A 72,089-nucleotide genomic window follows, 5' to 3' on the forward strand; every position below is an offset into this window, starting at 1 on the left:
ACTCCAACGCCTGAAGAACGTTGTTACAGGTAGTCTGGGTCAATAGCATGGTTGTAAAACTCACATGGAGTATTAAAAACACATTGATTTATTGGGATATCAAAAGTCTTAACGATTTTATACACACACAAATCTACTATTCTAGGCATGAAAAACACTATTGCATTATAGTTTTTGGAACTTTTAAACTGCCACCTACTTATGGAAAAACATCGGATTTCTAGAAGTAAACATTCAAAACGGTCGGGTTTTAGTAGAACACTACATTTATACTAGTAGAAAATATGGGATTTTCTAGGAGTTTTCAAACATCTATAAACAAATTTATTCAAATTCATACAAACATTGACATCAAATACTTATGAACTCACCAGCTTAAATGCTGACCTACTCTTTCAAATCTACTTGTATTTATCAGGGATTTAGTAATACAGGTAAACCCCAGCTTTTGGAGAAGTGATGATAAGGCGTCAGTTTTAAACTCATTTCGTCATCATATTGTAATTTGTTTTTGAAAAAAGTATCTTATAACAATGTAACTTTTAAATTATATATATGATGGTTATGTTTACTTTCTTTATTATGTATTCAATTGTTTCGATACTACATGAAGTCATCCGCCCCCGAACGATTCTGCTGTTCTTGTTTGGGGGTGTGACAGAATTCCAAAGTCGGTTCAACGGAGGTGGTTGCACGATTATGAAGAAACTGACCCCAACCAATGTTGTCAAAAAGTGCTTGAACACCCTCTAGCACACCGTGAGCTTCAAAAGACTCTCTGTGGAGGAACTTTGTTGATTTGACCTTGCGCTTGTTTGAGACAAGAAATTCATATGTTTTGCGATGTTTATGATTCAACAAATGAAATTAGGGGGGGGGGGGTTGGGGTCATTGGATTTGCCTTTTGACCCACCCTTAGATGAACTAGGTCCGGTTTTGGCACGCTTAGACATTGTGGCACGGGACAAAATTTTGACAACAATAATTTGCAAATCACACTAAAAACCACAAGGATGGCAACACAATTCCAACAACAAATGGGTATTCAAGATGTAAATAATTAAGTCAAAGGAACGAATGTACCCAATTTGCTTATACCCGGGACGGATTGTGGAAGCAGAATTAGAACCACCAAAGAGAATCTCCAAGGCACACCCCAAGCTTATGATTTTGCTTCGTGTTTGACGCTTGAATTGCTAGAACAACCCCACAAACGAGCTTCAAGGCGATTTTACGGCGACTAGAGTGGCGGCACTCCGAATTCGGCGAAAATTTTTGGTGAGTATTTAGGGGAAAATTGGTATGGTTATAAAGCCCTTGATGAGAGAAACAAAACCCCATGCTCGGAATCCCTAATGGTAGCCGGAGTTTGTCGGAAAATGCGAAAGAACGCGGCGGTAGGTGGTGGTGGCGCCCAGAATTCCGATCACAGATCGGACCGGATTTTGGGTGGGGTTTGTAGAGCTCAAAAAATAGGAGAGAATGGTGGTGGCTTCATGAGATTCTGACTGGTAACGGCGCCAAAAATTTGGTGGTTGTAGAGGCCAACACAAATAATAACCCTAAATATTACACACTAAAATAGTGTATAGTGGTAAAGGGATCGAATCCACGGAGATTGGTTCAATTTATAACTCTATGAAAAATCTCTTTGTAAAAATACTTGTAAAATGACAATAAAAATAAAATGGGGGGTTTTGGTGTTTTGAAATACTTGAAACAAACTAGAATTAACTATGATTTAAATAGACAAATGCAACAAAAATAAGAGTTTGATGTAAAATCAATAAGGGAGAGATGGTTGACTTAAAGTTTCCTCACTTTGACTTTTGATGAACATATCATTAGAATCCAATGGTGCAATACTTTGATTTAAATCCTTAATTTGGCTATAGTAATCCAAGGAGCTTGAGATTACCTAGACTTTTCTTAATTGTTGAAATGGCTAGAGAAGCTCATAACAATTTCCTTAGTCTAAGTCACTAATTCCAAATAGCATGTAATTAGTGAAAGTCAACTAGCATTAAGAACCAAAAAGTCACCGAATCCAAGAGGGGTCAAATGCTTTCACCACCATGTTGGAGGAAATGTTTTTATGATTGTGTGAAGCAAAAACAACACATAAATCATTTATTGCTTGCTAATTTGAGGATCCTTTACTTAATCAAGAAATTAGCCAACTAATCACCACAAACACATTTAAACTCATGAACTAAAACATACAAGTAGTGATAAGATGTTAAAACACAAAACATTCCCATAAAGATTTAAGAACATGTTCATGGATTCTTCAACATTCAACAAAAGTTCAAAGGATTAACCAAAAGTCAACCAAGATTAGTTTAGCCAAGCATGGCTAAACCCAAAGAAACAAAGTTAGAGAAAATTGTACCAAACATTAAGCAAGAATCAAGAGGTAAAAATAAGATGTTCTTCAAGTGTTCTTGGCCTTCAAAAGTCTTCAAAACTCCAGAGAGAATCTCCAAAAATCGGATGTCCAAGAGTCTCCAAAAGATGGGCACCAACCTTCCTCAAATAGCCTTCCAAATGGATTTCCGAAACTACCCCTGCAGAGCCTTGCGCGACCCGCGTGCTGCTGCGCGGGTGGGTTGCGTGGGTGGTGCCTGACATGGGCTTCTTTGAGATTTTGGGCCTCCATAGCTTAGCCCACTTAGCCCAGATCGAATCCAATCACCTCCTAGCCCATTTTCTTCAAGTTTTTCTTCATTTTAAGCCCAATTTGACCTCTCCAAATCCTCCAAAGCTCGTGCACTCTCCCGATTAACAATCTACGCACGCTTGAATAAACTCCCGCATCTTGCAAATTTAAAGTTTATTTCTCTCCAAGCCTTCAAATAACCATCAAGCTCGCTCCATGCATCATCTCCACAATCACCAAGCCTAACATCATTTTTGCCTACCAAATCTCATCGCTTCCCATACGTCCCGAACACTCCCGCTCCGCTAGACCCGAAAACCTGCAATTATGCTCACAAGATTCGAAAGTACCCGAAATACTCATAAAATAACAAAAAGGGGAAATATGCATGGAAATTATCTAAATTATGAATGAAATATGCTAAAATAAACTATAAAAAGAAGTAAACAAAACTAACTATCAGTGGCTTCATGAGATTCTGACTGGTAGAACTCTGAGCAATTGGATATTTTTGAGAAGTGGGTTATGGTGTTCTTGAGAGTTTGAGAGAGAATGGTGGAGTGTGGTAGGGTTGGAATGAAGAAGAAGAGTGGCTAAAGTGTTTAATCGATGGTCAAGAGAGGTCAACAGCTGGTCAATGTATGGTAAAATCATTAAAACTCCTGGTCAAAGAAAGTCAAACGAGTCAACAACTTAAAATCCAAGGGTTGACTTCACTAGCCGGACTGTTGACTTTGACAGTTGACTTGGACCTTGACCAAGGGTTGACTTTAGGACTTGTAGGACATTTTGGAAAAATTGGAATTTTACAAGCATGGTTCTATGGTGCATTTAGGTGGTGGAATTGTACCGACAATCTAAGAGCTTAAGTTTATCTTCGAGTCGACAGTACGAGGTGAGTTGTCCTCACTATACCAACAGGGTCTAAAGCACCAATGTCAGCCCTTATCGGATTTGCATCCAGGTTTATTGCATGATATGTTTATTATTTACATCCTGGTAGTTAGATTGGTTGTTATGTTAGAGATTAGTTAGATCGTTATCTTGGATAGAGGATGGTTACCATGATTAGTGATCTATTAGATCTGACTGCTTAATTGTTTATATGTATGTGCATGTGTTTGTTGGTTTGGGGGAAAGGGTTGAGGCAGGTCCTGCTGTGTATAGTAGGCCAAGACACCCTGGGCGGACCGGGTAGACTGTAGGCCCGGGCCGGGTAAATCTAGTCAGGCCGAAGACCCACCGAGTGGTCTAGATAGGCTGAAGGCCCCGAGGAGGGCGGTCTAGATGTGCCGAGGGCTCGGAGAGCGGTCTAGATAGACTGAGGGCTGGGATGCAGTCCAGTCAGACTGATGGCTCGTTATGCATGATGTTTTCTGTATTTGTGTTGGATATATGATATGATTATGGTTATGTATGGCTGGTATTTTGGGGGAACTCACTAAGCTTTCAGGTTTATAGTTTTAGTTTATTATTTCAGGTACATCGGGGGATCGCGGCTAGGCTAAGGGGTGATCGTACAACTCCTCATCTTTCGTTATGGGTTCTGGGGAAAAACTCTGATATAGACTATTTTGGAAACAAAGTTGTAATAACTGTTGATTTAAATTGTTTTTAAAAAGTTTAAATTTGGCTTAAAATTTTTGGGTGTTACATGTTGGTATCAGAGCCTTGGTTTGAGTGAATTGGAGGAACACTCATGGGAATTCAGTCTCAAACTAAGGAAAAGATTTTCAAAATGATTTTTCAAATGGTTTTCAAAATACAAAAGGAGGATGCAGGGTGTACGATCAGCCGGAGCCAGCAAGTAGACCCGAAAATACCATATAGTTATTTGATTATGTGATATGTTAGAACAATATGCTAGTCCTAAGCTAGGGATCTTCAGGGATTGCATGATTACATGATGCCTGCTAGACTAAGGGATTTCCTTATATGAGATTGACATCATTACTGTAGTTACTTGTGTATGCATCACGGCTGTACATAATTAAGATCTTATAGCCTGAGAATGTTTGATTTGGCCTTATGTTTTGTTCTTGTTTGATTGGAAACTTAGGGTAGGATTGGATATTCGAAAGTCTATGGGGTCCAGCGTTATGTATGGCTAGCATAGACTAATGCTGTAGGGTTGGTGGAAGTTTCATGGATGCATGGGTTGTGTGAGGCTGGAAGGCCAGTTATGTGATATCTAGCATTCCTCTAGGAGCGAGGGCTGAGCGCTCGTTATAATTATGCGTATTTTTAGGGCATGATGATGATACTTGAGATGAATATGGGTAGGTGTGGAAGGTAGTATGGGCCCGTACTACTGAAAACACAGGACCCATACGCGTAGCAAGGAAGTCATAACCCCTAGGGCTGGGTTGGGAATTGGTTACCTGTTTTTTTATGTGGATACCTGATATCATACTGTTATATTTTCAGTATGGTGGTTACGAGACGCTTTATGACTGGGTCGGGATTAGGATCGGTAGACGGAGGCCAGGAGGGGCCAACAACACCAGAGCCTGTGGTGCAGATGGATGCAGATGAGTTGGATGCCAGGATCCGAGAGACCGTGCAAGATGAGGTTGCTGCTATGTTCCGAGCACAACTGTCGGAGATGTTTGGGTCTATTAAGACCTCCATGGTTGAGTACTTTGACTACCACTATGTAGCCCTTGCAGAGACGGCTGCCGCAACAGCTACATCAGCTGTATCCGTGACAAGGGGAGGAGCCAGTGGGCGCTTCCAGTACCGGGACTTTGATAACATGAAGCCCCCTACTTTTGATGGGATCCAGGACCCCATCAAGGCTATGAGGTAATTGTCTGATGTGGAAGGGTGTTTCTTCACTTGTTCATGTCCTGCTGACTAGAAGGTCAGATGTGCCCTGAACTTGTTGCAGACTGGGGCAAAGGGTTGGTGGAGGCTGGTGACAGAGTCATATATGGATGACAAGAGAGCTGTTGTGAGTTGGGAGCAGTTTAGGGATATGTTCCACACACACTACATTCCCCGCGTTGAGCGCGAGCGATTGGCATAGGAGTTGTTGGACCTGAGGCAGGAGGGTGAGTTGGTGACAGGGATCACATGTTTGTTCGCTGAGAGGGAAATGTTTTGCCCGGAGTTTGCCTCTGAGCAGGCTCAGATGACGTGATATCTGAGTATGCTCAAGACTGACATTCTTCAGTTTGTTACTACCCAGTGATGTGATACCCTGTTAGAGGTATAGGAGGACGCCAGGCGGCGGAAGTTGGAGATTGAGATGAAGTTGAGGGAGCAGCGGTGGGCCCCGACACAGTCTCAGCCGACGCCAAAACGGTCTAAGACCGCTGAATCTAGATCAGGGGGACAGCAGGGCTGCACTTGTGGCAAGTGCGGGAAGGGTCATTTAGGGGTTTATAGGTCAGGTAGTGCATGCTGCAAATGCAGCCAGGAGGGACACTTCGTGAGGGATTGCCACCATATGGCCCCGATTCTGGATATGAGGATCTGCTACCACTGTCATCAGGTTGGTCACGTGAAGACCAATTGTCCACAGCTTGCTGCTAGGCCGGTGTAGGCTCGAGCATCGGCTATACTACAGATTACTGATAGGAGGACGTGTAGAGCAGAGCCCCAGAGAGCTCAGGGACGTGCCTTTCAGCTCATGGCCAAGGAGGCCAAGGCAACACCGGATGTGGTCGCTGGTATGTTTCTATCCTTTATCTCTTTTATTATATCTGTTTGGTGTTTATCTATTGTACCTATGATTAGGTACGTTTTTAGTGAACTCCTTGCCTGTTTTGGTTTTATTTGACTCGGGTACGAGTCGGTCTTTTGTATCTCAGACATTTAGTAGGGAGTTCAGTGTGCCAGTAGGTGAACTAGAGTGTCCATTGCGAGCCTCTATCACCAATGAACACGGAGTTTCTGCTTCTTCGGTTTACCGAGGATGCGAGTTGGAAATCTTCGGAGTGTCCTTTCCGATTGATTTGATTCCGATTCCCGTGGGGGAATTATGCGTAAGTGTGGGGATGAACTGGCTAAGTGGATTTGGTGGCATGATAGATTGGGAGGTCCAGCGAGTGGTAGGTCGAACCCCAAGTGGGGGAGAACTGATTGTTTATGGTGAGGGCACCAGAAGGGATCAGAATTTTGTTCAGTCGCCAGGGCTCGACAGTATATTCACCACGGGTGTGGGGGTTATCTAGCGTATGTGGTGGATACGCGAGTTGGGGATCATCTTTCAGTTTTAGATGTTCTAGTGTTTAGGGAATTTTTCGACGTGTTCCCGAAGGAGTTACCAGCGATACCTTCGGAAAGGTAGGTCGAGTTCCGGATTGACCTAGTGCTGGGTGCAGCCCCTATCGCCAAGGTGTCGTACCGGTTGGAACCACCAGAGATGTAGGAGCTGTAGTCACAGCTGCAGAAACTACTGGACAAGCAGTTCATTCGACCCAACAGTTCTCCATGGGGAGCACCAATCCTCTTCGTCGGGAAGAAGGATGGATCGCACCGGATGTGCATTGACTATAGGGAGTTGAACAAGTTGACGGTGAAGAACCGTTATCCACTCCTGAGGATAGATGATCTCTTTGATCAGTTATAGGGTGCATCTTGGTTCTCCAAGATTGATTTGAGGTCAGGGTATCATCACGTCCGAGTTAGAGAGGAGGACGTGGAAAAGACCGCATTTCAGACTTGTTATGGTCACTACGAGTCTGTGGTGATGCCGTTGGGGCTCACCAACATGCCGGAAGTGTTCATGGACCTGATGAATCGGGTCTGCAGACCGATGCTTGATCGCTCGGTCATTATGTTCATAGATGATATCTTGGTGTATCCAAGACCCGAGAGCAGCACGAGGATCACCTCAAGGAGTTGTTAGGTGTTCTGAGACAAGAGCGGTTGTATGTCAAGTTCTTGAAGTGCGAGTTTTGTTTACGAGAGGTCCAGTTCCTCGGACATCTCATTAACGAGGAGGGGATTTTGGTCGACCTGGTCAAGATCGAGGCAGTCATGCAGTGTGAGGTGCCGAGATCTCCCTCAGACATCAGGAGTTTTCTGAGATTGGCAGGGTACTATCGGAGATTCATTCGATATTTCTCCAAAATTGCAGTACCCCTCACTCATCTGACGAGGAAGGGGGTGGATTTTTGGTGGGGCCCTAAGCAGCAGAGGGCGTTTGAGACCCTCCGTCAGCGGTTGTTTGAGGCCCCAATTTTGACACTCTCAGAGGGTGTGGAGGATTTTGTAGTATTCTGTGATGCATCCATCACTGGTTTGGGGGTAGTCCTCATGCAGAGAGGACAGGTAATAGCCTACACATCGCGGTAGTTGAAGCCGCATGAGACGAGGTACCCTACATATGATTTAGAGTTGGGAGCGGTAGTGTTCACTATCAAGATATGGAGATAGTACCTTTATGGGGTTCGTTGTACCATATACATGGATCACAAGAGTTTGAGGCACATCATGGACCAGCCGAACCTGAACATGAGGCAGCACAGGTGGCTGGATGTAGTCAAGGACTACGACTGCGAGATCCTTTACCATCCCGGTAAAGAGAACGTGGTGGCGGATGCTTTGAGCTGCAAGGCAGCTGGGTCTTCCACCCCAGCAGTGTGTATAAGGATATCGGTGGATACTCCACTTATGAGCTTGATTAGGGATGCTCAGGTTGAGGGCATGCGGCCGGAGAAATGGAAGTTAGAGAGGATCAAGGGTGAGAACACCCGGTTTATGCAGGATAGTCGAGGATTACTAACCCGATGCGGTCGAGTATGGGTTCCAATGTTTGGTGGGGTCAGACAAACAATCATGGATGAGGCTCATAAGTCTCACTTCTCTATTCACTCGGGGGCCACCAAAATGTACTGAGACCTGAGTTTGAGTTATTGGTGGCCATGTATAAAGTGAGAAATCGCTTGGTATGTCGAGAGGTGCTTGACTTGCAGGATGGTCAAAGCCGAGCATCAGAGGTCGCATGGTATGTTGCATCCTTTAGAGATTCCCATTTGGAAATGGGAGCAGATCACAATGGATTTCATTACCAAACTACCGAGGACGACAAAGGGGTTTGATGCTATATGGGTCATCGTAGATCGATTGACCAAGAGTGCCCATTTCTTGGCTATAAGGGAGAGTTCCTCGGCCGAGAAGTTGGCCGACATGTATTTTCGCGAGATTGTTGCTCGCCATGGAGTTCTGGTCTCCATTGTTTCCGACTGGGATGTTAGATTTACTTCTCTCTTCTGGCAGAAGTTCCACAAGGAACTGGGCACACGATTGCATTTTAGTACAACGTTTCATCCTCAGACCGATGGTCAGAGCGAACCATTCAGACCCTCGAGGATATGTTGAGAGCGTGTGTCATTGATTTTGGTAGGAGTTGGGATTCCCATCTACCACTTGCAGAGTTCACCTACAACAACAACTATCATTCCAGCATTGGCGCCACGCCTTTCGAGCTGTTATGTGGGCGAAGATGTCACACCCCGGTTTGTTGGGGAGAGGTTGGACACAGGGTGAGGGGACGGACGGAGGTAGTTCTACAGACTACCGAGAAAATTTAGCAGATTAGGCAGCGATTGCAGACCGCTCAGAGTCAGTAGAAGAGTTATGCCGACAGGCACCGATCGGAGTTAGAGTTTCAGGTGGATGACATGGTACTCCTGAAGGTCACACCCTGGAAAGGTGTGATCCGCTTTAGGAAGAAGGGAAAATTGGGTCCCTGTTTCATTGGTCCATTTAGGATCCTTGATAGGGTTTGCAAGGTAGCATATAGGCTAGAGCTACCAGAGGAGCTTAGCCGAATTCACAGCACTTTCCACATTTCGCAGTTATGAAAGTGCATTATGGATCAGGAGGAAGTAGTCTCGTTGGATGATATTCAAGTCGATGAGTGCCTGAATTATGTGGAGATGCCTATAGCCATTCTGGAGAGAAAGATGAAAGTTCTGCGGAACAAGGAAATACCTTTGGTGAAGGTGCAGTGGGAGCATCGGAGGGGATCCGAGTGGACATGGGAGCCAGAGGCAGAAATGCAGGAGCACTATCTCGAACTATTCGCCGTAGTAGACTTCGAGGACGAAGTCTAGTTCAAGCAGGGGAGAATTGTAACGCCTCGATTTTTCAGGTATTGGTTTTGTGAGAATTGTACTGATTTCAAGGCCTACTCGATGAGTTGGCTGCTCTACTCGTCAAGTAGCAGCGAGTTGGTCCGCGTGTTTTAGTAACCTACTCGCCGAGTCCAAGAAGGGACTCGACGGGTAGGAGCTGGAGGATGAAACCCTAATTTCCAGGGTTATAAACCCTATTTAAGGACCACTTATTCCCCTTAGCCTCTCTTATTGCTCCCCTCGAATTCAGAAACCCTAATTGTGTTTGTTCTCTATATTCGTGTGCTTCTTAGCTTGAAAGAGGAATTTTGGTAAGGAAGTTTGAAGATCAAAACGTTTTGAGCAAGGAACAGCTAAGGATCTGAAGTCTACCTCAATTTATCACCATTTGGAGGTATCAAGTCGTCACCTTGAGCTTCTTCTAGTTAGACCCTTTCTATATTTGAGTATTGGGTCCATTTAGGGCATTTGGTGTTGCATTCAGAGTGATGAACCAAGATCTGAAGTTGCAACTTCAGATCTAGGCTCATCTTGGCTCCTATCATCATAAAGTCTCAGTCCTTAGCATGTTGGTGAAGCTCTTTTTCCTAGAACCTCTTCTTTAGCTTGTTTTGAGTCATTATCATCTTGCATGCACGTAAAGTTTCCAACTTTACATGACAAACATGCCCTAGTTTCTTAGATCTGCAATATGGAACCTCAACATGGCTTAAAAAAGCCTATGTATGGATGAAGTACTAATTAGACTTGGCGAGTAGGATGAAAGACTCGGTGAGTCCGATGAAGATATTCGTAGACATGACGAGTCCGATGAACGACTCGGCGAGTCAAATGAACGACTCGGCGAGTTAAATGAAGATTGCCTTGGGCTTGGCGAGTCAGTAGAATGACTCGGTGAGTCGGCAAGGGTTTTCCCAACCTTTGGACACGTATGAACGCGGCGAGTTGTAAGGGGAAGACTCGCCGAGTTGGCCCAAATAAACCTTTCAATCTTTTTCTGTTATGAAGTGATCATTCCGGGACATTCCCATAGGCTCAGTCAGTCCCCAGATAAACCTTTCAATCTTTATCTCTTTTGAGGTGATCATTCTGGGACACAGGAGAGATAGCTCACTAAACCTGGATATGTATGTGTCGATGTTGGAGTTTTGGACCATGAGGTTCCACAACTCTTGCTCCATCTTCTGAATCTCACCTCTAGGGCAATATTCTGCTAACATCATCTCCTTTAGCTCTTCCCAGGGCATCGCATTCGCCACCGGGAGTGTCATGGCCTCAACGTAGCCATTCCACCCGGAGAGAGCTTGGTCCTTGAACGTGCAGGCTGCAAACTTGAGCTTACACTCATCCGGACATCCGTAGATTTCGAATACCGACTCTACTTTCTCAATGCATTTTTTCAAGGCTATGACACATCTTGTCCCATTAAAGGTTCGAGGTTTGGCATTGGTGAAGTCCTTGTAGGTGCATGGTCATGCGGCTCCGTGGTTTGTCACTTGATTTGTGCTTCCATCTCCCTGCCCGTTGCCTTCTCCGTTGTTTCCATTGCGAATCTGTGCAAGTGCTGCAGTGACCGCAGCGGACATTGCTGCCTGGAACGCAACCGAGTTTATTTCCGTCGGGGTTGGCGTTGCGTTGTTTCCACGATTGGGTCTTTGAGGCATCTTTCTGTCATGGAACGGAAAGATGTTGAGTGCCTATGGTTTTTCTGAGTTGTGATCCTATAGTATATGGTATGGAGTGTACTTAAGTAATTTCACATTTTGACATAAAACAAGGAAGTAAAACACATAGCAAATAACAATGTCGTGATAAAACATAAAGCATTTTCATTAATACTAACAGGTTTGATACATGAAAAGTTGCCAAAAAGGCATACATTACATATAAAATCCGGCAGCATGACGACCCTATGAGTAGTGTAATCACTTAAACATAGAGTCAATAGTACGTAGGGTGGTACGCATTAGAAGGAACACAATATTAGTAGGAGATATTGCTGGTTTCACATATTGTGGCACCTATATAGCAAGTTGTAGAGCAAGTCCCATCGGTAGTGCTGGCGATGGCACTCAATCATCGAGTTGATGTATCAGAAGTTCAACCAGTTCATTTGCCTCTTGGGTGATTACTTCTACCCTTTACTCAGCTCGTACAACCCTTGCTTCGGTCGCAAAGAGTTGACGCTTGAGATTTGTTATTTCTTCCTTAAGAGAGCGTAAATGGTATGCATCACCCCTCTGAACCGCACGTGGATCTGATGTGGCTTTCGATAGGTGGGGTTCATTGCGCACCTCCTCAACATCCTTTCCTTCATGTGACTCCCGGTCAGACTCGTCGTATTCATAATCAGTTACCACATACTCTTCCGGTTCCACTTCGGGTCCCACCTGTTGACCCATGATAGGGCCTCCTTCGGGGTTTTCTTGATGATCCTCATCAAGCACTCCTTGAGCCACTAGCGCTTGGTAGAAGTGTACCCCTTGCTGATATTCGTCCATGGTGACTGCATGGGGCCTGGGAGCGAGTCATGTTTTGATTATTCTCATAGTATTTTTTATTATTAGTGTTTAGATTCCCTAGAGTTATTGGAGAGTGGGGTAGGCTTTTGGATTCATTTCCCGCTATAGTTACTCCTGAACACATGTTGGTTATATTCTGAATAAATATAGTTGATCAGGCTATATTTATCCCTAGTATGACTACATAACTGCCTAGGTTTAACCATAGTGTTCAATTTCCTCCAGAAGCTTTTATTAAGTACTGTTAGGTTATTATCCTAATATGCGCACACAAGTGTTAAATTTTTGTTTTGTTCAGAGTTGTTTAGTCCCATTGTGTTTATATTTGCATATCATGTATGGTTAGATATACTAGTTAACTATAAACATTGCTCTGATACCAACCTGTCACACCCCCGAACGAGACGGCGGAATCGTTCGGGGGCTCGTGTGAATAAAAATTGAATAATCATCATAATGAATATACATGAAATATAACACATTCATCACCAACATTACATAATACAACTATCATTGTTTACATCATGTACATTGTTAAATTACATAGGTTCAAATTGTTAGAAATACGACAATTGATATTACATAAACAAACCAACCACACTTGCAATTCTTCCAGCTTAACGATTACCTGAGAATACAAGTTATTTTGAAACCGCCAAAATATATAATGTTGGTGAGTTCGTAAGTATGCTTGATTAAAAATCTTGTATCTTTCGTAAAAACCCAGAAAATATGATATTTTCTGTAAATTGTCTGAAAATAATGTGTAGATCGAGTATAAATGCATGTGAAAAATTTATAGTTATAACGTATATGAGTGTATTGTATCATGAATAAGTGATAATTGTATATGACTATTTTTCCCAGAAAATCCGATATTTTCTGCCTTAATGTCTAGGTTCTTGACTCTATGATTAAATGTTTTTTGTTTTGACACAATTAAAGAATTAATCTTCTATGTGTTTAAGTGGTGTTGAATCCCTACATGAGCCGTTATAACTATACATGATAATGACTAAGTCGCCTATCTTGGCATTTTCCCAAACACCGGTATTGCTCAAGATTTTGTCACCCTAGACTGGCCGATTCTAACTATAGCGAACAACTCAGGTGTGGGGAGTCACCCTGTATAGATATATACACAAACTCTCGCTTTCCCCCCAGGAAACTCTGGCTATAACTACAGGCTACGATTGTACACTCTAAGGTGCCAACTGACAAGTGTCACAAGATTCTCAACCTTTCCCATTCGATGTGTTTATCATTCCCATGTTTAATGTTTTACGCGTAGGTTATAGATTTCCCATTCCAAAGGTAAGTATCCAAATTCATAAACTACGTAGAGGTATATTTACTATCTACAAAGTATGTGAATTTTCATTCCAAGCCCAATTAACATGTAAATGGGCCATAAGGGTCCAATGACATAATAAAAGGGTAATTTAAGCCCAATAGGCATGATAATAGCCCACAAAGGCCCGATAAATATGTAACCCATAAGTTAGGCCCAAATTAACATGTAGGTGGGTCGTAAGGCCCACTAAACATGTCATGGAAAACATTGGGCTCAATATACACTTAGTTGGGCCCTTAGGGCCCAACGACCAGGTATCATGAACATTAAGCCCAATAATTGATTATCGATATATTCTGTTCGTTCGTATTGTTTCATTGTTCGTTTAGCTCAAAGTTTTCCAAATTGACGTTAAGAAGCTTTCTGTTTGTAAAAATGACATTTTTATCCAATGATCCTCAAATTTTTAGCTAAGGCCCAAAGTTTTGTAAAGATGACACTTTAGTCCATAACTTATAAAAAGTTGCAGTTTTGTCCCAAATGTCTAAAACTTACGGTTTTAGCCCAAAAAGTTATATTTTCACATTTAGGAACCTGTTTTGTAGAAAAGTGCATTTTCAACTCTTTGTTTGTAAAAGCTTACATTTTCGGCCCAATTTTGGACAGTTTTACAATTTTGGTCCATTTTGAAAATAATGTTATTTCCAGCTCCAAATTTGGTCTACACATTTTACTTGTATTCCCCCCCCCCCCCCCCCCCAAAAAAAAAAAAAAAACAAGTAAAAACTGAAAACAAGGGGGTATGAACTCACCTTTGCTTTGATGTTTAAGTTTTGAAGAAGAAATGGAGAAGATTTTGGTCCTAGCAAGCTTTCTTGAGTGGATTTCAAACTTATGGAGTTCTAGGGAGCATAATCACCAAAAACTTGCTTAAAGGAGTGATCCAATCATGAGAATAAAGTTATGGACTTGGATGTATAAAGACTTACCAAGAAGTGATGATTGCCTTGTGAAAACCTCCTTGAATCACAAGCAAATTTCGAGATTTTGGAAGAAGGTGTAGGATGATCTTTGAGAGTGTTTGAGAGAGTTTAGTGTAGTGTGTGTGTGTGTGTGTTTGTTTGTCTTCAACTGAGAATAGAAAAGGAGAGGGGAGAGAGATGGTGAAAGGACTAGCATGGATACATGATGGTTTAAAGCCTAGATGTATGTTGGATTTTATGGAGGTGGCACTCCAAAGTCAACTCCATTTCTTTTCTTTTTTTTACTCATGGGCCGAAAGTGTTGGGCTAGGGGAATGGGTAGGGTAGTTTGGGTCCAATTCTTGACTTGGTTCGAAACTATAAGGCCCAATCGTTATTTTTTGGCTCAATGGGCTCCTTAGACGGCTTACGACCCAAATAGATTAAAAGAGAGGGGCTTATGGTTCACTAAGGTTAATTGGATTAGTTATGGCCCAATAAGGCCAATTAGGGTTAGAATGAATCATTCTAGACCCAAGTGGTCCAAAATGTTTTAGATATATCAATTGTGTCCAATTAGGATCCAATTAGGGCTTCTAAGTCTAATGAGGTTGAATTGGGTACTTATTGGTCCATTAGGCCCAATAAGGAACTCCTAGTCCACCATGGACTTAAACCATGGATCTTAGGGCTTCAGACTCTTTGATGAACATGAATGGTGAATCTAAAGGTGCATTAAGTGAGATTTACTTAGAATATAAGTTTTACAATAGTTGAATGGTTACACAGGAATAGAATTTCCTGGCTAAAATGCCAGTTGTGACACACGGAGTGCCAGTCTCCGTGATTTCTGATAGGGATGTGCGGTTTACTTCCAGATTTTGGAAAAAATTCCACGACAAGTTGGGTCCTCGTCTGCACTTTAGTACCACTTTTCACCCACAGACGGATGGTCAGAGCGAGAGGACCATCCAAACCCTGGAGGATATGCTATGGGCATGTGTTTTGGACTTCGGTGGTAGCTGGGATACCTATCTCCCATTAGCTGAGTTCTTCTACAACAACAACTATCATGCGAGTATTGATCGTCCTCCCTTCGAGATGTTGTATGGGAGGAAGTGCAGGACCTCGATATGTTAGGCTGAGGTTGGCCAGAGGGTCATGGGGACCACCGAAGTGGTGCTCAAGACGACATAGAGTATTCAACAGGTTAGGAGCAGGCTTCAGACTGCTCAGATTCGGCAGAAAAGTTATGCCGACAAGTGACAATCGGACCTAGAGTTCCACATCGGGGACATGGTGCTTCTGAAGGTGTCGCCTTGGAAAGGCGTCATCCGATTCAGGAAGCGGGGCGAGTTGGGCCCTAGATACATTGGACCTTTCAGGGTTGTAGCCCAGGTGGGCAAGGTGGCATATCGGCTGGATCTACTGACCGAGCTCAGCCAAATTCACAGTACGTTCCACGTCTCCCAGTTGTGGAAGTGCCTGAGTGGTGCCCTTGGAAGATATTCAAGTAGATGACAGCCTGAACTACATCGAGCGGCCTGTGGTGATCCTTGACCAGAAGTCAAAACATCTGAGGAACAAGAGGGTCGAGCTGGTGAAGGTGCAATGGCAGCACCAAAAGGGCTTGGAATAGATATGTCCAGGGGTGAAGGACAAAATGAGGGAGCATTACCCCGAGCTGCTTCCGGATCCAACAATAAACTTTGAGGACAAAGTCTAAAATAAATGGGGGAGATTTGTTGCACCTGGTTCCTGGTATGTATTTCAATTCAAGTAATTATCACATTTTGACCTGGGACTCAGCGAGTTGAAGACCCAACTCGTCGAGTAGAATCAACTTTGGACATGGGGGTTTAGTGACCGACTCGACGAATAGGAGCTGTCTGGACAAAACCCTAATATTTAGGGTTTGCACCCTATTTAAACAACTTACCTTCCCCCCAACTAGTCTCCATCATCCCTCTCACTCCCAAAAGGCCCTAAACCAAAACCCTAGAAGTTTTTGAGTATTATTAAGCCATTTTTGTGCATTTTTGGTGGTTGTGTAACTTGAGAAGAAGGAACTAGCTTAAGAGGTCGAGTTGAAGCTAGTTGATCTAGAGGTTGTGTTCCATCTCCAGTACATTTAAGGTAAAAAGCTCCAACCTTGGCTTTCCATTTGATAGATCCACTTGAGGGTTGAAACTTGACATCTTTGGGGACCTTTCTAAGCCATTTCGGGTTTCAGAGTGCAATGAAGAGTAAGGGATTGAAATCTTGAGCCTTGGAGGGTCCTCATGGCATAAAGGTGCCAACTTTATGGCCATGAGAGGCCCAAGCACCTTGTAGACCTCTTTTTTGGGTCTTTTGAGCTTAAAGACTCATGCACGGACGTAAAATTCGTGGCTTGACGTGTTATATTGACCGTAGGAGGTCAGATCTACCCTTTGGATGAGATGAGCTCAACAGAAATCAAGTTTATGGACATGGACTTTAGGGGAATTGGCGAGTCATTCTTGGGACTCGGCGAGTCGGGCATTGTTTCCCCAACCTTTTTTGATTCAGAGGAATTTGGTTGAGTCTAGAAGAGGACTCACCGAGATGGACGTGAATATGGACCTGGAAATCATGGTACTCAACGAGTGTAAGAACAGACTCGGTGAGTCCAAGGCAATCTCCCAACCCATGAAGACGGATTCGACAAGTTGTTCATACAACTCGGCGAGTCATGGACTAGAGAAGCTCATATGAGGAAGATGAACTCGACGAGTTCAAGGAAGAACTCGGCGAGTCAGTTGAAGATTGTCCCGATGTTATGAATGAAGTAGAACTCGTCGAGTTCTTACCAGACTCGATGAGAAGAGTCGGGTTGAGGGCAGATAATGGAATAGGGACTCAACGAGTTGGCGGGCCAACTCGGCGAGTCGAGCCAATTGGAGGTTGACTTTGACCTTGACCTTAACCTTGACTTTAAATTGGATTTGGGTTGACCCCTGTAAGGGTTATGAGTATGAAATAGTAATCTAGAAAGATCATTGTGTAGGGATTGAGAAGTTGAGACGAGTTGATACCCGTGCCGAGGACTGTGCGGAAACTACACGACATCGAGGTGAGTTACCTTCCAGTAGAAGTGGGTCTAAGGCACCATGGTCGGCCCACAAGTATGAGTTATAGTTGAGAGGATTGTCTTTGTGTAAATTGTCTGGTATGTGTTATCCTTTATGATTACGTGCTAGTATGCTATGATTCTAGGTGTTATATGATAGTAAGGGTAGGATAGACCCCGGTACCAGTCGAAAGGACCGAAGGGGTAGTTAGTGCCCAGTCATGTTAGTTATCTTATGCTATGTGCTATGATTTTATGTGATAGTAGTAGAGGGGTGAAATAGTCCCCGATGACCGGTCGAGAGGACCGAAGGGGTAGGCCAGCACCGAGATATGCTAGGAAAGGTTACCGGTCGAGAGGACTGAAGGGGTAGGCCAGCACCCGGGTATGCTAGGCAAGGTTACCGGTCGAGAGGTCTGAAGGGGTAGGTCAGGCACCCAGATATGCCTAGCAGTATATGTTATGTATGGTATGTGGTATGATGGGGGAACTCACTAAGATTTGTGCTTCCAGTTTTCAGTTTTGTTTCAGGTACCTCTTCAGCGAAGGGGAAAGAGTCGGCGCGGTAGCTACACATCACATACACATCAAATTTCTGCATTTGTGATTCATGGGATCGTACTATGATTTTTATTACTTTTCGATGTTTTGATTTTGAGACATGTTCTTGATGGTTTATGGATTGATATGATATCCACAATGTTTCCAGTAAACAATTTTATAAATTACCTAATTAAAAATGAATTTTTTTGGACTCGAAATTTGGGATGTTACAAAATGGCACTCACATTATGATTCATATTGTTTTAAGTGTGCCCGAGTAACCTTCCTTGAGATTCCAAATGAACCACAAAAGTAGCAAGTTGAGACAACTGTTGTTCGAGACTCTTGATATTGGCTCTGGTTTCTGTCTTGAATGCTTGGGTGCTCGTGACAAGACTCTTCATTATATCTTCTAAGGCCACACTGTAAATATTGGGTTGCTGATATGAAGATTGATTTTGATAATTCGGGTTCTGAAAATTTTGTTGTTTAAAGTTCTATTGAAAGCCGGGTTGCTGATAATTTCATTGTTGATGGAATCCGGGTGGCATCTGATATTGCTGTTTCTGCTGAAAATTATTCTAATAGCCTCCAACAGCTTTTACTGTTGCATCCTCTTGCAGTAACGAACACATATATGTCTTCAACATATACAACATGGTTTCTTTACAGCTATTTTTTCCTTTGTCGAGCAGAACAACCTTTGTCAGTTTAGATATTCGAGACTCCAGATGGGCATTGCTAACTTCCTTGACACCCCTTTGTTGATTTGGATACCATTCGTCTTTATTTCCGAGATGTTTTGACTATATTGCCAGTTTCTCGATCAGTTCTCAAATTTTAGTTGGTGTGATATCACCTAAGGAACCACCATTGGAAGCATTATCAGGCGCCTCACCAAGGGTGTCAAACCTTCACAAAAGCAATTGTAGACCTGATTATCGTTGATCCCATATTTTTGTTACCGAACCAGACACTTTTTAAATATTTCCCAGTAAGTGTGTAAAGCTTCTCTTTTTCATTGTTTGATCCCAATGAAACTCTCATTTTTGGAAAATATTTCTCTAAAAATAGCTTCGCGAGTTCTGTCAAAGTGGTGATCGATCCGGATGGGAGCTCATATAACCATTCCCTTTCCGAATCTTGAACTAAAAAGGGGATGCAATTAACTTTATCTGATATTCAGTGACAGCATGTGGCTTCATTCTTGAACAAACCACATGAAATTTCTTTAGGAATTTATGTGGGTCTTTGTTTTCCAGATCGCGGTAATGTGGAAAGAAGATGAATCAGCCCAGATTTGAGTTCAAAGTTCTAGGCTTCTGGAAAAGTAATACAAATGGACCATTAATTAACTTCTTTAGTGGCCTACTCTCTGAGAGTCTTTTCTGCTTCGTCTCCACTCATGGCTGATTCTTCAGCTATGGTTTTTGAAGAATATGTGGGTTCAGATTTGACTGAGGGTGGTGGGGAGTATGTTTTATAGGGGTTGTTTAAAGGAGAAGATTGGGGTACTTTCAGAAAAGACTAAAAATTCGGATCCGGTCGTTCCAAAAGGGACCGCCTTGTGGCATGGTGATTTCTGGCGGTAGGGAGGATGATGATGAACCAGAGAAACCAGCTGTTTGTTTCTATTTTTCTGCTTCTTTCTTTAGTTTCCTAGCAGTTCTTTCAATTTCTGGATCAAAAACTAAAGGTGTATCTGAACGAAAAATTCAGGGCATAAAAGTATTAAAAGTTACCATGTACCCGGAAACGACACCAATTTGTTAGACCGGTTGTCGCACCCGATTTAAACTTATAAAATAATCATTGCTGATTGCACTAAAAATATTGATGGGTTTTGAGCATTCTAACACTTCCTAAGTGTACATGCAACCCTAATAACCTTGAATCTATGTTTTCTCTATATACATGCAAATTACTATTTCAAGGTTATTTCCTAACTAGCATGGCATGGGGATTATATAAAACATAAAAACTAGTAGAAATATATACCTTGTTGCTGCTTGGATTCCTTCAAGACTTTGTGAGCCTAGCACCCCAAATGTTGTGCCTCAAATGCTTCACACAACACTACAACCTTGGAATAACTAGAGAGAATACTTCTACACTTCAAAATCGGCTATGCCCTCACAAGAATACTCTAGTGCCTGATTTTCCTAGCCATGAGGTCCCTTTTATATTGGTGTCACAATTAGGGTTTCATCATGAAGACTCATAATTGTCATGACTCTTCCATTCTCATGACCCATGGGTTTGTAACTCCCATGGACTATCCATGGAGCTCCAAATAGTTATATCCATAACCCATAAACCATGGATCATTTAATCCACTATAAAAGTTTAGATGATTGTAATAATCAACCCCATATATTTAATTAGTTCCAACTTGATCACCAAATTAATACTTAAATTAATATTTGATCAAGACTAATTAAATAATACTATTATTAATATATTAGAACTTATAATATATTAATAATCATAAGTGCCTTATTCTCTCATTTTGTTTATCCAAGTATTGCAATGCCATGCAACCCAAATGGACCATGCCGGGTCGGGTCAAGTACATACCAAATAAAGTTATGGACTTAGACACTATATCCAACAGTCTCCCACTTGGATAAGTCTAATAACTATATTTGAAAATATGACTTCAAAATCCGACTAGCAATCGTAGCTCTTTCAAAGTCTCTCGGAACAGAGATGATGATGATACGCCATTTAAGATAAGTGATCATATAATCCTCTGTTCTCATGATATCAGCCAGACAAACACATGTAACATGGTCTTACTTATTGTCCATCATTTGTTTCTCGATCTCTGATGTGTTTCGACATAGAACTAAATTGAACACATCAATTCGCTTCTGACCAGGCCCGGTACATAGGTCAAAACCAAATCATCGAGGGGCCCAGATATCGCTTCTATTTCTAGAAGGAACAGATAAACTTCGACTGATATGCTTGTACTAACTACTTGTTGAATTATTCACAAAGGCACGTTTTATAACATCGAGTTACCAATGCGTGTTTGTACAATCAATGAATAACCAACTCATAGTCAACAACTCATATCTCTAGGTTTGAAGATTTATATGATATTACCGTCTCACGATCACTCGAGATAAATTCCATGAAGTGATGCAAGTGAGTACTCATGAATGTTGTAGTAACCATTGCATTGTCTAAAGCACTTTAGACAAATCATACAAGCCAAATTCATGGCAGTCTTGGTTCATATCTACTTCCAGCATATGACTGACTGTGGATTGTTTGAATAATATGATATATACCATAACATAATTATTCAGGAAGTCAAAACATACAAAGTGAAACACAAGAATAATACTAATCTTATATGGCCCCAACACTTTGAGTGTAAATAAAACACCTTTTATTTAATCATCATATTGATTACTCATTATTTATGTTTTGATTAATCAAATTTATGCTTGAATTAAAACATTAGTTGTCCCATGCTCCAAGCATGTACACTATGGTTTTCCAAACAACAATTATGCCATACTCCAAGTATTTATACTATGTTTACATATGGTCCTTTCTTTGTGAAATAGATCAATTGACAATATTCCAATGATGATCATTTCACAATTCCAATCCTTGTTGAAAATGCAAGAATACCAAAGTCTTGCCATTTACTGTAATCTGTTAGATTCTAAACTTATATGCAATGATCCCCTTGTAATGAGTATGCACAGAAGTCACAAAGATTTGGCAACATACATTACAAAGCATTCCAATGGAAAACAATCTGTGACATCCCCATATTTCTCGGCCAGAAAAGACCGATTTAATTTATGCTTTTTAAAATAAAATCAGAGAAATCTTTTTAAAAGATGTTGTGGAATTGGTCCCCAAACATCATATGATAAAAGTTTATCAAAATCCTTCATTAAGAAGGTATATATTTTCCATATATATCAAAACCTCGGGATGTCATGTTCCGATACAGATCAAAAGCATAAACAAGACATTATAAGCTTTTCAACAGTTATTTACAACTACTGGCCTATAATCCAAAAATCTCTTGTCGTCCTCCGACTATGCTCGGGGTCCACTACCTGTAATCATAAAACTGAGTGGGTCAGGCTTGGGAGCCTGGTGAACATATAGGGTTTTCAACCCACAATAATAATATACTTATTAAGTTCACCAATCAACAATAACCCTGATTACCCATTCCCGTTGTCGTCACTTTACGTCCCTAAACACCTATCACAAGGGACCTAGCCTAAGGATTATCGTCGAGATGGACACTACTGCTAAGGGGTTTCCTAAGCCATACATGTCCTTAAGGCAACCATGAGGGGGATGGAGTACGCCAATGAACATTTAATTCATCAACACCTACAAGTTGCGAACCTGCTAGTGTTCCACTGGACTATCTAGAAAGTCAGTGGTCGTCATCTATAATCCGCTAGATGACAACAACAACAACAACAACAACAACAACAACAACATCGAGGCCTCTCACCATTTTAACACACATCAACTATTTCATCTACCCATGTTCTACCCAACATATTTTGTAGATAAAAAGCATATATAGTTTAAAACTTGTATAAAACATCAATTCAACAGTCACCTCGAATAAACAATTAGCATATTTACACATAACACGTATTTCAAGGTAAATACTTCATATCTATGTGTAAATTGAAAGTAACTACACACTCACGTATTTTGGTGAAAATCGGGCAGCAATTCTTTTCCTAAAACGATCGTTTCTAATAAAACCGGGAGTTTTATTGAGAAACCGGGCTCTGCAAAAGTCGGGGTTCGAAACCGAAAAGATAAATTTTCCGGGCTTCTCGGGCACTTCGTGGGGTATTCCAGGCTTTACAATCGATACCGGGGCTTTGCGGGATGTTAAGATGAAGAAAATATGGGTTTAGGGGTTAAAAGTGGCAATTTCTTAAAAATATCCGAGAAGGCTCGCAGCCTTCTATTTATAGGGTGAAGCTTCTGATCGGACGGCTGAGAAGCTTCTGATCCAACAGCTGAGAAGGTTCGCAGGCGAAGGCTCGCACATGGCTCGCACCTGCGAGGGCTTGCTGGCAGCTTCTAAGTGGACCGGAGTCTACTGGTGCACCTGCGAGGCTCGGAGCTAGGCTAAGCGAGGCTCGGAGTTAGGCTATGTGAGGCTCGGAGCTAGGTGCGAGGCTCGGACGGAGAGCTGGCTACTTCGGATTGGGCCTCCTCCTTGGTCGAATCAGAAGAGGACACATGGCTTCGCATGACTCAGCAGCTTTGGTGACTCAGCAGCCTGATGACTCAGCAGCCTGGTGACTCAGCAGGACACGTGTCACATTCTAAGCAAGGGTGATATGGCAAAGTGTGACTATGCGAAATTTCTTGATTTTCGCGCCAAAACTTCTAAAATCCATAACTTTCGCATACGAGCTCCGTTTTTGACGTTCTTTATATGCACGTGTAGCTAAAATTACGCTCTACAACTTCTGTTTAGACTTCGTCGGCTAATTTTGAATTTAAATTTTATATTATTGTTTTTTAACAGACCGGGACAGGGAATCCGTTAAAAATTCATAACTTCTTCATTCGACGTCCGTTTTCGTCAGACTTTTTATTGTTGTGCTCTTAATGACGAGACCTTCAATTCTCCTTTAGGTTGTGTCGGCTAAAAATCGCTCGATCTAAAATTCGAGTTTTTAGCTGTCTACTGCTACGCTGAAACTTCGAAAAATCATAACTTCCTCATACGAAGTCAGATTTGGGCGTTCTTTTTATCGAACTTCTCGGTTTAACGAATACTACGAATTTCGTTTAGATTACTAAGGCTAAAAAGTAGTTTATCGAAAACTCACTTTTTACGACATTCAGCACCGTGCTGGTTTTGTCGCGAAACTTCGACAGGTCATAACTTCTTCGTTATAACTCGGATTTTGGTATTCTTTATATCCCCGAAATCCTTGTTTCGACCACTACAACTTTATGTAAGGATATCGGGCTTATCTCACACTTTAATTTTGACGCTTATTTTTATTCTTAATTAATTAAGCCCTAATAATTAAGCATAAAACACATAATTCACATAATATTCACATAATTCATTTTCATTTCTTCAAAATGAGTTACAAAGGTTAACCTAGACTATCAAATCAATATAAATGCCTAGGCTAGAAACACGAGTGTTACAATTCTCTCCCCCTTAGGATGATTCCGTCCCCGTAATCACGTATCACCAAACAACTGCGGGTAGCGACTCATCATGTCACTCTCCTTTTCCCAAGTGAGATTTGGTCCATTCATATGTTTCCAGCGAACAAGCACTAAATCGACCATCTTGCGTCGTAACTTCATAGTCTTACGGTCAACGATTGCCTCAGGTTCTTCGATCAACCTCTTGTTTTCATCCAGCCTTAACTTAGAAATCGGAATTATGTTGGGCACATCTCCTGTGAACTTTCTCAAATAACACACATGAAAGGTGTTATGAATACCCTCTAGTTCTTCCGGTAACTATAGCTTGTAAGCTTGATTCCCGATTCTCTGAAGAACTTTAAATGGTCCAATAAACCTTGGACTCAACTTCCCTCTCTTACCAAATCTTATAAGTCCCTTCCACAGCGAGACTTTAAGTAAAACCGAATCTCCAACATCGAAGGATATCGGTTGTCTTTTCTTGTCAGCATAACTCTTTTGTCGATCTTGAGCAGCTAACATCCTTTCCCTTATCACTTTCAACTTTTCAGCAGTCGCATGGACTATTTTAGGTCCCATAAACTGCTTTTCCCCAGCTTCCAGCCAACATGATGGCGTTCGACACTTCTCCCCATACAAAGAGTGATAAGGTGCCATCTTAATGCTTGAGTGGAAACTATTATTATAGGAGAATTCTACTAAAGGTAAGTGTTCATCCCAGTTACCTTGGAATTCTAGGGTACATGCTCTCAGCATATCCTCCAATGTTTGAATCGTTCGCTCGCTCTGACCATCGGTTTGCGGATGGTAAGCTGTACTCAAACACAACTTGGTACCCAATTCCTCTTGTAGACTCCTCCAAAACCTTGAGGTAAAACGGCTATCACGATCGGACATAATCGTTAACGGAACACCGTGAAGCCTCACAATTTCCTTCACGTAAGAATTCGCAAGTTTATCCATAGACCATTTCTCTTTGGCCGCTATGAAATTTGCACTCTTAGTGAAGCAATCAACGACCACCCAAATCATGTCGTGACCGTTCCTTGTTCTGGGCAGTTTAGTCACAAAATCCATGGTTACGTCTTCCCATTTACCCATGGGTACGGGTAAAGGTTCTAAACTCCCATACGGTTTCTGATGTTGTGCCTTAACCCTAGCACAAGTTACACACTCGGCCACATACTTAGCAACATCGAGCTTCATCGTCAGCCACCAATAATAGGGTTTTAGATCCCTATACATTTTTGTACTGCCGGGATGAATCGAGTACATGGTCTTGTGAGCTTCTTCCATCAAAAGATCCCTTATTCCGCCTGTCTTAGGTACCCAAATTCTATCTTGAAATACCTTCAACCCTTGGTTGTTTGTACCGAACACTAACGTTTTGCCCAAACGTTCTTCCTTTCGGTCATTTTTCTCTAAAGCATCCTCTTGAGCTTTCTTTATACTTTCCACAATTGTCGAGACAACTTCAATTCTCAACGCTCTTGGCCTTTTCTTTTCAAGGTTTACCTTCCGACTGAGAGCATCGGCAACAACATTTGCTTTACCAGTGTGGTAAAGTATCTCACTGTCGTAGTCCTTAAGTAACTCTAGCCAGCGTCGTTGCCTCATCTTAATTCCTTCTGATTAAAGAGATATTGGAGACTCTTATGATCAGTGAAAAGTTTACACTTGGTGCCATAAAGATAATGCCTCCATATCTTTAAGGCAAATACTACCGCTGCCAACTCCAGATCATGAGTGGGGTAGTTCTTTCCATGTTCCTTCAATTGCCTTGATGCATACACGATCACTTTATCCCTTTGGGTCAGAACACAACCTAACCCAACTCCAGATGCATCGCTATAAACTGAGAAGTCATCAACTCCTTCAGGCAATGAATGAATCGGTGCTTCACACAATCTCTTCTTCAACTTCTCAAAGGCTTCCTTATGCTTCTTATTCCAAGCATAAGTAGCTCCTTTGTGGGTCAAAGCTGTTAATGGAGTAGCAATCGAAGAAAAGCCTTGGATAAACCTTCAGTAATATGCAGCTAATCCTAAAAAGCTTCGAATCTCCGTAGGACTCTTTGGTTGTTCCCACTTCATTACAGCTTCAATCTTTGCTGGGTCAACCATTATTCCTTCTTGGTTAACCACATGACCTAAAAATTGGACTTCTTGAATCCAAAATTCACACTTTGAGAACTTTACATACAGCTTCTCCTTTTTCAAGACTTCTAGCACTTCACGTAGATGCTTTTCATGCTCCTGCTTGCTTTTTGAATAAATCATGATATCGTCTATGAATACTATCACGGATTTATCTAAGAATGGTTTACAAACCCTATTCATCAAATCCATGAAAGCTGCTGGGGCATTGGTTAGTTCAAACGACATAACCAAAAATTCATAGTGTCCATATCTTGTTCTAAAAGCAGTCTTTTCGATATCCTGCTCTCTCACCTTTAGTTGATGGTATCCCGACCTAAGATCGATCTTTGAGAAATAGCTTGAACCCTGCAACTGGTCGAACAAGTCATCGATCCTTGGCAACAGGTACTTGTTCTTTATCGTCATTTTGTTCAACTCTCTGTAATCGATACACATTCTCATGCTTCCGTCTTTCTTCTTTACAAATAACACTGGGGCTCCCCAGGGTGATGAACTAGGTCGAATGAAACCTTTGTCCATTAACTCCTGAAGTTGTGTCATAAGTTCTTTCATTTCGGTTGGCGCTAATCGATAAGGTGCTTTTGCTATCGGCGTTGTTCCTGGTAACAAGTCGATACGAAATTCTACTTGTCGATCAAGGGGCAATCCGGGAAGATCTTCGGGAAAGACTTCCGGGTAATCACACACCACCAGAATATTCTGCACCTCCTTCTTTTCCATCTTGGCATCTATCATGAACGCTAGATATGATGTACATCCCTTGGCCAAACACTTTCTGGTTTTCATTAGGGAAATGATTCCAGAGTTTACTCTGCGTTTGTCTCCATACACCATAAACGACTCTTTCCCTGGCGGGTTTACTTTTACTATCTTCTTTCTACATAGTATTTCTGCATCATTGGTGCTAAGCCAATCCATTCCTAAAACTATGTCGAATCCATTTAACTCGATAGGCAATAATTCCTCTTGGAACTTATTCCCATCCAAGTCAATGAGGATGTTTTTCATACGATGGCTAACAGGTACATACTTGCCACTAGCAATCTCGACTAATAAGGCATTAACTAGCCTATCTACAGGAAAAGCTAGCTTTCTACCAAATTCATGCGATATAAAGGAGTAATTGGCTCCAGAATCAAACAAAATTTGGACAGGCAATTCGTTTACGAGAAAGGTACCTGAAGCGACACCGGTTTCTTCTTTCGCAGCTTCGAGCGTCATCTGGAAGGCTCTCGCCTTCGGCTTTGGTGGTAGATTGGGTTTTGCTGCGTCCTTCTTCTTCGGGCAGTCCCTCAAAATATGCCCTTCTTCATTGCACTCAAAACATATGTTCTTATTGAAGGTGCATTCATTGGCATAATGCCCTGGCTTTCCCCATTTGTAACAAGTAACTTCCACGCTGCACTTCCCATTATGTTTCTTCTTACACTTGTCACACCACTTGGCTTCGGCTCCTCCTCCAAACTTTCTCGAACCAGTCTTCGAGAACTTGTTCTTTTTATTGGAACCTGAAGTTCCTTCAAACTTTCTTTTTTCGCCAACTTCAACCTTGCTGGCGGCTCTCCCTTTTATCACATCTTCAACAGACTTGGCAGCCCAAATAGCTGCCTCCAAAGTAAGTGCCTGACATACTGGCACCTCGTACTCTCATGGAAGTCCCTTTGCGTACCTGTCTATTTTTTTCAACTCATCTGGGACAATAAGCAAAGCAAACTCCATTTTGTCTGTGAAGTTATTCGTATATTCGTCAACGGTCATACTCCCCTTCAGCAACGTTAGAAATTGGTTTTCTAACTCAAGTACGTTTTGGGCCGAGCAGTACTTGCGCTTGAAGTGCACTAAGAACTCTGCCCAAGTTAATTGCAGTGGCTAATTTGGGCTTAGGGTTTTCCCTAAAGTGCTCCACCAACGAGCAGCACTACCCCTGAACTGACGTACTGCAAACGTAGTTTGTAACTTGCATTGGCAATCACGAGTCATGAAAGCCAACTCCATTTCCGAGATCCAATCCATTACTCCGACAGGATCTTCTTTTCCATTGAAGGTTTATGGCTTGCAAGTCATAAAGTCCTTATACTTGCACCCATTTCTCTCCATTCTACCCTCGTGGTTATTCCTCCCAACCACAAGCGGTCCACTATGACCAACCGATCGACTGTTGTTCCCTTCTTCAGATCAATCGTCATTTAGTTCACATTGTTCAACAGGAATTGAAGGTTCATCCCTGTCGTTCAACAACATTTGCCTCAATTTCTCCCTCTATTCAGCCAACATGGTCTGAATCATAGTTCGTACTCCAACCATGGTGATGGGTTCGGGTGCATCTCCTACTATAGGCACCTGTTCCACCACTTGAGGTTGAGGTTGTTGGTTTCTGTTTGCATTTCCAGCTCCACTCCGAGTTCTTACCATTACAATCTATATACCGAATAAGGCGAATTTAGGTCTTTATCCTTGTTAGACATGTCAATTCCCTTATCACTCCGAAACGTTTACATGTTAGTTCTAATCTTGTATTCATACGCTTAGAATTCTACACACATAAGGTTTCCAGATCCGCTAGGCAACAGACCATAGATCCGAACAAATAATGGCACACATGGCAAACACATAGCATTTAGCACATAAGAGCATTTTAGGCATCTTCTCTAAAATAAACTCGTGCTCGTGTCTAAAATATGGTAGACACTCATCTCATATTCATCACTTAGCATTCTAAGTTCAAGTCTAGAAATTCTACAATTTCTTAGTTCGCTTAAACTAATGCTCTGATACCAACTGTGACATCCCCATATTTCTCGGCCAGAAAAGACCGATTTAATTTATGCTTTTTAAAATAAAATCAGAGAAATCTTTTTAAAAGATGTTGCAGAATTGGTCCCCAAACAACATATGATAAAAGTTTATCAAAATCCTTCATTAAGAAGGTATATATTTTCCATATATATCAAAACCTCGGGATGTTATGTTCCGATACAGATCAAAAGCATAAACAAGACATTATAAGCCTTTCAACAGTTATTTACAACTACTGGCCTATAATCCAAAAATCTCTTGTCGTCGTCCGACTATGCTCGGGGTCCACTACCTGTAATCATAAAACTGAGTGGGTCAGGCTTGGGAGCCTGGTGAGCATATAGGGTTTTCAACCCACAATAATAATATACTTATTAAGTTCATCAATCAACAATAACCCTGATTACCCATTCCCGTTGTCCTCACTTTATGTCCCTAAACACCTATCACAAGGGACCTAGCCTAAGGATTATCGTCGGGATGGACACTACTGCTAAGGGGTTTCGTCAGCCATACATGTCCTTAAGGCAACCATGAGGGGGATGGAGTACGCCAAAGAACATTTAATTCATCAACACCTACAAGTTGCGAACCTGCTAGTGTTCCACTGGACTATCTAGAAAGTCCGTGGTCGTCATCTATAATCCGCTAGATGACAACAACAACAACAACAACAACATCGAGGCCTCTCACCATTTTAACACACATCAAATATTTCATCTACCCATGTTCTACCCAACATATTTTGTAGATAAAAAGCATATACAGTTTAAAACTTGTATAAAACAATTAGCATATTTACACATAACACGTATTTCAAGGTAAATACTTCATATCTATGTGTAAATTGAAAGTAACTACACACTCACGTATTTTGGTGAAAATCGGGCAGCAATTTGTTTCCTAAAACAATCGTTTCTAATAAAACCGGGAGTTTTATTGAGAAACCGAGCTCTGCAAAAGTCGGGCTTCGAAACCGAAAAGATAAATTTTTCGGGCTTCTCGGGCACTTCGTGGGGTATTCCGGGCTTTACAATCGATACCGGGGCTTTGCGGGATGTTAAGATGAAGAAAATATGGGTTTAGGGGTTAAAAGTGGCAATTTCTTAAAAATGTCTGAGAAGGCTCGCAGCCTTCTATTTATAGGGTGAAGCTTCTGATCGGACGACTGAGAAGCTTCTGATCCAATGGCTGAGAAGGTTCGCAGGCGAAGGCTCACACATGGCTCGCACCTGCGAGGGCTCGCTGGCAGCTTCTAAGTGGACCGGAGTCTACTTGTGCACCTGCGAGGCTCGGAGCTAGGCTAAGCGAGGCTCGGAGCTAGGCTATGCGAGGCTCGGAGCTAGGTGCGAGGCTCGGACGGAGAGCTGGCTGCTTCGGATTGGGCCTCCTCCTCGGTCGAATCAGAAGAGGACACGTGGCTTCGCATGACTCAGCAGCTTCGGTGACTCAGCAGCCTAGTGACTAGCAGGACACGTGTCACATTCTAAGCGAGGGTGACGTGGCAAAGTGTGACTATGCGAAATTTCTCGATTTTCGCGCCAAAACTTCTAAAATCCATAACTTTCGCATACGAGCTCCGTTTTTGACGTTCTTTATATGCACGCGTAGCTAAGATTACGCTCTACAACTTCTGTTTAGACTTCGTCGGCTAATTTTGAATTTAAATTTTATATTATTGTTTTTTAACAGACCGGGACAGGGAATCCGTTAAAAATTCATAACTTCTTCATTCGACGTCCGTTTTCATCAGACTTTTTACCGTTGTGCTCTTAATGACGAGACCTTCAATTCTCCTTTAGGTTGTGTCGGCTAAAAATCGCTTGATATAAAATTCGAGTTTTTAGCTGTCTACTGCTACGCTGAAACTTCGAAAAATCATAACTTCCTCATACGAAGTCAGATTTGGGCGTTCTTTTTATCGAACTTCTCGGTTTAACGAATACTACGACTTTCGTTTAGATTACTAAGGCTAAAAAGTAGTTTATCGAAAACTCACTTTTTACGACATTCAGCACCGTGCCGGTTTTGTCGCGAAACTTCGACAGGTCATAACTTCTTCGTTATAACTCAGATTTTGGTATTCTTTATATCCCCGAAATCCTTGTTTCGACCATTACAACTTTATGTAAAGATATTGGGCTTATCTCACACTTTAATTTTGACGCTTATTTTTATTCTTAATTAATTAAGCCGTAATACTTAAGCATAAAACACACAATTCACATAATATTCACATAATTCCTTTTCATTTCTTCAAAATGAGTTACAAAGGTTAACCTATACTATCAACTCAATATAAATGCCTAGGCTAGAAACACGAGTGTTACACAATTCCATGGAAATGAAGTCTCAAATTCAAAGTACATTCCTTTGAACATCCTTCTTAGCATTAAGTTCTTTAATCTTACACAGATTCAAAGAATAACTTCCACCTACGGAGACAATTCCATATTACCATTTTGACCATCACTTCTGAATAAGAGTTGCCTCTTTTCAAAATATGTCAATATGGTCCTTACTCTATACTTCTAATTGTCCATGAGTGATAATAATTTGTAATAATTTGTAATTATTATCACTACATTTCATCATCAAAAGGAGAACTCTCTACACTTTTAGATACTTATCAAGAAAACTGTTTTCAACTAATTATCAAATGCGTTTTTAAGGTTAAATTGTTGTTAAACTATGTTTAAACTACTTTTCTTTTAAAATATATCTACAATAATATATTTATATAAGTAAGACTTGAAGGACTTAGGAACGATAGCTCGCCTTATTTCCTGTTCTTGTTTGATGCGGTCTTAGGGTATTGGTTGTCCGTCCGACTGTCGTTGATTTCTTAGTTATATATCATATATATTCGTGTTAGATATGAAAGTTTTCATCTTATTCAATACCTTTGTTGATCAAAGGCAGGAATTCACACACTCTAGTTAACTATAATAGGTATAGTTAAGGCTACTACTTGTTACCTCTACTACTACTATACACACTACAACTGTCAATATTACAAGTTAATACGAGTATAAGAGAATGCTCTACCTACTATACTAAAATTTTACCATACTAAAGCATAAGAGAACACACTAATACAAAGTAAAACACACTATCCCTCTATAAGGTACTCTACCGCGCTTACACCATGTGACCAGGGCTTCGGGGAAGGAAAGCAACACTACATGTATAGATCTATACGGAACTGACGCTATTACATCCCGACTGTTAACTACAATCCGAGCCGACTAGGCCCAGGGATGGCACTACATCACTTCACTACGCATGACTGGGGAGGTCATCGGACACTCTACTACCATACAGTTGGTCACATAAGGGGTTACATTTATATCCAAATAAATACACTAAGACTTAAAGTCTAAGCTAATATCCCGAAGTAATTAAAGATCTATTACTAACTAAAGTTACACCACTACTACTATTAGCAGGCATAACATTCTTCAACTGTGTTACTCACATGAGATCTATTACTATACTCTTACAACTGAGGTTTTCAAAGATAATACTTTTACACACTCAAAGGATTTGACTTACAAATGCTCATTTCTGGAAAATATAGGATTTTCTAGGGATTTCTACTACTCATAAACATAAGTTTCAGTTTCTACATCATGTTCGTAAAACTCTTTTGCATAAACAACGACACTAAAATCTTATGAACTCACCAGCTTTATGCTGATACTCGTTTTCAAAATAACTTGTATCCTCAGGTCAAAGATAGACAGGTGCTGGTGCAGCTCTTGGAGAAGATGGAGCACATACAAGACCCATCTTTTATTTTGTTACACTTTTGGTGTCTATTAAACTTTATAGAACACATTTGTAATTATTATCACTATATTAATGAAATGGTTGTTGTTTCTTGTTTCTTGAGTCTCCATCGCGCTGCTATTCTATGTTTCGACAAAGCAATCCGTTTAAATCTGTCAAATAACGAAACTCTGATGATCTACGGAGACAAACCCAGTACGAGCCTTCTTATCATCTCAAGTATTCAAGCCCAGAAGTACTTGCGTAAGGAATATCGCGCATTCCTTGCTCACATCGTCGACACAAGCTAGAAAACGAAAGATATAAAAGACATTCCAGTCGTATGCGACTTCCCCGACGTCTTTCCAGAAGAGCTCTCCGATTTACCTCCCAAACGTCAGGTTGAGTTCGGAATCAACCTAATCCCAGGAGCTACCCCTGTAGCTAAATCGCCCTATCGTCTAGCGCCTGCGGAAATGCAAGAACTGTCCAGTCAACTCAATGAGCTGCTCAACAAAGGTTTTATAAGACCAAGCTTCTCACCCTGGGGAGCACCGGTCTTGTTCGTAAAGAAGAAGGACGGATCATTCCGTATGTGCATCGACTACAGGGAGCTCAACAAACTCACGGTCAAAAACCGCTACCCTCGTCCCCGTATAGACGACCTATTCGACCAACTGCAAGGGGCAAGTTACTTTTCCAAGATTGATCTTAGGCCCGGGTATCATCAGTTATGAGTGGTCGAGGAGGATGTTCCGAAGACAGCCTTCCGAACTCGTTACGGACACTACGAGTTCGTAGTGATGCCCTTTGGACTGACTAATGCACCCGCAATATTTATGGACTCGATGAATAGGGTGTGTCATCCATACTTAGATCAGTTCATCATTGTCTTTATTAATGATATACTTGTCTACTCACGGAGCGAGGAAGAACACAGGAATCATCTACGACGAGTCCTAGAAACCCTGTGATTGGAGAAGTTATACGTGAAGTTCTCTAAGTGCGAATTTTGGATCCGAAGAGTTGAATTCTTAGGACACGTGGTTAGTGAGGAAGGAATCCACGTGGACCCATCCAAGATTAGAGCTATCAAGAACTGGTCAGCACCGAAGACGCCTACAAAAATTCATCAATTCCTAGGCCTCACTGGCTACTACCGCAGATTCATTCAGAACTTCTCTCGGATTGCGAAACCTCTCACTACATTGACACAGAAGGGCGTGACATTTGACTAGGAAGAGAAACAGGAGAAGGCATTTCCGACCCTGAAGCAAGCTCTATGCACCACACCGGTACTGTCCCTTCCCGAAGGGACATAAAATTTCGTGGTGTACTGCGATGCATCAAACCAAGGGCTCAGTTGTGTCCTGATGCAACGAGGTAAAGTCATCGCCTATGCTTCGAGACAACTGAAGACGCACGAGATTAACTACACCACGCACGACCTCGAGTTAGGAGCGGTTGTATTCGCTCTAAAGATTTGAAGACATTACCTGTATGGTACGAAGAGCATAATATACACTGACCACAAAAGCCTCCAACACCTACTGAACCAGAAGGAGCTCAATATGAGACAACGACGGTGGGTCGAACTACTCAATGATTATGACTGCGAGATTCGTTATCACCCAGGAAAAGCCAATGTAGTAGCAGACCAATCTTTGGTAAACCTCAGATTGTCCTCGACAATTTCCTTAATCATTTTAGTCATTTCCAGTTCTATTCTTTTTTCCATCTTAATGCCCTAGGCATTTGGAAAATTTAGAATGGATGAATATTATAGCCCATTCAATTCATGCTATATCCAAAGCATATGGGACACGATTCATGCTTTAAAATTTTTATTTGCCATGTTCTCACAATTCGAACTATGAAGAGGTATGCCGTAATCATAATCGAATTTTGAGAACGCAACATATATAGAAATTCCTTATGTTGAACAATTCCAGCATAACATTCATATATATCATTGACTAAAGTTGATAAAACTCAAGTAGAATTGGAAAGAAGTATAAAATCCTCTCCCTTAATTAGAGCAAAGAACTTTTCAAAGCAAATTGAAACTTTTGTTTTCTATATGTGACAACCCGACACTTTTACACTAAGCAATCGATCCATATATCTATAATTCTCTTGAATTTAGCATCTTTTAATAGTATATTGGGTCCACGCAAGTGTTTTAGGCTTAATATATCATAGATATGGACTTTAGGAAGGATTAGGAAGGGTGTTGCATTGCAAAATCCAGCCAAGCACACCAAGAGAGGTGTGTGCGGCCGCACACTAGTGTGTGCGGCCAGCCAGCCGTACACCCAGCAGCAAACCCCTCCAGCCTCACACTCAACCCTATATAAAATGGAGGAGCCCCCCTTCCATTTCACTTTTGGCTGCATCCTTTCTCTCTCTATACTTTCTCTCTCTAGAAAACCACCTAAGAACACCTAGAAGGCCTCCAAAACGTGAAGAGCACCATCATTTAGCTTGTCATAGAGGTAAAACACTTGAATCCAAGCCTCAAACTCATGATGTTCTTCATGTTCTTCATCCTATGAAGGAATGCGGCCGCACACCTTCATCAGGTGGCCGCACACACTCATAATACCCTCCAAAGTGAGAGTAAGGCCACATAATCGACACATGGGACTCGAACAAGGAATGTACGGCCGCACACCCCTATGCACGGCCGCACATACACCCTGTACAGCCGCACACTCTAGTGTGCAGCCTCACACACAATTTTGGCCGCATACTCCAGCCGCACACTCACCTTCATGGCCATATACACACCCTAACACCCATATTTGGTCTTAAACTTGTATAGATCATTGAGTATAGAACACAGGACACTTAGTCCTAGTAATTTCAATCCCTTAGGGTGATTCATCATCATGTTTAGTCATGAAACACCCTAGCTCTAAATTATATATGTGTCACCATATGATTAATAGGGGCTACTTGCGTTCAGAACATCCGTTGACACTTAGCACTTATACGAATCACAAACTTGAACCCTACAGTAAACGGTGAGTTCATACCCCTTAATGAACCTTTTTAAATGTTTTTACGTGTTTTAGGGGGGGAGATACAAGTGTAATACTACGTGTTTTTATTATCAAATCATATGTGAATTACATTTCATCATCAAAAGGAGAACTCTCTACACTTTTAGACACTTATCAAGAAAATTGTTTTCAACTAATTATCAAATGCGTTTTTAAGGTTAAATTGTTGTTAAACTATTTTCAAAACTATGTATAAACTACTTTTCTTTTAACATATATCTACATTAATATATTTATATAAGTAAGACTTGAAGGACTTAGGACCGATAGCTCGCCTTATTTTTTGTTCTTGTTTGATGTGGTCTTAGGGTATTGGTTGTTCGTCCGATTGTCGTTGATTTCTTAGTTATATATCATATATATTCGTGTTAGATATGAAAGTTTTCATCTTATTCAATACCTTTGCTGATCAAAAGCAGGAATTCACACACTCTAGTTAGCTATAATAGGTATATTTAAGGCTACTGCTTGTTACCTCTACTACTACTATACACACTACAACTGTCAATATTACAAGTTAATACGAGTATAAGAGAACGTTCTATCTACTATACTAAAAGTTTACCTTACTAAAGCATAAGAGAACACACTAATACAATGTAAAACACACTATCCCACTATAAGGTACTCTACCACGCTTACACCATGTGACCAGGGCTTCCCGGAAGGAAAGAAACACTACATGTATAGATCTATACGGAACTGACGCTATTACATCCCGACTGTTAACTACAGTCTGAGCCGACTAGGCCCAGGGATGGCACTACATCACTTCACTACGCATGACTGGGGAGGTCATCGGACACTCTACTACCATACAGTTGGTCACATGAGGGGTTACATTTATATCCAAATAAATACACTAAGACTTAAAGTCTAAGCTAATATCCTGGAGTAATTAAAGATCTATTACTAACTACAGTTACACCACTACTACTGTTAGCAAGCATAACATTCTTCAACTATGTTACTCACATGAGATCTATTACTATACTATTACAACTGAGGTTTTCAAAGATAATACTTTTACACACTCAAAGGATTTGACTTACAAATGCATATTTCTGGAAAATATAGGATTTTCCAGGGATTTCTACTACTCATAAACATAAGTTTTAGTTTCTACATCATGTTCATAGAACTCTTTTACATAAACAACGACACTAAAATCTTATGAACTCACCAGCTTTATGCTGATACTTATTTTCAAAATAACTTGTATCCTCGGGTCAAAGATAGACAGGTACTGGTGCAGCTCTTGGAGAAGATGGAGCACATACAAGACCCATCTTTTATTTTGTTATACTTTTGGTGTCTATTAAACTTTACAGAACACATTTGTAATTATTATCACTATATTAATGAAATGGTTGTTGTTTCTTGTTTTTACTATTATGCAATTGTAATGATACTGTACATGACGTCCTCCACCCCAGAACATATTCCGCCGTTCTCGGTTTTAGGGTGTGACACTATAATTAACATTTCTAACTTGCAATATTTAACATAATCATCATGCTCCCACTAGCATAATGATTACCAGCATAACACTTTATGCTCCCACTAGCTTTGACATGTATTCAGAAATCAACTGGACTTCTAGAAATCAATACTTTATTGACTTTCTTACCAAAGTTCATATTTTGATACTTGATTGCTTTGATAAGACTTTATCAAAAACATACACCTTTCCTTAGATAGCTCACATGTTTGTCTAGACCTTTCGCAATTCTCACTAGTTAGTGTGCTGGTTAACCACACATGCTCCACTAACTATATTAGAATGCAAATATCATAACCGCTATCTACTTAAAATCTTCTTAGGGGAAGCGTTTCCTCACCATCATTTTCATGAATCGAAGAGAAACCTTATGACACTTAGATTTTATGGTGTATGTGTTCTTTTCCATGTGAATTTTGTCAAAACCATAATCACAGGACTAGGTTAGTGACACTTCCAAATTTATATGGACTGAACTTGTGCAATCTTAATTTCTTGCCACCCGGCAGCACACGGGCCTACCATTGCTTCTAGGTTGTTATGCAAACAGTCGAGAACTCTCAGAACTCCAATGCAAAGCCAACCTTAACTGGGATGAGCATAGAATATGTCAACACGATAGGTTACAAACCTTAAGTCGTGGGCTAGTGATTAACACATCTCTTGATTAGTTCTTGAACCTATCTTAAGACCTTTTAAGACTCCCACTGACCTCTTGACATATATGATTCTCTTTGTCAAGAACAATTCCTTGACAAAACAAATATTCAATAGTTAGTGCGGATTCTTATCAAGTTAAACACTTCCCATGATTGGACTTAGTTGGTCTTTGTTTTATCCAAAACATCACAACTAACCAACCTCAAATGTACAAGAGTAGGACACATCTTACTCTACGTTTGATAAGCGTTATAAACTTTCTAAAGATTATGTCACTCAATGGCTCAATCTTGGAGTATGACTCTACGATTTGATTTTGATGTATGATTTATCTTTTGATTTAACCATTTCAACAACTCATGATTCTTATCCTTAGCCAAACAAATGGACTAAGGTGTCCTTAGAGGATCAATTGTGATATGGTTTCATAATCACTAAGATAATCATAAAACAAAATACTCAAGTACTCTCCCATCTCTTCAGATTGGAGAAGCTTTTATCTTTCTGCCTTATTTGATTTTTCTTACTCATTCTGTCTATCATTGAAACTCTTCAATGATCCAGAATTATACTTAAACTTGTAAGTATAACCATATTTACTAAACTTTAGTAAATCATAATGAATAATTATATCAACCCTTGTGGTGGACCTGACCAGCACACAACCAAGTGTACCCAATCTTTTAGTCCTTCACTTGACTCACATGTACATGTGAACAAGGAATTAGTCTTAATTTCCCAAAGATGAAAACTTCTCATTCATCATACAATACAAGTTACATGATTCCAAGTTTCTATCCAACTGAAACATGGGTGATGTCACACCCCAAAACCGAGAACGGCAGAAACGTTCTGGGGCGGAGGACGTCATGTATGCATCACAACAAATGTAAAGTAGTAAACAAGCAACAACATCATCCATTGCATTAATAGTAAAATTTTAGTTACAAGTGTTTTCTTTCATAGTACATGACAACATGATAACTGATCAAAATAAAAGACGAGTCTTGACTGCTCCGTCTTCTCTAAACCTTGCATCGGCACCTGTCTATTTGTAACCTGAGAATACAAGTTATTTTGAAAGTGTAGGTCAGCATTTAAGATGGTGAGTTCATAAGTATTTAATGTCATTGCTTTCATTAGTTGATATGAAAGACTGGTGAATGATTGATGAAACATTTAGTATAAGTATGAAAACTCTAGAAAATCCCATATTTCCTACTAGTATAAAAGTAGTCTTCTACCAAGACCCGAATGTTTTTAAAGTAGTCTTTTACTAAGACCTGACTGTTTTGAAAGTACGCATCACTTGAAAATGTGACAGTTTTTCCCCTGTTTAACTATTATTATAAAACTATAAAAGTAATAATATAATAACTTATGTTGTATCCTTTGGTACTAAGATACACACGGCGTGGAAACTCGCCGTAAACAGATCAACCGTAGACATCCGTAGATATGAATTTACCTCTGTTGCTAACAGCTGGGTTTAGGAATAGTTAGTCCCTTAAGTAAAGATACACACAGCGTGGAAACTCGCCGTAAACAGATCAACTGTAGACATCCGTAGATGTGCATTTACCCTCTGTTGCTAACAACTGGGTTTAGGAATAGTTAGTCCCTTAAGTAAAGATACACACGACATGGAAACTCGCCGTAAACAGATCAACCGTAGACATCCGTAGATGTGTATTTATCCTCTGTAGCTAACAATGGCTATAAGAATGGTTAGTCCCTCAAAGTATCCTTTGGTACTAGGATATAAAGTCCAATTCATCTTGTCGATTATGTGATTGTATCACAAGGTAAAGATAAGAAGGTGATCTATATAACAGTATCTACACATATAATATGTAGTAGTAACTCATCATATATTAGCTACAGAAATGTACTCATCTAAGCGTATCTATGTAACCGTATTCATGTAAGCGGAATCTATGTAAGAGTATCCCTTCATATAGCATGTAGTGTAGACTCATGAATGAACTGACTCTGGTGTAATTTCTTGTAATAGGGATAATGTTTTGTATACCCTAAACTATTACTATAATAGTTTACTAGAATGTAATTGATGAGTGTCCAAGTAGGTTTATACACCCTTGCTACCCAAGAGTATCGCAACTAAATTAACTGATGGAACATTTATGACAATATATGTACACATGATATATAACTAATATTTAAACGACCTTCAGAAGAGTACCCGATATCCCACCAGACCACATCCAAATCGAGGAAAAGGAAACAGGGTGGATAGCCTTCCTAAGTATTTTAAACATTTTTTATATAACTATACATATAGAGGCATGCAATTTATAATATAAAAGAATAAAAGAAGTTTTGTAAAACTTTTGAAAAGTTTAATAAATAAGAATTTATGACTTGATGTCAGTTTATAAATCGGTTAGAAAGACCGTTTGACAATACAGTGTAAGTGTGAGAAAACCTTTGTTTGAAGCACAACTATAACAGATTCAAAAAGGAAACATACAGTTTGTAAGACAGTTTCTAAAAGTGTTTTAACATGTAAAAACGTTTGTGAAAACTATTTGAAGTATCTATGAAAAAGTTCGTTTATTCTTGTATATGAATGTATCTCTTTGCAATAGTATTTCTAGTATATAAAAGTTCGTGATGTTCTCATAAAACTATGCCTATTATAGTTTTCTAAAAGTGTGTCTCGTTTGTATAGTAATCCCTAGTGAAATGTCCACTTGTTATGAAAGATATAATTTTTGTAGTGCCTAAGATGGACACATATACATAGAGTATAAGCAGTGTGTTTGATTTATACAATAATAACAACACTTTTTCATTTCAAAAGATATGATGTTATCGTGATACATTTTGCATATGAAAGTTTCCTTATAATAGTTATAAATCACATGTGATTCCGTTGATAAAAAGTGTATAATCAAACTTTATATAACATACGATAATAATCGTGTGTTTTACTTGTATTCCCCCCCTTAAAAGCATATAAAATCATTTACAAAACATTTAAAAGTGTGGATTATAGGGGTATGAACTCACTTGATTGATTGAAGAAAGCGAGACGAAAACCGAGCAGAACTTCTACTCGAGAAAGCGGATCTCTCGAGATTCTCGGGAATCTCAGGAGCGTAAAACTTCATTCCATACTTGGATATGAAAACCGGGACTTTGGGATGCTTCCGAGGGTTGAAACGCAGAGCTTCGGCGTGAGAATGGAAGGAAATAAGCAAAATTGGCTGGTACCCTCGCATCCGTTTTATAGGGTCTGGAAGCCTCGTGTACGCTGAGTGTACGAGACGTCATGGATGACCGCATCCTCGGTCGAAGCATCAGAGCGACGTGGACGAACCGGAGCCTAGCATCCGAGTACGCTGGGTGTACGAGGGTATGCTGGGCGTAACTTGGATTGGTCCGATGACTCCTTCTTCGGATAATACGGGATTTTAATTAAATTTATATTTTAATTAATTAGTAAACTTCAAAAATTCATATCTTCCTCATACGAACTCCGTTTTCGACGTTCTTTATATCCACGCGTAGGTGAGACTACGATCTACAACTTTCGTTTAGACTCCGTCGGCAAATCTTGATTTATTTTTAATATTATATTATAATAGGTCGGGACAGGAAAAGTCCGTTAAAGTTCCATAACTTCTTCATCCGACATACGTTTTCGTCAGACTTTTTATCGTTGCGCTAGTATTGTTGAGTCCTTCGATTCTCATTTAGATCGTGTCGGCTAAAAGTCTCTCGATCTCTATTTCGAGTTTTTAGCTATCTACTGTTATATCTGTAACTTAGAACAATCACAACTTCCTCATACGAAGTCAGATTTGAATGTTCTTTTTATGCACGTTGATGGTTTAATGATATCTAAAACTTTTATTTAGATACCTAAGGCTAAAAACTATTGTATTGATACTTCACATTTTACGTCTATCAGTATTGCCGGTTTTGCCGAGAATCTTCGGTTGGTCATAACTTCTTCGTTATAACTCGGATTTTAGGGTTCTTTATATGTATGAAAACCTTGATACGATTCCTACTACTTTATTTAACCCAAATAAGATTTTAGGAAAGTTAAATTTTGACCTAAATTTGACTTGCGTTCCATCATATTGCCTTGAAATATCGGGTTGTCACATCATCCCCCCGTTAGAGGGAATTTCGTCCCGAAATTAGAGTTTAAACCGAACTGGTAAACATGCTACGGATAGAAGTTTTATTTGCTTCTCGTGTTCTTAAGTGAACTCGGTCCTTCGCTTGGCATTCCAGCGAACCTTTCACTACCGGGACACGACTTTGCTTCTTTTGTTTGACTTCACTGGCATGACAACTCTTCTTGGTCGAACGTATGTTGAATGTTTTTGTGGACTGTGAGATTAGTACATCTTGTATCCTACAAGTAGTGTCTCCAGATCTTCCAAGCAATTACCGCTGCCCTTGACTCAAGATCATGTGTTGCATAGTTAACTTCCTGCGTCTTAAGCTGTCTTGAGGTATAGGCAGTGACCTTTCCTCTTGTATAAGAACAAAACCGATTCATACTGATTATGAAGTCAGAACCTTGTGGTTGATTAGATGTCTTGAAGATCTAAAATAAAGTATGATTACTCATGAATTAAGGAAAAAGGATAGGTACTTTTGTTCTATCTGTCTTTCTTGTCCCAATCGACAGACAGGACATGTGTTGGGCTTCTAAGTTTATTCGCATGGCAGCACGATCACTCGTAGTCTTGGGCAGTCTCTGTCCTGAAGTTCATAGTAGAACCCATACCAGGTTCATCAATCATAGTCTCGGGTATACGAGTCCTATATAAATAAGCTTTAAACTGTGGGTCTTTGGATTGAACTTGACGTACTGCACAAGTGGTACTTCGGGGCAGTTTGCTGAGTTTTTCTTCGGAAAGGATGAGAAACATGAGATGCTCTATGTACGAGTACTTTGTTGTTCTGGAATGATGATTTTTCTAGAAAGACGATTTCGGAGGAAGAGATGTACGTATGAGGCTGTTTTTATGCGAAAAAAAATTGAATCAAGTAGTATGATAATGTCGGAATCATAAGGAAACTTAAAGACATTAGATTTGAACATAAGATGTTTACAGACAAAACACAACTGTGCAACCATCAACAGAGTTATGATACTTTAGACTTCTACAAGACTATTGCTGCGAATAAGGTATGCCTCGAATGGCAAGTATACGCAGCACGAGCATCCCTATACCGACGGGATCCCACAAAAGATAAGACTCTGGTTACACTAGTTTTGGATGGTTTATAAGTCTGTTACAATGACACGCCTAAGTTACATTAACGAGGGTTCCGGAGTAGGCTCTCCTGAAGCTGTGATCCTGAGAATCTTCCCATCTGCGCCAGAGTTCTTTGCTATAGGGCAATCCTTCTTGAAGTGCCCTATTTCACCCCATTGGTGGCATGATTGGCTAGTACTTGCATTGGTGACGGGATTGCTGTGCTTAGCCAGTGTTATGTGGACAGGAGTGCCTTCCTCATTACTCCACCTTGGAAATTGCTTCCTAAAGCGTTCTGCCGGAGTTGCCACTGGTGGCTGTGGCATGGCAAGTCTTTGGGCTCTCTTGCGTTCCCTTAGGGATTTACGATATCATCTCTTCCTTTCGGTCTTTAGGCTTCGCAATTCCATGACTGTTGCCATTTGTTGGTTTCCCGGGTTGGTACTACCATCGGAACTCACGGTTCCTTTTTCAGCCTTGATTGTGTTGCCTGAGTTGATGTGTGTAAGGAAAGTTATCACAGCAGCTGCTACTGCAGCTAGTAATGTAGCGGCGTCGATATGGAGGATAGGGGTTTCGGTGCACGGCTGATCGTTTCTGGATGACGACATGATTCTGTTTCACGGAGAGAAAATAAATTTGTGAAGGATTCTGGTTGACCCTAGGTGTACTTTGATTGTTCAAGTAAAGAGTAAAATTATGTTCTCGAAAGTTTGACCTACATCCCTACGATGCAGTCCTAGTACAGATTAGAAGTATGTTTGCGGAAGTTTGACCTACATCCCTATGATGCAGTCCTAGTACTGAGTGGAAGTGTGTTTATGAAGGGTTGACCTACATCCCTAGGATGCAGTCCTAGAATGAGTGGAAGTAAGTTCATAGAATGGTCTCAAGACGCTTGTTGTTCAAGCCGATGTATCGTTGGTTGGTGAATAACATGATCCAACCACTAAAAGAGACTTGGAAATGTTTCCGGAGTTAAATTACTATGGTCGAATGACTTGACTAAAGCATGATTCAGATAGATTCCAATGAAAGTATGATAAGAGTACTTGAATAAAGAATGACACAGAAGTTAGCCGACTGTCAATACCTTTGATATTTATCACGTAAAAGTTTGGGAAAAATGACCTTATAAAAGGCCTTACATCATATCCATAGGAGATAGTTCTTGACATCATAAAGACCTAACCAAAAGTACTTACAGTACAAGGTAGTCACATAGAAAGTACTACACAGAACATAGACAGGAACACGGTTCTTTAAAACAAAGAAGGAAGTAAGGTATCTCTTATTGGCGACAGTCACCCCCATGGTGAACCCTTAGTTCGGTTAGTTGACGTTCCATATCAAGCAGGTATCTCTCGTACACTCTCTGGCATACTTGGAGCTCTATGACTTTGGCTTGGGTTTTCAGCTAGTGCTTGCAGCAGGGTCTCATGGTTTCTCTCTGATCTCTCGTGAGCATCTTCTAGATGAATGGTGCGGAGGGTATGCATTCTTGCATCGGGCCACTCTGCGGACCAAGATTGGCAAGATTCTACATGCTGAGCCCCCATTGATCAGGTCATAAAAGTTTCGGTCGCCAATAAATGGCATGGGTTGATCTTGTCCTTGGTTCCGTGTTTCCAAGCATTCCACCGACTCAGGCGTCGGGCCATGAAAAGCCGAACGAGGGTTAGGAATTGGAAAGGGAGTTGCTCGGGGTAGGTTCTCAACCTCTCGTTCGGAATTAGCATCGTCTGAAAGGTTTTCATTATGGTGATCATTCAAAGGGATAGGATGATCATTCTCTGGTTCTTCTCCAAACCAACCAGCTATGACTTCGTTCGGAATATACTGGTTGCCGTGGGGATGGAGTCCAGCTATGTTTTCTATGCGAGAATTTAAGGGTAAGAGAATAATTATTAGACGAACTATCTAGATAATTATTTAGAAAACCTTCATTAGTTACATCGCTATTTGTGAAGTGCATACCAGCTATGTGTAATTTAACAGGATAGACCTTCGAATAAGTGACCTTACGTCCGTATTCACACAGAATAGGGGTGAAGTAAAATTTTCACAGATTCTAAGTCGATAACATCCTAATTACATATAGCCTTAGTGTATCCACTTAGGAACTATCAACTTATTGATGAAGATCCCGTTTTAGTTCTCAAGTATAATGTACTTATAGTAACACCAAATACTCCTATAGTATTTTAATTTTAATGTTATGTTCTATTGCTCTCATTGTGGTAAGGTTGGTAAGATTTTAGCATTGTTGCAACCACCCAATTAAACCTAAGCACATGCTAGTCAACCCTCGGATAATATAGGTGATCAGGCTATATCTTCCCAGTTTTGACCATATGTCTCTAAGCCCACTTATGTTGCCCAAAAATCGTAATTCTTTTGTACAGTCCTAGTGACACTGATTTTAGTATGAATGCAGGCACGTATACTTACTTAAATATTTTTTTATTTAAAGTATAAACTCTAAATCAGAGTATTTTTAATCCCATTGTATTTATAGTTAGTATATCTTTTATGGGTTGATATACTCAATTCACTATAAACAATGCTCTGATACCAATCTGTCACACCCCAAAACCGAGAACGGCAGAAACGTTCTGGGGCGGAGGACGTCATGTATGCATCACAACAAATGTAAAGTAGTAAACAAGCAACAACATCATCCATTGCATTAATAGTAAAATTTTAGTTACAAGTGTTTTCTTTCATAGTACAAGACAACATGATAACTGATCAAAATAAAAGACGAGTCTTGACTGCTCCGTCTTCTCTAAACCTTGCATCGGCACCTGTCTATTTGTAACCTGAGAATACAAGTTATTTTGAAAGTGTAGGTCAGCATTTAAGCTGGTGAGTTCATAAGTATTTAATGTCATTGCTTTGATTAGTTGATATAAAGGACTGGTGAATGATTGATGAAACATTTAGTATAAGTATGAAAACTCTAGAAAATCCCATATTTCCTGCTAGTATAAAAGTAGTCTTCTACCAAGACCCGAATGTTTTGAAAGTAGTCTTTTACTAAGACCTGACTGTTTTGAAAGTATGCATCACTTGAAAATGTGACGGCTTTTCCCTGTTTAACTATTATTATAAAACTATAAAAGTAATAATATAATAACTTATGTTGTATCCTTTGGTACTAAGATACACACGGCGTGGAAACTCGCCGTAAACAGATCAATCGTAAACATCCGTAGATGTGCATTTACCTCTGTTGCTAACAGCTGGGTTTAGGAATAGTTAGTCCCTTATGTAAAGATACACACACTACTAGAAAAAAGGCCTTTTACAACGCTCATTGTGCGTCGTAAAACGCTCAGACGACGCGCAAATGCGTGTCAAGGAAGGCCCTGTCATAAAGAGAGACGACGCGCTTTTGCGCGTCGTCTATAGACGACACGCATTTACGATGCGCATTTACGATGCGCATTTACGACGCGCGGTTATGACACGCAATGCGTATCAAGGAAGGCCCTGTCATAAAGGAAGACGACACGCATTTGCGTGTCGTAACCTTACGACGCGCATGTTTATGACACGCAATGCGTATCAAGGAAGCCCCTGTCAAGAAAGGCCATGTCATAAATGAAGATGACACACAATTTTGCGTATCATAATTTTAAATGCTCTAAAAAAATATTTATATATTTATTAATTTTTAAATTAAATTTGCATTTAATGTCTCATAATAGAAATAAAATATCATATACAAAAAAATACAATCCATTGCATAAAATTTAATGTCATACAATTCTATTTTTTACAATATCTAAATTTGCATGTAATCTACTCTCTACATCAAATTCCAACTAAGTAAAGTTGCATCTTGCCTTTCATAATTCTTTAAGACTAATGCTCCAAACAGATGTTATATGGGTAAGAAGTTGTACATTGGCCCATCTACTCTGTGTTTCATACTAACAATTGAAATGAAGAATGCAACACTTGCATTTGCAGCATCTTATCTCTTTCGGCTTGAGCTTTCTTTTCCTCTTCTAACTCCAAAGCTATTCGCTTTCATCAAACCTATAAACACAACACAAAATCACTTGTCATTTTCATTCTACTTTTAAAATTAATTCTTATCAGGACATTCTGCTTTTAAACCTACCAATCTACAAATTTTTCAAAGAATATAATTTATAATTTTTATGGAAAGTACATTGCTATTTATTGAATACAAGATGTTACAAATCAAGAAACTTACATGGACTGCCGACCACCATGAACCTGCAAGACACGAGACATCAAATAAATCAAAATTAAAATTTGATTTTTTTTGCTTTCAGTAACGATTAACATTTAACAAAAAAACAAAAGGTCAACCCACTCCCTTTGCCTCATTCCAGCTGACCCACTCCCTGGAAACAAGAAAAAAAAACTATCAACCAACATTTTACTTATATTTGAGAGGTTTTCATATTGATTTATTTATTTGTTAATAAATAGTTTACATACTACACCTATGGTATGGATTAAGTATTCAGGGGAGGATTTACTATCAAGGAAAATGTCGAGGGTAAATTGTTCACATTGGTTTGAGTGATCTGCAATCTCTTTGAATTTGAAAGTATGACTTCGTCTTGAAGTTGCATAAAATAGATATCAATGAATACAAGCGCATAAGTCATAATCACATCTATTATTGTGTGCACATTAAACTAACACTGATTGCTAAAAGAATAAAGGTTTTGACATGTGCTAAGGACTTATGCACAAGTATTAATCAACTATGAAAAATGGTATTATTATTGGACCTATTTAACATATGCATGGACTTATTAAGTTTATTCATGAAAAAGAATAGAATAGAAAAGCACCTTTAGCAAATCTACCCAGTTTTAGCAAATGTATTACAAATACAAGAGTTATTGTACCTCAACTGCTCTTGCTTCAAAAAAGTGATCAGGTTTGGGCGCATGACCACCATTATGCTGAAGGATTCTAATTTTGCCTTGCTACAACCAAAAATAAATAATAAAAATAAAAATATAGACTAAAGTTTTTTTTATTTGATAAATTACAGACCTTGGTTCCATAAACAAGACCACCTCCAGCAAGAGGATGAAAGCAAGCTACATTGACCTCATCTTCTGCACTCGGAAGCGCACTGACAAGTTCCATACCTGAAACTCTATATACCTGAAACCCAAAACCATATGTTCAAATAATAAACAACCATCAATCGAAAAATGTGGATAGAAAATTAGAAAAAAAAATAGTAACCTCTAAAACTGTGTAAATGGATAATGAGGTCTCCCCATTAATAACAATGCTTTTAAGAGGGGAACTGTGATGTCGACCATAAGCAAGCAATATGTGTTCAGAGGTTGGCGAAAACTGCAAACATTTTTAAATTAATTAAATTACATTCAAACAGAACGTAAATTTCTTCATATTAGATATAATAAATAAACCTACTTACCTGAATAGATGTTAAACAATGAGCAGCTCTAATCGGCCTCGACTTAAGTATAGTACCAAAACTACACCAAACCAATATCAATACATTATTAATTTTCAATTAAAGAAATATATATATTAAAATATAAAATGATAAATAGAAAAAGAAATTGAAAATTTACGTTGCATCCTCGAGCAAATATATCCAAAACAATTATAAGTAGAATAACATAGTAGGTTGTTCGACTTCAGCAGCAGTAATAAAGACTTTACACCAAAATAAGAAACTGGGACAGGAAAGTAAAGTTCACAGGGCACAAAATATGGTAATGACAGGGAAGGGCAAAACTGGAATATATGCAGTTTTGGTAATCTGAACAGGGAACAGAGTATACCAAAGTTTTAGAGGCTTTTCTATAGAAATAGAAGATGATCTTACTCTGTCCACATCCACATTATTCTCTGCCTCCAGCTATGTTGTTGAAGTTGGAACCTTTAAAGAAATGTTCTTAGCTACATTAAGTTGTGAAGCTTTTTAAGCAAAAATGGAAAGGCATGAAATCTGATTGGTTAATTCATCAACCGAAATGTCTTCTGTAAGCAAAAAGTAAAACATGAACTTCAACTTAAAAAAAACTAATATAGAAAAAGGCATAAATTAAAGGAGAATATGTTATATATCAATGGAAACATACCAGATTGGATAAGTTTCTCAATGGCAATGATATCATATGTTTTATCATTACATGACTCCTTAAGTAGATCAAGCAAAGAAAGAATTGTTTGTTTCCAATACCGAATGTTGAACTCCATTGGTCATGCACTCATGCTATGAATACAAATGAAAAGTCTTAAGGAATTCAGAAAGATAGCTTAACCATACCTGGGAGATGTTGTAGTCAATGTCTCCCCTTGAGATGAAAACTTTAAATTACTACTACCCTCACTTCTTCTGTTATTAAATCAATGCAGAACCTGCTGCATCCATTAATGCTTTGATCATTTTGTTTCTTCAGAAAAAAAAGAAAAAACACATCAAATCACTCACTGATTCCATTAGATATCATAAACCAAATCGAACCTAGGCAACTCTTATCAAACACAACTAAGTTTTTCAGTTTTTGCATTTCTAAAACTCTAAAAAATCACTTCAAAAAATATAATAATAATAATAATAATAATAATAATAATAATAATAATAATAATAATAATAAATGATCGTGAAAAAAATATAAAAATGGCTACATAAACAAGAAGAAAAGGAGACAAGTCAGTAATAGACCATCCAAATGAAAACCAGCTATCCTTTTTTTCATACTCTACTTGGCTTCTTCCATTGATTTTACATATTCAACTTTTGCATGTGCAAAGAACCTGAAAGATGAACGCAAAATCTCTAAAAGGTCACAATCAGATATTACAAAAGATACAAGTAATTATTAAACCAAAAAAAAAAAACAGTAACACGTGGTTGTGTAACCAGAACACAAACCTCCATAGAAGAATAACTTTTGGATCAAGATCTCTCTCAATACTTCTAGCTTCTGGGTCATCAGAATCCATCGTTTGTTGGAGTATACCAGCATATAACTTAATATATCACCTACGAAGATGACAGAAGTGCTAAATTTGGCTCCAAGATAACCTATAGTGAAACTAAGTAGTGGCGATCTCGAGCCCATGCAGAAACTGCATGACCCTTGGCAGGTTCATTTATTCCATCTTCAAATATCTATCATTTGTGAAAATTGAAGCTTAGAAATCTTGCACATCAAAGGGTACTTACTACTTCCATTACAACTGTTTAAATATGCAAGGAACAAGGATCATACCTCAACCCAATCCTTAGGACTGAGATCTTCCCATTTCTTATCCACCATCCAAGGAGGTTGGCTGGAATCGTGATACATAGCAAGCCTTTCAAGTTGCAATGACTGGAAAAAAAACATGTGAGATATCAAAAAGACATAAAATTAATATTTTTTGGTAAATGATGAAAAAGTAGAAGACATATATCATGACTAGGACATAAAGAACTGAACTTTGTTAAGAATTCATTTCCTGTTTCTAAGACCTAAAGAGGTGTCAATGACTAAATATTTAAATGGAAAAGCAGGATACAAAAGATGGAAAATGGGACTGACCTTTCGTAATTTATCTAGTGCACCACTGGTGTCAAATGTTTCATTCCCCTTTTCATCCACTGTAAAAGCAGCAAGCTTTGCCAGAGTAAGACCAATAGCAAAAGGATGTCCTGGATTGCTGAACAAAAAAACATTGTTCAAATCAGGCAAATGAAAAAATATGGACTGAGAAGCTGATTTTTAGGCAACCTCATCCTCCATCCTTAGAGATTATTAAGAAAATGTGCAGAAATTATTAACAAACCTTTCCAGAAACCGATTCTTAAGGCCCCTGATGAAAATCCATGGACATATTCACCCAAATATTGTCGAAGCATTAAAAGGATTATAGTTATTTGCAATATAAAGGAATAAAATAATGTTCAAGACAATAACAAGCCATCAATAAATTATACTTATACTAAGAAAACTGAATAAATTGTACCATTAAAAAGATTATAGTTATTTGTAATATAAAGGAATAAAATATTGTGACATGGCAAGGAGATATTGTTGCTGAAGCCCTCCACTCTAGGTTCTCTCCACCACAACCAGAACCAGATGATTTGAACGATTGGTGTAAACAGTCAAATGTCACTCCCAATACTTCAGAAGCATCATTTTGCTAAGCTGCATTTCTGAGAAAGTGAGATGAAGTAGGAAAGAAAAAGATTTTAATCCTTTTTTAATGTAAAAAACAAAATCATTTTATAAATGTAACTAACCTCGACAGACAGCTGTTCCTTTTGTTTTTGGATTGCAACTTCTATGCAAGAATCGAACTGATGGAGAAAGTCGTTCACCCTCCAACTGTCTAATTGTGGAGGGTGGCGACATAGAAACACACTGACAGCCTAGGCTGCCGACCATGGCAGTAGATGGTGCTTGGCGGGGAAAATAGAAAAGAATGAGAAGAAAATAATAGGAATCGATAGCTTAGGTTGGAGAAAATTTTGTCTCGAAGTCCTCTTTCCCCTCTTCCCTCGACGGTGACTCATAAATCCGACAGACCCACACAAAAACCTTGAACAATTCCCTCTCTAGCCGCCAAGACGAACGAATAGAAGATTAGGGTTGTTTTGCGATGCTAGTGGTTTGGTTAGAGGGGATGTATGAACTAAATATGAGCAGTCGTCTCTAATAGAAGATCTCAAAGGGACCCTGGTTTCAACAGAAGGCTTTCATCCAAAGGATACCTAATGTCAAAACGTGGCCGCCAATTAGGGTTTTTTTTTTTCATGTGGAGGATGTAGTTGGAGGTTTTCATCCAGAGAAATCCCGAGTTGTGTTGGATGAAGGACTAGGGTTGGAGGCGTTGGAGGTGGGTGAAGATGAAGTCAATCCCTAAGGCTTTTTTCTTGCTAATTCAAATATTAGGGTTGATGGCTGAGAAAGGATCGAACAGGCGGGGGTTTTGATTTTTATGGATTCCATTTCGCCCCTGGTTTTGATTTTTATGGATTCCATTTCCCCCCTTAGCTATTAAAACGCGCGTTTCATTAAAATTATAAAGCGACAGCCACAGACGACGCACGTTTAAGATAAAGCACCCTCCGTGTTTTTAATTTTTTTTCTTCAGACACTAATTCAAAGGCACGCAATAATAAGTGACCTAAATCCTTAAATTTTTTGAAGAGATGACACTTTTTTAACGTCACTCTCTTTTACGTAACATAAATCTCCGAGTGTCGTTGTTTGCGCGTCGTAAAAGGGTCTTTTTCTTGTAGTGACACAACGTGGAAACTCGCCGTAAACAGATCAACCGTAGACATCCGTAGATGTGCATTTACCCTCTGTTGCTCACAGTTGGGTTTAGGAATAGTTAGTCCCTTAAGTAAAGATACACACGGTGTGGAAACCCGCCGTAAACAGATCAACCGTAGACATCCGTAGATGTGTATTTATCCTCTGTTGCTAACAGTGGCTATAGGAATGGTTAGTCCCTCAAAGTATCCTTTGGTACTAGGATATAAAGTCCAATTCATCTCGTCGATTATGTGATTGTATCACAAGGTAAAAATAAGAAGGTGAACTATATAACAGTATCTACACATATAATATGTAGTAGTAACTCATCATATATTAGCTACGGAAATGTACTCATCTAAGCGTATCTATGTAACCGTGTTCATGTAAGCGGAATCTCTGTAAGAGTATCCCTTCATATAGGATGTAGTCTAGACTCATGAACGAACTGACTCTGGTGTAATTTCTTGTAATAGGGATAATGTTTTGTATACCCTAAACTATTCCTATAATAGTTTACTAGAATGTAATTGATGAGTGTCCAAGTAGGTTTATACACCCTTGCTACCCAAGAGTATCGGAACTGAATTAACTGATGGAACATTTATGACCATATATGTACACATGATATATAACTAATATTTAAACGACCTTCGGAAGAGTACCCGGTATCCCACCAGACCACATCCAAATCGAGGAAAAGGAAACAGGGTGGATAGCCTTCCTAAGTATTTTAAACATTTCTTATATAACTATACATATAGAGGCATGCAATTTATAATATAAAAGCATAAAAGAAGTTTTGTAAAACTTTTGAAAAGTTTAATAAATAAGAATTTATGACTTGATGTCAGTTTATAAATCGGTTAGAAAGACCGTTTGACATTACAGTGTAAGTGTGAGAAAACCTTTGTTTGAAGCACAAATATAACAGATTCAAAAAGGAAACATACAGTTTGTAAGACAGTTTCTAAAAGTGTTTTAACATGTAAAAACGTTTGTGAAAACTATTTGAAGTATCTATGAAAATGTTCATTTATTCTTGTATATGAATGTATCTCCTTGCAATAGTATTTCTAGTATATAAAAGTTTGTGATGTTCTCATAAAACTATACCTATTATAGTTTTCTAAAAGTGTGTCTCGTTTGTATAGTAATCCCTAGTGAAATGTCCACTTGTTATGAAAGATATAATTTTTGTAGTGCCTAAGATGGACACATATACATAGAGTATAAGCAGTGTGTTTGATTTATACAATAATAACAACACTTTTCATTTCAAAAGATATGATGTTATCGTGATACATTTTGCATATGAAAGTTTCCTTATAATAGTTATAAATCACATGTGATTCCGTTGATAAAAAGTGTATAATGAAACTTTATATAACATACAATAATAATCGTGTGTTTTACTTGTATTCCCCCCTTAAAAGCATATAAAATCATTTACAAAACATTTAAAAGTGTGGATTATAGGGGTATGAACTCACTTGATTGATTGATGAAAGCGAGACGAAAATCGAGCAGAACTTCTACTCGAGAAAGAAGATCTCTCGAGATTCTCGGGAATCTTGGGAGCGTAAAACTTCATTCCATACTTGGATATGAAAACCGGGACTTTGGGATGGCTCCAAGGGTTGAAACGCAGAGCTTCGGCGCGAGAAAGGAAGGAAATGAGCAAAATTGGCCGGCACCCTCGCATCCCTTTTATAGGGTCTGGAAGCCTCGCGTACGAGACGTCATGGATGACCGCATCCTCGGTCGAAGCATCCGAGCGACATGGACGAACCGGAGCCTAGCATCCGAGTACGCTGGGCGTAACTTGGATTGGTCTGATGACTCCTTCTTCAGATAATACCGGATTTTAATTAAATTTATATTTTAATTAATTAGTAAACTTCAAAAATTCATATCTTCCTCATACGAACTCCGTTTTCAACGTTCTTTATATCCACGCGTAGGTGAGACTACGATCTACAAATTTCGTTTAGACTCCGTCGGCAAATCTTGACTTTATTTTTAATATTATATTATAATAGGTTGGGACAGGAAAAGTCCGTTAAAGTTCCATAACTTCTTCATCCGACGTCCGTTTTCGTCAGACTTTTTACCGTTGCGCTAGTATTGTTGAGTCCTTTGATTCTCATTTAGATCGTGTCGGCTAAAAGTCTCTCGATCTCTATTTCAAGTTTTTAGCTGTCTACTGTTATACCTGTAACTTAGAACAATCACAACTTCCTCATACGAAGTCAGATTTGGATCTTCTTTTTATGCACATTTACGGTTTAATGATATCTAACACTTTTATTTAGATACCTAAGGCTAAAAACTATTGTATTGAAACTTCGCATTTTACGTCTATCAGTATTGCCGGTTTTGCCGAGAATCTTCGGTTGGTCATAACTTCTTCGTTATAACTCGGATTTTAGGGTTCTTTATATGAATGAAAACCTTGATACGATTCCTACTACTTTATTTAACCCAAATAAGATTTTAGGAAAGTTAAATTTTGACCTAAATTTGACTTGCGTTCCATCATATTGCCTTGAAATATCGGGTTGTCATAGGTTATGAGAATCTTTCCTTATTACGTAAATTATGACACTACCACTAATGAAAGAATCAAATCCATTTACCCCTATTGCTTATCAATGGAAACATATAAGCAACAACCTTTTTCACAAATGCCATTGTAAGGATACTTAAAATAAATAAAATCAAAACCATTTTTCTTTTATTTTAAAACTTTGCGGAAAACTTATCCTTACAACCCATATGAAAACCTTGTTGTTATCTACTCCTAAGAAATATATCATAACTCTTAAGTAACAACTCAAAATTCTGATCACCGAACCATGCGATCAAAATCCCTCTTCGCGATCAGAATCAGCATATACTTCCTTTAAGTTTCTTCACTTTTCTTTGATTCTTAAAACATCAACATGTGACCCAGTCACATCATGCAACAAGAATCTCAGAATAGAAACTTAATAGAGTTAGACAATGGACTTCACCTGAAGTAGAGTCAAACATTTGACTTTACTATCCTTATGGACTTTTAGGTAAATTTGGTAGCTTCGCAACCAATGCCCTTCCTTTGGCAACAGAAACATATGGACTCTTTGGAAACGGTACACGGGACTATCACAGACTTAGCCTTTCTCTTTACCATTTTGTTAACCGAGTTGACTATGGTCAATCTCTTTCAATTGGGAAGAGAAAGTTCTTCTAGACTTCCAATGTTACCATTGTCAATCTCCATGGAAGTTTGGGAAGTTGATCTTCCAATCAAATTTTACTTTACCAATGCCCCAAATCATTGCTGATTCAGCATCATCAAGCAAATAGGTAAGATCATTAAGGGTCATGTCGTGATCTGTCATCAGGGAGTGACCAAGTCAACAGCCAGCTACCTTGAGACTTCGACACCCGACTCTCCCGGCAATACATGACTTAATCTCCAAGACCTAAGCACGTATAGACTTTGTTTGCTAATAGGGATTGAGCGACTTAGAACCTATCATGTCTTGAAACTCGTGGGATAGGGATATTTATTGGAGTAGGTGAAGGAAGTGAAGTATGTTTTTCAGTCCCACTAATGCACAACAAAGGGATTGATCTTTCACCTTGATTGCTATTCGGGATATCATCTTCATTAGTTGTCCAAACAAGACATCTATAATGGGAGAAATTCAAGTTAGTTGATTTAAACTAAGTAATATAACACCCAATACGAAATATTAAGGCTAGGACCCAATAACCTATTTATAACTGGAAGAGGGATGCCGTAATCCAAATTATAAAATAGTTAAAGGTAGGTAAATGACGATTTACCAATTTCCACCATGAAAAACGAAATATAATTAAGTTTTAATTGGATTTGAAACTCCTAGATCTTTTGAGATACATTGAACTTTCAATGGCATGTTTTAATCTTGATTGTGCCCTTTCAAGTTTGTGACTGGGATGCCGAGGATCACAAACAAGGCGTGAATAACCACACAAATTAACTTGGTACCCGCAACAATATTACCTAATCAATGTGCCGGTTAACCACACACGCTCCACTGATCTATAATAAAGTCGAGTTACCCTTTTCCACTCTTACTAGTCCATGTTAGTGTGCCGGTTAACCACACATGCTCCACTAACGACTTGATAAGGTACAAAGTGTAATTTTATGGGCTAGCACCAATTTCACATTTTCCTAAAGTAACTAAGATTGAGAATTTATAATGTATAGTTACTTTATAATTCATTATACTTTTAATGAGAATTTAAAGTCGTATCCTACCCGTTTGGCTAACGACCCTCCACCGATCAAGGAAGCGGTGGGTGAGAGTGGACACCCATTAAGTTACCATTTTATAGGCAACAACCTTATACCCCCCTTATAGACTGGCTTCGTGAATGAGGGCTACTAACGGTAAGAATGACATATTCTTATATATATCTATATAATAAATTATAATAATAGTATAAGTGTTGATTTTTAAACTTTTTTAAAAATCTAAGGTTTAATTTGGAATTAAAGTGTAAGGCTTTTCAAATTCCAAAACTTGAGGGCAAGAATTGAAACTATTCCAAGTCTCTTCAATTTGTGACTTATGAGTTTTAATGGTTCATAAAAATGAAGACTCTTCATTTTGTGAAACCTCTTTAGTTCTTTAATTACAATTTAAAGAAGTCACTTTTGGTTATCCATAACTTGAGGACAAGTTATGGACACCATCATTGCCATTAAGATCATGAATTAATCACACATGGAGGTTACACATAATTCCTATGATCTTCTAAAAACTCATAAGAACACAAATTCATGTCAAGCAATTTCAAGAAATCATATAAACATACACAATACTTGAAAATTGATAAAAGCCATGTAAAATGGGTTAACATAATCATTATCATTTTGAAAACCAGATTTTACAAGTCCAAAACAGATTAGGATAATGATTTTAATCCATTTCCAGCAACAAAACACGAAAATCTGCCTAACACGCTCCTACTCGTCGAGTGCATGATCCTACTCGACAAGTAGGATGAATTTGTTCATGGACTCGGTGAGTCCTCCCCATGAACTCGGCGAGTCCAGTCGTTAGTGAGCAGATTTTTCGATTTTCAAGCAGTTTTGCATTAAGTATACAGAAAACAATCCTAGGCTCTGATACCACTGATGGGTTTTGAGCATTCTAACACTTCCTAAGTGTACATGCAACCCTAATAACCTTGAATCTATGTTTTCTCTATATACATGCAAATCTATTTCAAGGTTATTTCCTAACTAGCATGGTATGGGGATTATATAAAACATAAAACTAGTAGAAATACATACCTTGTTGTTGCTTGGATTCCTTCAAGACTTTGTGAGCCTAGCACCCCAAATGTTGTGCCTCAAATGCTTCACACAACACTAAAACCTTGGAATAACTAGAGAGAATACTTCTACACTTCAAAATTGGCTATGCCCTCACAAGAATACTCTAGTGTCTGATTTTCCTAGCCATGAGGTCCCTTTTATAGTGGTGTCATAATTAGGGTTTCATCATGAAGACTCATAATTGTCATGACTCTTCCATTCTCATGACCCATGGGTTTGTAACTCCCATGGACTATCCATGGAGCTCCAAATAGTTATATCCATAACCTATAAACCCTGGATCATTTAATCCACTATAAAAGTTTAGATGATTATCATAATCAACCCCATATATTTAATTAGTTTCAACTTGATCACCAAATTAATACTTAAATTAATATTTGATCAAGACTAATTAAATAATACTATTATTAATATATTAGAACTTATAATATATTAATAATCGTAAGTGCCTTATTCTCTCATTTTGTCTATCCAAGTATTGCAATGCCATGCAACCTAAATGGACCATGTTGTGTCGGGTCAAGTACTTACCAAATAAAGGTATGGACTTAGACACTATATCCAACAAATATAGCACAGGGAAGCAGGGATGAATCCACAGGGACACAGCCTAACAGTCAATGCCTTTTTGCATAAAGCACATTCTAGTCAAGAGACATCAAATATAAAACGGGTTTTTTGAATTAACAAAATTTTTTTTTTTGCAATGATATTAAATTAAATGAATATTAATATTAAAAACAACTTCAGTTCTGCTGCGACTTTCCTAATCATGCAATCAGCTCAGATCTGGTTATTTGAAATGTGTTATATGTAAGCTGTCATTGAGAAAAATTAACAAGATCTAGTATAATCTCTTTTACCTAAATTAGTTACCCAAAACAAGCTCTTTGAATTAACCCTAACTTTTTACTATTCAATTAAACAAGCTCTTAATTAAACTAGAAAAATTGCATTAAGTTTTGTGCATAATTCACAACAATATCCAATACTTATCACAAGCTTGGAAGCATAAAGGTATAATTTTTTTCAGTTTATATCAGAGTTAAATCCCAAAATGGGACCAATCTTATACTAATTACTTTTCACCGGTTGACAAGAACAATTACAAATTCTATTAACTGATTAACTGGAATGATAAACACCATAGTTAGGTGATCAGACTAACAAGAACTAAAAGTCAAACATTCATTAAGCTCAAAACGGAAAAATCTAGATAGAAGCACAAAACGAAAATCAGATCTGAAAACTTATCACATGAAAAGTAGTAATCTAGATGCCCCCAAAATAAAACATGATAAAATTAATCAAAACATTTCTTAAATAAATATATATTTTCATTATATATCAAAACCTTGGGATGTCAACATCGATACAGACCAAAATCATAAAAAGTACATTATAAGCCTTAGAACAGTTATTTACAACTACTGGCCTATAATCCAAAATCCCTCGTCATCATCTAAATTATGCTCTGGGTCCACTACCTATAATATAAAAAGCTGAGTGGGTCAGGCTTTGGAGACTGATGAGCATATAGGGTTTTCAACCCAAAAATAATAATAAATTTATTAATTTCATCAACCAACAATAAATTTATTAATTTCATAAACCAACAATAACCCTGATTACCCATTTCCATTATTCTCACTTTACGTCCCTAAACACCTATCACAAGGGACCTAGCCTAAGGATCATCATCACGATGGACACTACTGCTAAGGGGATTCCCCAGCCATACATGTCCTTAAGGCAGCCATGAGGGGGATGGAGTACACCAGCGGACATATAGTTCACCAACACGTATAGATTGTGAGCCTACTAGCATTCCACTGGACGGTCTAGAAAGGTCTGTGGTCGTCATCTATACTCCGCTAGATGACTACAACAACAACAGCAACAACAACATCGAGGTCTCTCATCATTTTAACACACACCGACTATTCCATCTACCCTTGTTATACACAACATATTTGTAGATAAAAACACATATACAGTTTAAATCATTTTAAAACATGTATAAAACATTCATTCAAACACCCATCTCAAATAAACAAACAATATAATTACACATAACACATATTTTATAGAAAACACTTCATATCTATGTGTAAGATGAAAGTGACTATACACTCACTTGATTTAATGATAATCCGGCAGCACTTCATTTCATAAAATGATCGTTTCCAATGAAACTAGGAGCTTTAATGAAAAACCGGGTCTTGCAAAGGTTGAGCTTTAAACTGAAAAGATAAATTTCTCGAGGTATTCGGGCACTTCGAGACGTTCTTCGGGTGTTAGGTATGATCTCGGGGCTTCAGGGGATGTTGGAATAGCTTAAATATAGATTTTGGGGTGAAAAGTGTGAATTTTGGACAAGTAAACCGGGAGGATTCACACGTATTATATAGGGTGAGAAGCTTCGGCCGAAGGGGGAGAAGGAAGCAGCACGTGGCTCGCATGCAAGGGAGGAGCAGATGGCATGTGCAAGGCGACGACACGCGGCAACGAGGCGAGGCACGTGGCAGTGAGGCGAGGGTCCAAGCTTCAGAAGGAGAGGCCACACTTCATGACTCAGCAGCTTTGGACACGGGGCTCTTCATGCGCGACGGTGATGTGGCCGAACCCTGGCCATGCGAAATTTCTCGGATTTTGGGCCCTGAACTTCAAAAATCCATGACTTTCGCATACGAGCTCCATTTTTGACGTTCTTTATATGCACGCATAGGTGAAATTATGCTCTACAACTTTCGTATAGACTCTTTCGGCTAACTTTGACTTTATTTTTAATATTATTATTTTTAATAGACGGTGACACGAAAATCCGTTAAAAATTTATAACTTTTTCTTCCGACGTCCGTTTTCATCTGTCCTTTTATTGTTGTTCTACTATTGACGAGATCTTCGATTCTTGTTTAGGTTGTATCGGCTAAAAATCACTCGATCTAAAATTCGAGTTTTTAGCTGTCTACTACTAAGCCGAAACTTAGAAAAATCGTAACTTCCTCATACGAAGTCAAATTAGGGCATCCTTTTTATGCACACTCTCGGTTTAACGAATACTACGATTTTCATTTAGATCGCTAAGGCTAAAAAGCACTTTATCGTAAATTCACTTTTTGTGCCACACAGCGTCATGCCGGTTCTGTCACGAAACTTCGACAGGTCATAACTTCTTCGTTATAACTCGGATTTCGGTATTCTTTATATCTCCGAAATCCTTATTTCAACCATTACAACTTTCTTCATAGATATCGGCTTTATCTAACATTTATTTTTGATTCTTATTTTTATCCTTAACTTATTGAATTATAATAATTAAGCATAAAACACATAATAATCAAATAATACATCTTTATTATTTCAAAGAAAGTTACAAAGGTTGGCATAGACTATTACATAATCATTAGTGCCTAGCCTAGAAACACGGGCATTACAATTCTCTCCCCTTAGGATGATTCCGTCCTTGGAGTCACACATCAGCAAACAAATGCGAATAGTGACTCATCATGTCACTCTCCATTTCCCACGAGAGATTTGGCCCATTCGTATGTTTCCATCGCACAAGCACTAAATTGACCATCTTGCATCGTAAGTTTTTAGTCTTACGATCAACGATTGCTTCTAGTTCTTTGATTAGCCTTTTGCTTTCATCCAACCTTAATTCAGAAATTGGAATTATGTCGGGAACATCTCCCATGAATTTCCTCAAATAAGATGCATGGAAAGTGTTATGAATACCATCTAGTTCTTCTGGTAGTTCTAGCTTGTAAGCTTGGTTCCCAATCCTTTGAAGAACTTTAAACGGTCCAATAAACCTTGGACTCAGTTTTCCCCTTTTACCAAATCTTATAAGTCCCTTCCATGGTGAGACTTTAAGTAAAACCGAATCATCAACTTTGAATGTTATTAGTTTTCTTTTCTTTTCAACATAGCCCTTTGACGATCCTAAGCTGCTAACATCCTTTCCTGAATCACTTTCAACTTTTCAGCAGTTTGATGGACTATCTCAGGTCCCATAAACTGCTTTTCCCCAGCTTCCAGCCAGCACGATGGCGTTCGACACTTTTGTCCATACAAAGCTTGATAAGGTATCATCTTAATGCTCGAGTGAAAACTATTATTGTACTAAAGGTATGTGTTCATCCCAATTACCATGGAGTTCCAGGGTACATGCTCGTAGCATATCCTCCAATGTTTGAATCATTCGTTCGCTTTGACCATCAGTTTGCGAATGGTAGGCTGTACTTAGACACAATTTTGTACCCAATTCCTCTTGTAGACTTCTCCGAAACCGCGACGTGAAACGACTATCACGATCTGATACAATCGTTAAAGGAACACCATGAGCTTTCACTATATCTTTCACGTAAACTTTTGCAAGCTTTTCTATAGACCACTTCTCATTGGCTGCTATAAAATGCGCACTTTGTGTAAATCGATCGACGACCACCCACATCATGTCGTGGCTGCTCTTTGTTCTGGGTAGTTTAGTCATAAAATCCATAGTGATGTCTTCCTATTTACCCATGGGTACAAGTAAAGGTTCTAAACTCCCATTAGGTTTCTGGTGTTGTGCCTTAACTCTCGCACATGTCATACACTCGGCCACATACTTTCCAACATCGAGCTTCATCGTCGACCACCAGTAGTAGGGTTTCAAATCCTTATACATTTTTGTGCTGTCGGGATGAATCGAGTATATGGTCTTGTGAGCTTCTTCCATCAGAATGTCTCTTAATCCTACCGTCTTAGGTACCCAAATCCTGTCTTGGAATACCTTCAACCATTGGTTGTTTGTACCGAACACTAACGTTTTGCCCAAACGTTCTTCCTTTTAGTCATTCTTCTCTAAAGCTTCCTCCTGAGCTTTCTTTATACTTTCCACAATTGTCAAGACAACTTTAATTCTCAACGCTCTTGCCCTTTTCTTTTCAAGGTTTACCTTTCGACTAAGAGCATCAGCGACAACATTTGTTTTACCAGGGTGGTAAAGTATCTCACAGTCGTAGTCCTTGAGTAACTTTAGCCAACACCGTTGCCTCATGTTCAATTCTTGCTGATTAAAGAGATATTGAAGACTCTTATGATCAGTGAAAATTTTGATTTTTGTGCCATATAGGTAACGCCTCCAAATCTTTAGGACAAATACTACCGCTGCCAACTCCAGATCAAAAGTGGGGTAGTTCTTTTCATGCTCTTTCAATTGTCTCGATGCATATGCTATCACCTTATCCTTTTGGGTCAGAACATAACCTAACCCAAATCCAGATGCATCACTATAAACTGCAAAGTCTTCAATTCCTTCGGGCAAAGAAAGAATCAGTGATTCACATAATTTCTTCTTTAACTTCTCAAAGGCTTCCTTATGCTTTTCACTCCAAGTACAAGTAGCTCCTTTGTGGGTCAAAACTGTCAATGGAGCAGCTATCGAAGAAAACCTTGGATAAATCTTCGATAATATCCAGCTAATCCTAGAAAGCTTCGGATCTCCGTAGGACTCTTTGGTTGTTCCCACTTTGTCATAGCTTTAATCTTAGCTAGGTCAACCATTATCCCTTTTTGGTTAACCACATGACCCAAAAATTGGACTTCTTGAATCCAAAAATCACATTTGGAGAACTTCACATACAACTTCTCATTCTTTAATACTTCTAACACTTCTCGCAAGTGTTCACCATGCTCCTCCTGGCTTTTCGAGTAAATCTAAATGTCATCTATGAATACTATCACAGATTTATCAAGGAATGGTTTACAAATCCCATTCATCAAATCCCTGAAGGCTGTAGGAGCATTGGTTAGTCTAAATGACATAACCAAAAACTCATAGTGTCCATATCTTGTTCTGAACGTAGTCTTCTCAATATCCTGCTCTCTTACTTTTAGCAGATTATAACCTGACCTAAGATCAATCTTTGAGAAATAACTCGAACCTTGCAACTGATCATACAGGTCATCAATCCTTGGCAACGGGTACTTATTCTTTATTGTTTCCTTGTTCAGCTGTCTATAATCTATGCACATTCTCAAGCTCCCATCTTTCTTCTTTACGAATAACATCGGAGCTCCCCAGGGTGATGAACTAGGTCTAATGAAACCGTGTCCAACAACTCCTGAAGTTGTGTAATAAGCTCCTTCATCTCTGTCAGTGCTAACCGATATGGTGCTTTTTCTATTGGTGTTGTTCCTGGTAACAAGTCTATTCTAAACTCAACTTGTCTATCAGGGGGCAATCCAAGAAGATTTTCGGGAAAGACTTCCGGATAGTCACACACCACTTGTATGTTGTGCATTTCCTTCTTCTCCTTCTTGGCATTGATCATGAACGCCAAGTATGATGTACATCCTTTAGACAAACATTTTATGGATTTCATCAGGGAAATGACTCTAGAATTCACTATGTGTTTGTCTCCGTATACCATAAATGACTCTTTTCCAGGCGGGTTTACCCTTACTATCTTTTTCTTGCACAATATTTCGACATCATTGGCGCTTAGCCAATCCATCCCAAGAACGATGTCAAAACCATTTAACTCGATGGGTAACAGCTTCTCTTGGAATTCGTTTCTGTTTAAGTCGATGACAATGTTCTTAATACAATCGCTAACAGGCATGAATTTTCCACTAGCAACTTCTACAATCAGGGCATCATCTAGCTTTTCTATAGGCAATGCTAGTCTTTCACCAAATTTAGGTGATATAAAGGAATAATTTGCTCCGGAATCAAACAATAAATTGGCAGTCAACCCATTTACAAGAAAGGTACCTGAAGCGACATCTGTGGCATCCTTTGCGGCTTCCAATGTCATCTGGAAAGCTTTGGCTTTTAGCTTTGGTGGGAGATCGGGCTTTGCTGCCTCTTTCTTCTTTGGGCAGTCCTTCAAAATGTGCCCTTCTTCGTTGCACCCATAACATACTTTCTTAACAAAGGCCCAGGCTTTCCACATTTATAACATGTGACCTCTTTGTCACATTTCCCAGAGTGCTTCTTTTTGCACTTCTCACACCACTTCGATTTGGATCCTCCTCCAAATTTCCTCAAACCAGACTTCGAGAACTTGCCCTTCTTGTTGGAACCTGAAGTTCCTTCAAACTTTCTCTTCTCACCAACTTCAACCTTGCTGGTGGCTCTCCCCTTAATCATATCTTCAACAGACTTGGCAACCCAGATAGCTGCCTCCAGAGTAAGTGCATGACGCACTGGCACTGCATACTCCCATGGAAGTCCCTTTGTGTACCTTTCAATTTTTGTCAGCTCATCTGGGACAATACGCAAATCAAACTCCATTTTGTCTATGAAGTTATTGGTGTATTCATCAATGATCATACTTCCCTTCTTTAACGTCAGAAATTGGTTTTCCAACTCAAGTAGATTTTGGGATGAGCAGTACTTGCGCTTGAAATTGGAACACCGTGAATTTTCAAAAATATTTTTTCACAAATATAAAAACAGTTCTCATTTAATTTCCATAAAACATTAAGTTTCAAATCTCAATTCACATCATACAAAATCCCAAGATCATATATATATCAAAATCCCATGCGTGTGTACAGATCAAGCCGGCGCCTTCCCGCGGTCATCGCTAGTACCTGAAACAACAACACTAACACTGTAAGCACGAAGCTTAATGAGTTCCCCAAAGTACCACATAAAACACATAATAGCGACTCGAGGCTATAACTCTGTGGGTCCATGCACCCAAACTCTGTGAACCCTCAGGTTCTAACTCTGTAAACATGCACATCATAAATCACATAGAAATAATGCAGTACAATACATAACATACATAGCATACAAATACTCTATCACATAACTCTGGTTACCTACTCAAGGTAAGGTATAGTGAGAAGACTCACCTCGCGTATCTCGATAACTAGCAAAGTCCCGAAAATCACTCGTGCTCGATCCTCCGAGCTATAATCCTCCTATAACACAATATACCTCTAATTAACACTTTCTCAACTAGGGTTGACTACCCTTATCAAGTCAACACTGGTCAACTCTGGCCAATGGTCAACGGTCAACGGTCAACTTTGACCGGACTCGGCGAGTGCACTAGGGCGACTCGGCGAGTCTAGACGTTTTCCCCAACTCTCTAGGATTCCCTTTTTGACACGTCGAGTACTTCCCTGACTCGACGAGTTCCACCTGGTAAGAATCGCGGGGCCACCCCGACTCAACTCGCCGAGTCTCAAGAACAACTCGGCGAGTCCCAGCTCGACTCAGTCCACCTGTCAACCCTCACCAACTCTCCCTGACTCACTGAGTTAACCCATAACTTGGCAGGACCACTCGCTGAGTGGTTAAGGGCAATCTTCAAGCTACTCGTCGAGTCTGTTCTTCAGACTCGGCGAGTCCATGCCATGCATCAACTCAAACTTGCTTCTGAGGTCAGATCCGTTCCAACAACTCATAGATCTGGCCCTCCTAAGCATATTCATCATGTAGAGTCCAAGACTTGGTGCTCATAACACACTCCTTGACTCACAAATGGTGTTTTGGCCTCAAACACAAGAACCCCAATCCAAAACCCCCATGGGTTCATAAAAAGCTTGGGCAAAGGGACACTCTGGACCTCCAAGGGTCCAGATCTAGAACCTAAATCGCTTAAGGGACCAAGGAAGCACTAGATCTAGCCACAAAAGGGCTCAATAAGCCCTAAATCAACATAAACACCAACATAACAGAGAATAGCTCGAAGATAGTACCTCAAATGTGATGTTATGGACCTCAACTCTTCAGGAAGTGGCTCCTCTTGATTCTCCTTAGCTATTGCTTCCTTTCCCTTGCAAGATTACACCTCCAAAATCAACAATGGCTTCTTGCTTTGCTCCAAACACTCAAACTCGCTAGGGTTTCACTCAGGGGATTGGTGAGCACAAATGACGGCCTTAAGGCCCTTTAAATAGGTCCCAAACCCGAGAAACTAGGGTTTCATTAAACAGCGCGGACTCGCCGAGTCCATACTTCGGACTCGCTGAGTCCAGGCGCGAACCCGCGTCCAGAACCGCGATCCTACTCGGCGAGTCTGAGCTCCAACTCGCCGAGTCTCCTCACAAACATCAAAATCATAAGCATAAAAGATACCTGGAAATCCGGGCTGTTACAACTCTCCCCCACTAGAACTAGACTTCGCCCTCGAAGTCTCGCTCTGAAAATAACTCCGGATGCTGCTCACGCATCTCACGCTCCGGCTCCCAGGTCATCTCTGATCCCTTCCGATGTTGCCACCGAACCAACACCCGGGGTACCTCCTTGTTCCTCAGAACCTTGATCTTCCAATCTCTGATGGCCACTGGTCTCTCGGCATAATTCATGCTCGCATCCACCTGAATATCCTCTAATGGAACCACGGCCGACTCATCGGCTATACATTTCCTCAGCTGCTACACATGAAAAGTGTTGTGAATCTGCCCTAACACTGCTGGCAAATCCAAACGATAGGCTACCCGGCCTACCCTCGCGATCACACGGAATGGGCCAATATATCGGGGCCCCAACTTGCCCCTCTTCCTGAATCGAATCACTCCTTTCCAAGGAGAGACCTTTAGGAGAACGAGATCGTCGACCTGAAACTCAAGCTCGGACCGGCGTCTGTCTGCATAACTCTTCTGTCGGCTCTGAGCGGTCAACAATCTCTGTCTGACCTGCTGAATCTGCTCTGTCGTCTGAAGCACGATCTCTGTATTGCCCATCACTCTCTGCCCAACCTCTCCCCAACAAATGGGGGTCTGAAACCTCCTCCCGTACAACAGCTCAAAGGGTGGCATACCAATGCTCGAATGATGGATGTTGTTGTAGGAAAACTCTGCCAAGGGTATATACGCATCCCAGCTACCCCCGAAATCCAGCATACATGCTCGGAGCATGTCCTCAAGCGTCTGAATCGTCCGCTCACTCTGACCGTCTGTCTGGGGATGATATGCGGTACTAAAATGCAGTCTAGTACCCAATTCCTCACGAAACTTCTTCCAGAATCTGGAAGTGAAACGCACATCACGGTCTGAAACAATTGTGATCGGCACCCCATGCCGAGATATCACTTCCCTCACATACACCTCCGCCAATTTCTCTGCTGAAGAACTCTCACTGATAGCAAGGAAATGAGCGCTCTTCGTCAACCTATCCACAATCACCCAAATTGCGTCAACTCCTCTGGCAGTCCTCGGCAATTTGGTGATGAAATCCATAGAAATCTGTTCCCACTTCCACTTGGGAACCTCCAAAGGCTGCAACTTGCCATACGGCCTCTGGTGCTCGGCCTTAACCCTACGACAGGTCAAGCACCTCTCAATAAACCATGCGACATCCCTCTTCATACAGGGCCACCAATACTCCTTTCTCAAATCCAAATACATCTTAGTGGCCCCTGGATGGATCGAAAATTTCGACCGATGATCCTCCTCCATCAAAGTGGTACGCGTTCCTCCTACAAACGGCACCCAGATACGCCCCTGAAATGTCATAAGCCCCCGACCATCGGTGACAAACTCTGAAATCAAACCAACAACCCGCTCCCTCTTCTGCATCTCAGGTTGCACAGCCTCGGCCTGTGCCCCACGAATGGCGTCCAATACTGGAGCTATCACGGTCAATCTCAAACATACATTCCGTAGTGGAGTGCTCTCCACCCTGCGGCTCAACGCATCGGCTACCACATTAGCCTTGCCTGGGTGGTACAGGATCTCACAATCATAATCCTTGACCACATCCAACCACCTTCTCTGTCGCATATTTAGGTTGGGCTGATCCATCAAGTACCTCAAGCTCTTATGGTCCGTGTATATCGTAAACCGAACCCCATACAAGTAGTGATGCCAAATCTTGAGGGCGAAAACCACTGCCCCCAACTCTAGATCATGGGTGGGATATCTCGTCTCATGAGGCTTCATCTGCCTCGATGCATATGCTATCACATGCCCCCTCTGCATCAGCACCGCTCCCAGCCCCAAAATCGATGCATCACAATATACCACAAAATCCTCCATCCCTTCCGGGAGAGCTAATACCGGGGCTTCGCACAACCTTTGGCGAAATGTCTAAAAGGAGGCCTGTTGCTCGGGACCCCATGAAAAAGCAACACCCTTCCGGGTCAATCTGGTGAGTGGCACTGCAATCTTGGAGAAATCCCTGATAAATCCCCGATAATACCCCGCCAACCCTAGGAAACTCCTGATCTTAGAGGGTGACTTCGGCACCTCCCAACTCATCACCGCCTCAACCTTGGCCGGATCGACCAATATCCCTTCCTGGTTAACAAGATGTCCTAAGAACTGGACCTCCCGCAACCAGAAATCACACTTGGAGAACTTTGCGTAAAGCTTCTCCGATCTCAGAACCCCAAGGACCCCCTCAAATGCTCCTCATGCTGCTCTATAGATCTCGAATATACCAGAATGTCATCGATAAATACAATCACCAACCGATCCAACATCGGCCAACATACTCGGTTCATGGGATCCATGAACACCGCCGGGGCATTGGTGAGCCCAAAAGGCATCACCACAAACTCGTAATGCCCATAACGTGTCCTGAACGCTGTCTTCTGGACGTCCTCATCCCACACTCTCACCTGATGATACCCAGACCACAAATCAATCTTGGAGAACCAAGATGCTCCCTGCAACTGGTCGAACAAATCGTCGATCCTTGGTAATGGGTAACGGTTCTTGACCGTCAGCTTTTCAACTCCTGGTAATCAATGCACATCCGGTGTGAACCATCCTTCTTCTTGACGAACAAAAATAGGCGCTCCCCACGGCGAGCTGCTCGGCCGAATAAATCCCTTCCCCAGCAGCTCCTGAAGCTGCGAGGATAACTCTTGCATCTCTGGAGGTGCAAGGCGATAAGGCACCTTAGCGATAGGCGCGGCCCCCGGAACCAAATCAATACCGAACTCCACTTGCCTCACAGGAGGCACACCTGGCAACTCCTCGGGAAAGACATCTAGAAACTCACGCACCACCGGAACCTCCTCAACTGAACTCGGCCTCTCGGAAGCCACTCGCGTATCCATCACATACGCCACAAAACCCTTACAGCCCTGCTGTAGACACTGCCTCGCCCTAGCGGCCGAACAAAAAGCTGATCCCGAACGTGTACCCTCGCCGTACAACGAAAGAACTCCCCCACTAGGGTCTCGTATGGTCACCAACTGACGCTCGCAATCTACAACTGCGCCGAATCTGCTCAACCAGTCCATGCCCACAATGACACAGACATCTCCCATCGCAATAGGAACCAGATCAATCGGGAACTCAACACCGAAAATCTCTAACACGCATCCCCGGAGAACCTCCGTGGCATAAATCACTCTCTCTTCAGCTATGGAGACTCTCAGAGGCCGACTCAACGCCTCACGACTAACACTGATATGCTGACTATAGGCCAAAGATACAAAAGACCGACTCGCACCCGAGTCAAATAACACCAAGGCAGGTACAGAATTCACAAGAAAAGTACCTACGCACAACATAACATAAGCATAATATCTCAATCATCAAAAATAAATACATAAAAGAATACATACCAGCCACGACATCGGGCGCTGCGCGGACCTCCTCCGTGGTCAGCTGAAAGGCTCTCCCTCGTGCCCTCGGCGCCTTGGCCTTCACTGGCCGACTCTCTGTAGCTCTGATGGCGGTATGGGCAGATCCCTGAGGTGCTCCCTGAGATGATCCTCGCAACTGTGGACACTCCGCCTTCCGGTGTCCGGTCTGGCTGCAGTGAAAACACACCGCAAACCCCTTGGGGCAGTCCTTGGCCATATGCCCCTCCTTGCCACACTTGTAGCAAGATCCCGCTCTGCAGACTCCGTCATGACCCTTGCCACACTTCCCACAAGTGCGGCCCTTCTGGCTCCCTGGTTTGGGATCAGGGGGCTTGGCCCGCTTGGCTGCCGGCTGAGACTGTGCCGATCGCCGATCCCTCCCCTTAGACTCCGCCTCCTCTCTGGCCTGAGTCTCAAGCTCAATCTCCCTCTTCCGGGCATTTTCCTGAAGCTCGGAAAATGTCCGGTACGAGGAGTTCGCCACGAACTCCCGAATGTCCCGCCTCAAGATACTCAGATAGCGGCTCATACGTGCTTGCTCCGTAGACACATGCTCAGGGCAGAACATCGCCCTCTCGTGGAACATCCTGGTAATCACCGTAACCGACTTAGTACCCTGCTTGAGGGTCAGAAACTCCTGGGCCAAACGCTCCCTCTCCACCTGGGGAACGTACTCATCTCGGAACATGGCAGTGAACCTCTCCCACGTCACTGCCGTCATCTCAGCAGGCGTGAAATGCGCCGTCACAAACTTCCACCAGTCCTTCGCTCCCAAGCGAAGCTGGTTCAGCGTGAACCGGACCTTCAAATGCTCAGGAGACGAGCAAGTGAAGAAACACCCCTCAATGTCAGATATCCACCTCATAGCTGCCACCGGATCCTGAGTCCCATCAAACTCTGGTGGTTTTGTGTTGCTGAACTCTCGGAACAGCAACGCATCACCACCTTGCGGCAGCAATAGCTGCAGTGGCCGCCGCAACAGCAGCCTCAGAAAGAGCGGCATAACGCTCGTCAAAAGTCTCTATCAGCATGGTCTTAATATACCCAAACATCTCCAGTATCTCTGCCCTGATGGCCGCAGCCACCTCCTCATGGATGATCCGGCGGATCTCCTCATCATTGATACCACTGCTCTCAGGCATCAAGCGTGTCCTCACCATGATCTACCTCTGAAATACAACATACGATAAATTAGAACCCATACGAGCATACTCACACTCGTCAACTCTTCCTCCTTGATCCTTGGTATTCCAAAGATTCTTACTTAGGCTGTACACCGCTCCGGTGCTTTCAGTAGTACGGGCCCAATACTA

This window comes from Lactuca sativa, chromosome 3 (assembly GCF_002870075.4).
Source record: "Lactuca sativa cultivar Salinas chromosome 3, Lsat_Salinas_v11, whole genome shotgun sequence".
Taxonomy (NCBI): Eukaryota; Viridiplantae; Streptophyta; class Magnoliopsida; order Asterales; family Asteraceae; genus Lactuca; species Lactuca sativa.